The following is a 72089-nucleotide window of genomic DNA, read 5'->3' as shown; positions in this document are numbered from 1 at the left end:
CGCCAAAATATTAGGGCCTAAAATGTGTGCATCCTGCATACTGAAGATAACTTCCAATAGCTTTAAAAAATAAAGTTACAGTACATTTTTAAGCAGTCGTAACATTTTTAAATATATTTTTCATACTGGGTTTAGTAATTCCAGTGCCAAGAAGGTCATAAATCAAAGTTCTTTAGTGTGCAGAGTACTGCGGACATACAAGTAAAAGAGAGTGACTTGTTGTCTCTGTGTAACAACCATTACATAAATCTGAATCCCTCACTTGCACCTTAATCCACTTTAGATAGCTATTGGCTGAAAGATGCCCAGATCGAAGTCAGGAACGCAGGAATTCAGCATTTCTGCTAAAAATAATAAAAAGGAGACTGTCTTAGGGTTTGGCAACAGGACTGTAGCCGTAATAAAAGCGACTGTAGTCTCGTTTCTCCTACTCAGTAATAATTAAATTTCCACAACTGAGTACAGGAAGACTACAGCTCATTTAAAGGTTCGCATATCGATAGTGTGGTTGATTTACCTATTCATTTCATTGGTGTTTTACGTGATACTCAAGAATATTTCACTTATACGGCGGCGGCCAGCCACGACTATCCGCAGGTTGCTGCAAAAAATTCCCGCGTACGGCCAGAGAGGAAGCCAGCATAAGCTGGAATTGAACTCAGAGCCACCGCATTGGTAGGCGGCTTGAGTGTCAGTGTGTCGCGCTGGTATTTCATCACTGGAGGAGATTCGTGACCTGGTAACTAAGCGAAAGAGATGTCAACACCAATAAATGTGTAAAACGTCAGACAGTCCATAAGCTCGGTTTCGACGACAGGAACGTTGCCTGGGCTGAGGTCATAATTATTCAAAAACCGGTGGTATGCTGGATATTGGGTAGGGCTCAACATGTTCTGAAGGAGGGAAACACCAGTTACATGAAATGCTGTCAACTTTACTGTAAACCCAGTTTCTGAACCTGCCATATTTCAAATTGTTCATACTTTTTAGTATAATATAACCTTAAATGAATTTTACTTTACCTCTTGTAGCATATGATCTCACGGCATCATTTTTTTTAGAGATGGTTATTAGGTAATTAAAACAATCTAGTAATTCGCAGAGACAGTAATGTATGCTGTGCTATTTCATTTTAACAGAGTTTGCTTTAACAGCCTGTTTGTGCAGCCATTGTAAAACAAATTGCTCTCCACGCCCATTGTCCAGCATGCAACTTGCTTATGAATAATTATGACGTTACCCTAGGCAATGAGTTTCTGGAGTCGAAACTAAGCTTATGGAGTTTAACAGTATGGATTAGAAAAAGTACTCTGAATGCAATTTCTTTGTGATAATATGGGTGTTCAATGTATCAATGTGTAGCGCTAGGATTGTACGTGTCGCTCACTAAACATTTTATACCTGGGGCCTACTATAGACTTTTACAGATGAAGTCGCGTGTTTGAATGTTTCCGAGATACGGACCATTTTATACCTGGGGTCTACTATAGACTTTTACCGATGAATACTTGTTCGATACGAACCATTTCATGCCTGGTGTTTTTTAGATTTTAACAAAAGAAATCCTGTCTCTCTGACAAACGGCCCGTCTGATATCTGGTTTCTTCTACACTGTTACGGATGAAGTCGCGTGTTTGAATGTTTCCGAGATACGAGCCGCATTTTCCCAGATAGGGATGCGGCTGACTGTCGTCGTATAAGTGAAATGTTCTTAAGTGCATCACAAATCTTCATGTGAAACACCTGAATTGTCCAATTTACTTATTATATTTAAACGCTGGTGTATTAGATGACGTTAGCTTCATTCAGATGTCAAGACTATTACATGTCGATATTGATAATTATGACAAGTACATTTATAGCCGAATACGCAGTTTTCAAGTTACGCCATTACGGCAAAAGAATGGCGTCCCGGTGGAAAAAATGACGTTGCCACTTTACGGCACAGTAGGGCTACTTGCCTGTCTTTTAACATGGCAGTGATCGTGTTTAGGTCAAAGTAACAGCAGAACATCATTTTTTGTGCATTACTGGGAACGCAAATTCACCCCTGAACACGATGCAGAAGATCAGTGTAATCCTTTCAATTAGTTCTCTATATTCTATATGCCACCCCATGTTAAAATTACCAGATTGGCCCTACCGTGCCGTAAAGCGACGACTCCATATCATTAAGGGGGGTCTCTCTGTTGTCGTAACGTCATATCTCGAAACATGCGTACTGGTAAACCACAGTTTTACAACACATCAATATTCATCGTGTTGCCCTCACATGGCGCTTTCATCGCTAGTCTTCCTTGAAGTGATCGATCTTTGGCCAGTGACGTTACACGTTATGTTGCGTCAGTTTATCATGTGAGTGAGTGTTTCGGGTTTAACGTCGTACTCAACAATTGTTCGGTCACATGACCACGAAAGAGTCCTTGGAGTGAATGTAATGTGCCTCCTTGTTGCAGGACGGATTTCCACCGCTCTTTTATCTAATGGTGCTTCACTGAGACGACTTACCGAAGGCAAGCAAGTCTCCCCACCCGAGCCATTATACTGATACGGGACAACCAGTCCTTGCACTATCCCCTTTCATGCTGATCGGCAAGAGAGGAAGTTACAACTTTCTCTTTTAAGGTCTTTGGCGTAACCCGACCCAGGATTGACCCTCGATGTACTACCTTCCGAAGCGGTTTATCATGTGCCTGGAGATCAATCTTTATTCGTTTCCCAAAGCCCCCCCCCCCCCCGCTCCCCCGCCAGTGAGCCTGAAAGCCGTCGTATAGGAGAAATACTCTTCAGTATGGTAGCTTGTCACTTCTACCTCGCATGAGCCGAAACCAATAATGGCATATACTTCCGTGGAAGATGAAGAACTGAAGCGACAATCCTCGATAGGCTGAAAACTTCGAACAGCCCAGGGGAGAAGTCATGAGACTTCATGAGACTTCATGAGACAGGTTACCCATATCAGTTAAGATACATATGAGATTCGTTTTCATTTCCACCTCATCGGCCTGGCACAGAGCTGCAGACATAGGTGATTTTGACTGAGTGACCGATTCGTCTCTATTACAACTATCACTACTGTCGTCTTAGACACAACTATCACGACTGTCTGTTTCTACTATCGTCTCCATCACATCTGTCGTCCCTGTCACAACTATCACTACTGTCTGTCACTACTGTCGTCGCTATCACAACTATCACTACTGTCTGTGTCAGTACTGTCGTCTCTATCACAACTATCACTACTGTCTGTCACTACAGTCGTCGCGATCACAACTATCACTAGTCTGTCAATGCTATCGCCTCTATTACAACTATCACTACTGTCTTTCACTACTGTTGTCGCTATCACAACTATCACGACTGTCTGTCACTACTGTCGTCTCTATCACAACTATCACTACTGTCTTTCACTACTGTCGTCGCTATCACAACTATCACTAGTCTGTCAATGTTATCGCCTCTATTACAACTATCACTACTGTCTTTCACTACTGTCGTCGCTATCACAACTATCACTACTGTCTGTGTCAGTACTGTCGTCTCTATCACAACTATCACTACTGTCTGTCACTACTGTCGTCGCTATCACAACTATCACTAGTCTGTCAATGTTATCGCCTCTATTACAACTATCACTACTGTCTGTCACTGCTCTCCTCTCTATCACAACTATCACGACTGTCTGTCACTACTGTCGTCTCTATCACAACTATCATCAACTAAGACTCAGCGCCCACGTACAAAAGAAAATTCGTTATGAGACCCAGCAGCTTACCGCTGAATGCTTCAGTTTAAATGGCATCATAAGTTAATTGATTTACTTTTGATTTTTATGGCAAAATGCACCCAAACTGACCACACTGGGCTTACTAGCGGGATAAGGCCATCATCGCGCTATCATGACATTTTTCAGTTTAAATGGCACCTTAAGGTAATAAACTGGCACCCGGAATCCACCTTGCCATCGCCTCATGCTATCACCAGGTGATGGAACGACACTACAATGGCGCGATGATGGCCTTCTCTGGCTTCCATATATACTGTGATATATCAGTTCAGAATTTAAAAGTGAACATCTTCAAAGCAGATTCACAAAGGCTATTATAAAGATGTAGTAAAAATTGTTCGTTTACGAGTGTAGTTTTCTGGTACTAGATGTCAACGCATAGCTGGCTATAACAAGAACTCTATACCTGACATCGACAGCACTTTTAACCAATCCAACAGTCCCTCGCCTTACATCGTAACAACGAGCTAATAACTCGCCATGCTTAGGTAAAGAGACAGGTGTTTGTAATGTGAAAGATAATGGTTATGTATTAAAAAGGTTTTACCTGTCACACAGATTGTCACACTTTTACCTCGCAAGTACCAGCTTCTCAAACTCAACGCAACGACGGCCTCGAAAAACAATCCATACTAACAGTCGTTACTAGAAATGACAAGGAAACAGACAGGCTCAGCACTTAGTAAGTTCCCAAGAACTTCATTTTCATTTTCCATGCAAGTGGAAACATAGTCAAGAACACATGTGGCGAGCGTCACCACTTCTTCCTGACCTGCCGGACATTCAGCTGTAAAGGAGGTCATACAGACTAAGCTATTGGTTGAGTGATTGATTACGTGTTTGGTTGTTTGATACATTGTGTGAATGATTGAGTGACTGATTGAGTTATTGATTGTGTGATTAATTGAGTGGTTGATTGTGTGGTTAGTTGAGTTTTTGATTGAGTGCTTGATGGCTTGATTTACTGATTACGTGAGTTACCGGTACTAAATTTAATGACGGTAATCTGGACTCTTGACAGTCATCTGGATAGTGAACATACTGTATTCTGGGTAATGGCAGTAATCTGGACACTGACAGTAATCTGGATAGTGGCTGTACTGTAGTCTGGGCAATGATGGTAATCTGGACACTGACAGTAATCTGGATAGTGACCGTACTGTAATCTGGGTAATCACAGTAATCTGGACACTGGCAGTAATCTGGATAGTGACCGTAATGTAATCTGGGTAATGATGGTATCCTGGGTAATGACAGTAATGTGGATAGTGACTGTGCCGTAATCTGGGTAAAAGAAAAAACTCTCAGTGAGGAAATCACTGTTAGTGAACATGCCGACGTTGATCAGTAGCAAAATTTTCACGGCATGCACGTGTACATGTAGTCTTGACGTCTTTCAAAATAGCATTTTTGACCACGGCAACGTAGTGTAGGCTTGTTTCCGTTTGTAAAGATTCTTTGACTTTCTGAAACACTGATTTAACAATAGTGCTTACGACAATGGATTTATTTATTTATTTTTTTAATTGGTGTTTTACGCCGTACTCAAGAATATTTCACTTATACGACGGCGGCCAGCATTGTGGTGGGAGGAAACCGGGCATAGCCCGGGGGAAACCCACTACGACAATGTGGTGATCCGACATTAATGTTTAGTAAAAATCTTAAACTCCCCTGTGACAGCAAATAATTCTATTGCATAGGCACCTGTTGTAGATATAGTACAATTTCCCTATCATGAACAAAATCTATTACTTTCTATCTTGCAATGTCATTAGGCCATTTCTATAAAATATCGAATCCACTAATAAATGGGTTTCGATCAAAGGTTTAATTATGCAAATTAAACACTTTGTAAGTCACTCAGACCATACTGTACCCAGTAAATGAAACCATGGTTATCTTGATTTGATCCGTGGACACTGGTGAGTATTTCCAAGAATCCTTCAACAACAGTCTCAATGCGAAAACATTTCCTTCAGTATCTGCTATTCCACTTTCAGACAAAACGTCTCACAACAATAGTTTGCTTCGAACAGAAGTTCCAGTGCTTATCACTGACAACAATATTCATTAATTGATTGGTGTTTTACGCCGTAGGCGTCCGCGAGAATATTTCACTGTATCAATATACGACGGCGGCCAACTGTATGGTGTGAGGAAACCGGGAAGAGCTCGGGGGGAAAGCCGCGGCAATCCGCAGATTTCTGGAAGACCTTACCATTTACGGCCGGAGAGGAAGCCAGTACGAGCTGGCCAAGCTCACATCGACCGCATTGGTGAGAGACTCCCGGGTCATTGCGCTGGGCTGGTACCCTAACGTCCTGGGGGGACGGAGGTCCCATGGAAATTAAGAGGCCTACATCAGAAATTGTTCACGAATGACTTAATCAGTCTCTACCTTCGATTCGTAAATAATCCTTCTGGTTTGCAACGGTTTATACTTCAAGAGATTCCTTACATTTCCATTGGTGCCTCGCCATTACGTCTGTAAAAAAATGCAGGTGAGTTTAACTCATAATCGTTTCATATTGTTAAACTAGGTTTTAGAGTGAAAAAAAACAATAATCCAACCAGCAAGGCAAACCACTTTGTCGCAACGTTATACAAGTTGCTTCCCTTTGGTCACTATATACGCGAAAAGGCATGTTCGTAGGGTTGGAGTAATGGAGAAAGTGCTTGGAATTTAACGTCGCACATAACATTTTTTCAGTCATTTGACGACGAAGGAGTTCCCTTTAGAGAGCAAGTACGTGTCACGTACCTCCTTGTTGCAGGACTGATTTCCACCGCTCTTTTATCTAATAATGCTTCACTGAGACGACATACCCGAGGCAAGTCAGCCGCCCCGCCCGAACCATTATACTGATACGGGTCAACCACGCGTTAATCCCTTAACGCTGAACGCTCAGATAGGAAGTGTGACCCAACCCAGGACTGATCCTAGATCTACCGCCCCGAAGCTGACGCTCTATCAACTGAGCTATCGAGGCATGTCCTAGGGTTGGATGAAGAGATGATCCATGGGGCGAGGTACATGTAGATGTTTGCGCTGACAAAACAAAAGACATTAACTGTAAAGCAAATCAAACTTTTGTATTTATTATGACAAAATACATCTTCAAGTGGCAAAGAAGCTTTTTATCTTTATATATGTATACAAAAAGTGTGCAAGTATTCTCAGCATGTGGTGAGTGTTATCAACATTTACGGTATAAGCGTCTGCCACTGACGTATTATACTCATGAGACCAGACATAATGCCGGGCAAACCAGTCCTATCTCCTTGCTCTAACCTCTTAGTGCTGAGCTCCAAACGAGACAGCAACAAGTACCATTTTTAAAGTCTTTGGTATGAACACTGGTTCGCGCTGTGCACGATGTACAATATATACAGGGCCGCCAAAGGGGCTAAAATGAATTTCCCGCATACGGCTAATGTGGTGAAAGCGTTGGATATGGTTTAAGATATCCTCGCTTCAAACACCAAGAAGTCACGCCGCAAGGCGCAACCAATCAGAGTTCAATGCGTGATGTCATCTGTGCGCGGATGTCTCCTCAAGTTTTTCACTTCCACAGACTTTCTGTTGGATGTCCAATAATATAAATGAATATTGGCACGTGTAAATGGGACTAAATCTTGTTAAAATAAAATTTAGAAAAATCTGAGACAATTATCATACCAGTACTCACTAAGTAAGGGGGGGGGGGGGGGGGCTATGGTCAGCGGGTTAAATAAAGGGGGGTCTACTGAAACAGCTATTTTTGACCCAAATCTGACTTCCTAAAACTTCATGACCAATAGTTAAAACATGAAAAAAATAATGTAAAAAAGTCAGTAAATACGTGTATTTTTGTGTTCTCGGGTTATAAAGCTTAAAGCATGTAAGAAACATTTAAGGGTTGTCTGACAACATTTACTTTGGGTATATGTACATCTTAAAAAAATCTGCTACATGTTTAACAATCACCTCAGAAGTTATTATGACAAAATTACAATACAAGCTGCATGTATAACAATTATACTTAAAAAAACCTCATTATTACTCACACAAAGGTACAAATTTCTGAGACACTGGTTGGAATTGAACGTTCCTTAATATACATGTATATATAGAACCCTGCTTGAAGTGCAAGATCAATGAATTTTGACTGGGTTACAACTGTTTCTAGATCCACTTACATAACGAACACACAAGACCCGCTCCAAGTTGAAATCAGTTTTGACACAGGTGATTCATTAACTAATTTCCAAAACGAAATTGACGCATGCGCTGCATGTTGACAGGCCAGAGCTGTGTTGCAGCATGAAGACAGAATATTCCACTTCCATGCTTGTAGACAACAGCAAATATATGTATATATCTGCATACCTCTTGTGAAATGTCCATAATGTGGCTTTGATTGTTGTTGATAAACCTGCATATTCACACACCTTGCTCTCCACGGACCCATTACACAGTGTAGTGTTTGGAGTGCTCGCTGAGTGAGTTTTACTGGGGTTAGCCCGAGACTGCTCAGACGTCAGGTTAGGTAATTGTTTAGGTAAGAATGGCCCAAACAAACGTCCGAGGGTGCTCCATTTAAAAAATCTGATGCAGTTACCTGTCCCTGTCACATACCTCAGTAAAGCGAGTCATTTTGGGAATCATGAAGGAATCTCGGGCTCATGCGGCCTAGGAAATAACCACTGATGGGAGCACGTGTAAATATTCTCTGAACGTCTTTGCTATAAATGATGCCCCAGGACCCCATTTCTTCATCACCAGTGTGTGTTGACAATAATACATTACCATGCCGTGGCAGGATTTCAGTTATTGGTTTATCAGTGGTATAATTAGGTCTGATTTGCATGTGTGCTAGTCTTATGTTCCAGAAATAGGTCAAAGAAACAATTGTAGCTCACAAAAAAATCGTTGGTCTTGTCGACTGAAAAAATATGGCATTGAAGCATGTAATACTGATCTAAATAAAACTGACATGTGTGCCAATGCACATTGCTCTAGATAAGCCGCAAATTGATAGGACAATGATTTCCAGAAAGGCCATAAGCTTTATAAACGTTTTGCTTATTGATATACTACTACAACATATTTAAATTGTGCATTTCAATTTTTCTACCTTTTCATTATTATATGACTTTTCTATTTTTATAAAATCCACAAAACCCCCCACTACATTTGGTGCACCTCAACGTTATAATTCATCTGAAACCTAAAGAGTTAATACTAATGTAGACTCCAAAACAAAAAGTATGATTTCAAGGCACACCAAAAAAGATATGCTAAAATGGATTTAAAATTTTCATTTTGGGACAAATTTTTTTTATTTTTAATAACGCCTCTATTTTATGCATATTCTCCGTCAATGATCAGGAATAGTCCGAAATGATATAATCGATGAACAAACTGTGAACATCAACTAGTTTAGCGTCCCCAACTTGGGCCCTGACCCAACGAAGTTGTTTACGTAACAACAGCACAATACATGATTTCCAGGCAGAAAATTTTGGGCTCTGGAACGTTGTCATTTTCAAAGTCAATTTTTACCTCCCCTCCCACATCCACAAAAAAAAAAAAAAAATTGGAAAACTTAATTATACTTTTATAAGTCAGGCTACATAACTAAGAAATAAAAACCAAGCATTTCATGCATCATGTAATTGTCATTGCAATTGTGCATACGTCCCTGATCTTTCGGCCCTATGTCTGTCTCACAACTAAACAATCTATCATTTCTGCAAAGACACCTGCCTCAAGACAAAAAAATCACTATAAAAGAAAAAGAAAGTTTTTTTCCCTCCTAGTGCAAGAGCCTTTTCAAACAGCAGTAGGTGCCGACTTCATGGTGCTTAATTACGCTGTTTGCATATCTACATTTATACATGCAATTTTAATAAGGAAGACAATAATTAACATCCAAGTACAGTTTATCCCATCATATAAAGTTCTAAATTACATATTATGTTCCAAATTGCTCTAATTGTTCAATCTATTCAGCCGTCTCTGCAACCAATATTGTGAATATACTGAGAGGTCTGTGCAGAACGAAACTGCACAGTTTTATGCAATCTGTTTACAGAAAGTAACCACACCAGTAAACTCCCTTTCCATTTCCTTTAACTTCCCCGCTCGTTGAAGTTCCACGTCATCAATTCACAGACATTTATGTAGGAACAGTTGAAATGCTGAAGTTGAACATCTTCTTAAATGTCACATGAACTCGCCCATCCTTCACCTGGAAAAATAGATCAACAAATACTTGTTTTTTTTTTTATTTACTTGTAATATTTATTACATATGCATTGTAGAATGAGAATTCACACACATACATTTCTTCTGTGCCAGTTTCCAAATAATAACCAGGCCACAAAAACCGTGTACACTATCAGAGCTTCATGCAGGCACTTAGATCTAGACCATGTGACAATAAGGGTCACCACAATGGTGACCATAAGGGTGACCACAATGGTGACAATAAGTCTGACCACAATTGTGACAATAAGGGTGACCACAATGGTGACAATAAGGGTGACCACAATGGTGACAATAAGGGTGACTTATTGACCACAATGTTGACAATACGTGTGACCACAATGGTCACACGTAAATCAAATTCACCTTTGGCTCTAGACCACAATGAAGACCTCAAACTCACCTTTGGCTCTACACCATAATGAAGGCCTCAAACTCACCTTTGGCTCTACACCACAATGAAGGCCTCAAACTCACCTTTGGCTCTAGACCACAATGAAGACCTCAAACTCACCTTTGGCTCTACACCATAATGAAGGCCTCAAACTCACCTTTGGCTCTACACCACAATGAAGGCCTCAAACTCACCTTTGGCTCTAGACCACAATGAAGATTTCAAACTCACCTTTGGCTCTACACCATAATGAAGGCCTCAAACTCACCTTTGGCTCTACACCACAATGAAGGCCTCAAACTCACTATTGGCTCTACCCCATAATGAAGGCCTCAAACTCATCTTTGGCTCTAGATCACACTGAAGGCCTCAAACTCACCTTTGGCTCTACACCACAATGAAGGCCTCAAACTCACTATTGGCTCTACCTCATAATGAAGGCCTCAAACTCATCTTTGGCTCTAGATCACACTGAAGGCCTCAAACTCACCTTTGGCTCTAACCTACAATGAAGGCCTCAAACTCACCTTTGGCTCTACACCAGAATGAAGGCCTCAAACTCACCTTTGGCTCTGTACCACAATGAAGGCCTCAAACTCACTATTGGTTCTACCCCATAATGAAGGCCTCAAACTCACCTTTGGCTCTAGACCACAATGAAGACCTCAAACTCACCTTTGGCTCTACACCACAATGAAGGCCTCAAAATCACTATTGGCTCTACCCCATAATGAAGGCCTCAAACTCATCTTTGGCTCTAGATCACACTAAAGGCCTCAAACTCATCTTTGGCTCTAGATCACACTGAAGGCCTCAAACTCACCTTTGGCTCTACACCACAATGAAGGTCTCAAACTCATCTTTGGCTCTAGACCACAATGAAGGCCTCAAACTCGTATTTGGCTCTAGACCACAATGAAGGCCTCAAACTCATCTTTGGCTCTAACCTACAATGAAGGCCTCAAACTCACCTTTGGCTCTACGCCACAATGAATGCCTCAAACTCACCTTTGGCTCTACACCACAATGAAGGCCTCAAACTCACTATTGGCTCTACCCCATAATGAAGGCCTCAAACTCACCTTTGGCTCTAACCTACAATGAAGGCCTCAACCTCACCTTTGGCTCTAACCTACAATGAATGCCTCAAACCCACCTTTGGCTCTACGCCACAATGAAGGCCTCAAATTCACCTTTGGCTCTACCCCACAATGAAAGCCTCAAACTCTTCTTTGGCTCTAGACCACAGTCAAGGCCTCAAACTCACCTTTGGCTCTAGACCACAGTCAAGGCCTCAAACTCACCTTTGGTTCTTGACCACAATCAAGGTCTCAAACTCACCTTGGGCTCTAGACCACAATGATGGCCTTAAACTCACCTTTGGCTCTAGACCACAGTCAAGGCCTCAAACTCACCTTTGGTTCTTGACCACAATGAAGGCCTCAAATTCACCTTGGGCTCTAGACCACAATGATGGCCTTAAACTCACCTTTGGCTCTAGATCACAGTCAAGGCCTCAAACTCACCTTGGGCTCTAACTTCCCTTGTTGAACATCCCCTGAGAATACAGGTCGTACCTCGTGTAACTTTCCATTGACCTCAGTCCGTACAGTCAGCCGCCTGCAGAAATAACCAATCCATAGTTTTGATGTCATAACTGCTCTGACATGTATGTGCCAATCAACAGAACTCCGAGAAGATTACTGAGGTGTAAAAAACTTTTAGAAAAGGAACTCATTTTGCAGGTGTAACAAAAATGTGTTTGGCCTTGAAATTTGGTCGTTCTTTAAAGTCGTAAATAAACTAAATAAATCGGTAACAATCATATTTTCCGTCTACTGCTTATGACCTCCTACATGTACATGTACTTCCCACAAAAAAACAAAAACAAAAACAAAAACAGATACTCAAAAATATGAAAGGTATGAATATTCATTCACGGTTATTGACGAGACAGAAGGATGTCACATGACCATGTGTGACTGAAGATTACTGAAGCCATTTACCCCTAGAGGAAGACCAGACTGTGTATACATATATGGCAAGTACATGTATGTACCTGGCAGCGTCATTAGCTGAGCAAGTGAAAACAGATTGTGGACAGGTGTCAGACAATGACAGAAGTTTAGTCGAGTGCATGTTACAGGTGGCATCAAAGGTGGAGAAAATGTAGAAGTCCAGATGAAAGAGCGCGATAAGTTAAAAGCAAACAAGGTCTTCAATATTTTTGAGTGTAATAATATTAAAAGTGATGATGTAACATGTTTAATAAATATATTTGTGCTAGAGTTTGGTTTTTTCACCTGGATTTTGGTCATATTTATATTTTTAATGTATTCATAAATATTATCATAATTCAGACAAAATCCAAAACAAAACAATTACATTAAAATACATTTATTACACATATTTCACATCCTTATATAGAACATTATTATTCAATGACGATAAATACCAATGGTGGTCCTAAATACCCACCATACAAAAATATTTCTAAATACCATTTTCCCTGAAAACGACAAGGTCAAAAAAATACTGAAGACCAAATATGCAAATAAGCTTTAATGCTCTTTCATCTGATTTTGGCATGATTTTTATGTTTTCTTCTTCATTAAGCACTTTCTCTGTGGCATCTGGCTTTCTCAGAGCAGGTGTGTGTTACATCTCTACCTATCTAGTATGGAGGCCTCCACTTGGTCTTTTCTGGTCAGCCCATCCAAGTGGAATGTAATGGTACATCTATCAGGCTTGTCTTCCTTCACTTCCGCTACAACACAGACGGGTAGACACATTTCATATGTCATTATATGGTATAGTAGGGTGGACTAGCACACAGGGGGTGGACTAGCGCACAGAGGGTGAACTATCACACAGGGGGCGGACTAGTACACAGGGGGTGGACTAGCATACAGGGGGTGGACTAGTACACAGGGGGTGGACTATCACACAGGGGGTGGACTGGGGTCGGAAATGTGAGTTAGATGAACATCAGGCCGATGAGATCCAGCCCTACAGTCATCTAACCTAGATAACAAGAGACAAATGTGATAAATTCATATGCATCACTGTTCGTCTCTCTAAATCTGTAACCTTTCTATTTAACTTACGAGTTGAAGGCTACCAAAGAGCTCACTTGTAGGCGACACATGAATGCAAAACACCACCTCAATAGATACATGCGAAGTACTGAAATTGTGAATTTGGCAACTTACAGTAATTCATGTGCACACAGAGCATCTGTGATGGAACATCCAACATGTGTCATTGTGCTTTATACGCATGTACATCTTCAGGTCAACACATGTTGTGCTTTTGGAGACTTCACCCCAAAAATTTTGCTGGAACATTAATTCTAATCCATAATACACCAAGTCAGGAATTCAGTAATTTACGGTATTTAATATGCACTAATCGAATCAACGATGGAATATCCTGCTCACGTTATTGTGCTCGGCATGTTTGCAAACCCAGAGCCCAATACCTGCAGCACTTTTTAAAGACACCACTCCTAACATTTTCTCTTACAGTGGACTTTGAAGCCGAAACTCACAAGAGTACAAGATAAGCTACACCTATGAGTCGTTATTATGCATGTACTTCATCAGCTAATTTTGGGTGTCTTCCATTCTTCATCCGCTGACTTCCTTGCTAAATTTCATATTGTTCGTGCCCACGCCACATTAAAGTTTGCTACACTTATAAGTAAAAAATAATAAATCTGAAATGTCATGGTTTTTCTAAAACTGTTTTCATGACCTGAAATCTTTTGTTTTATTTTCACGGAATTTCATTACTTAACTAATAGAACATCTGTCTAGAACATCTGTTCTATTAGTTAAGTCTAGATGACTTAACTAATAGAACATCTGTCTAGATGCACTGTCCGCTTGAATTTCTAGAAAACAGGTTTCATCTGTTTTCTTATGCTCTGTGGTTTTTATTTACCTTTCCATATTAAAGTACATGATTTTTCACATGACTTATTAACAGATTGTATGCTGGCTTCCTCTCCGCCCATACGTGGGAAGGTCTGTTGGCAACCTGCAGATGGCCGTGGGTTTCCACACCCATAATGCTGGCTGCCGTCACAAGTGAAAAATATTCTTGAGTATGGCGTAAAACACCAATCAAATAAATAATTAAATATTTACAGATTGAGATTTTCTCTATTGTTAATCCTGGCAAGTTAGTGATGAATGATGATCAAACCAAATGCAACCTTTTGAGATTATCAGTCTAGATGATCTCAGTTAAACATGTAAGTTTCTGGGCAGGTCATCACACATCACATCACTGTTCAAGCCATGTATATTTGGAGTGTAACATAGAATTTTTCAGTCATATGACATGTAACACTTTACCACAACCTAAATAACACACCTGTTTTCTACACTCAGCGTGGATTATCCCTTGATCTATCCTGCTACATTACACTGCACAATCCTTGCAACAGTAAAACGCTTAATTACTGAGGTAAAAAAAGATTTTAAAAAGTCTACATATAGTCTAAATCTAACTCTAAATTGAACCCTTCAATCTATAAACCCAATTGGCGATTCAGGGATGTCTCTAGTTCAAGCACATATCGGCGACACAGGTGGCAGCTCTCACAAGCTCACATACACATGTAGATAAAAGGTGTCATTTTACGGTACTTGTTATACTGAATACATGTCTGTCTGTCTGTCAACGTGACGGCGCCGCTGGAACCTAATGTAAAATCATGTCCGTTAGCTATGGTAGTTTGCAAGAGCTTCCATCTGTCTTGCTGATATCTGCGAGAACTTACAAGACCCCTGAAACGCTAATGGGGTTTATTATCGTTAAAAACACAGCTTAATTGTTAGTTGCACATGAATGAAGCCGTTAAGCCAAAGGGCCTGAATTGGACACTAAGGATTGCTTTCAATGGGTGCAGGCATGGAGCCTTTCTCCTACTTGTCTGTATCAACATAATGCTTGACACGAAAGGCTGCCTTTATTGAAAAGGTGCAGCTATGTAGCCTTTTCACTACTTGAAGACATAATTTATTTATTTGAATGGTGTTTTACTCTGTACTCAAGAATATTTCACTTATAAGATGGCGGCCAGCATTATGGTGGGAGAAAACCAGGGAAACCCACGCCATCCGCAGGTTGCACTTGACGTCATTAAGTCACTGGCGTACACAAAGGGTCAGTGACACGTGAAGCTACAGGTAACACACTGCTTCTAAAATCTGAGAAATCAATTGTAACTGGCAGCCTGGTACAACCACATTCATGTTTCTATACCATGTAAACATTTAACAATTAACACACTGCCATCGCTCTTTTGATTTTACTCTGAACTGTTGTCTTTATATTGTATTTCCTATTATTTCTCGCTGCTGTAAACAAGAGTAATGCTCATAAAATACCAAGACTAATGCGCATTGTAAGTGGGAAGATCTGCCAACAACCTGTGAATGGTCGTGGGTTTCCCCTGGGCTCTGCCCGATTTCCTCCCACCATAATGTTTGCCGCTGTCGTATGAATGAAATATTCTTGAGTACGGCATAAAACACCAATGAAATAAACAAATAAATAACTAATGCACATTACTTTAGATTCTGATTCCCTGCAAGTGCCACGTATGAGAATTCATGGTCAGAAAACAGTCCGAAGTTTCTCAAGAAAAACTTAAGATATCTTACCCTACTTTCACATTATATTAGCAAACACCTGTTCTGATGAAATCAAATTTTCAAATTTGAAACGAAATAGTCTGAAGTCACTCAAATGTATGAGTATTAGTACACTGTTACTGTAAAAGACATACCATAAAAGACAAGCATCAAGATTGCCCTTTAGGATAAAAAAAAGGCACCAAGCCCTTCAATACCTAGATTGAAGCCAAAATACTGTGTAACTCACCATACTTAAAAGGGTAGATCTTTCTATCACCTGTCGCCATTGTTGTCAAGTATTTAATCAAATTTCACCGCATGGATTATAGTCTTGGATTAAAGCAGTTGTCAGTCCTTCTGCAAATAGAAGAAGATCATACATGTAAATGACAGTGACTAATCACACTTACTGTAAATCTTCAACCTTTTCACATATTTGCAAGATGTTTATTCAAGCATATTCTGATGGCATTATTCTGTGTTGACTGATAAAATTATACTTTTTGTGAAGCCCTGAAATTGGCCAACTGATGTAGTTTTATCTCCAAAAACAAATTAAAAATGTGAATAAATTCCACTGAAAGTTGCTCTTTCATATGCGAAAAGGTTTAAGAATTAGGGTAGTCTAGAAAAAACCTGCTTTGATCATGTTGATTACAAATGTTATGTTGATCACGTGCAAATGTCAAAAATACAATGATAATACATGTAATTAGACCAGCTATTCAAGTAGTATCAGACCTAGAAGACCTATATTGCATGTAGAATTTGGAAATAAGTTTATTTAGTGATTGACTTTTAACTGGAGGAAAGCAGAGTGCCCGGCATAAACCACCAAGCTTATAGAAGTTACTGACAACTTTCTCATGTAAAGAAATGCATATATGTACCACATTAGCTGAACTCGGTATCATTGCCCTGGTAGCCAAGGACATAAACCAAGTAAATAGAGACTATACAGTGGAACATACAAGGGCACACCCATTCTCTGATGTGCACAGAAAGGATGCAGTTCTATACAATTTGTCCGAGTACACTGACTGTTGGTTGAGGAATATTTGGATACGCCATATTCATGGCTGCTCAACCTACAGTCAGAGACCAACAACAACAACCTCATCTCAATGGTGGGAAACAGGTAGTGGCCACAACAATCAAAACCATGTCAGTTATGTAATGACATGTAATGTAATGTCATGAATTTGGCATATCCAAATATTCAGACTAAAATATGACTTTGTGCTTTCTGGTTCTCAATTTGGCTTTACCCCTGCCCCCAAATATGTATGGTTGTTTAGACGATATCCTGTTTGTATGAACTTGAGGTTGAGAGGTAGTTACTTTTCTATCAGCTGTGAAAACACTGAGATATGTCTGTGTCAAGTCAGAACTATAAACACCATATATACACCACTTCCCTGTGCCAATTCAAACTTCCTTTACAGCTTCAGCCATGCAGATCAACTACACATACTGTATTTTTACACAAACTTAAGTTTAGCTTGTTAAAATATATTTTCAGAGTAATATGAAAGCCTCAAAATGATACTTTGATGGCAAAGGACAATACTTAGATTTCTCTGGTGAAAATAAAGCAGCTATATGTATATAGCCATAGGGTTTGCGATTTCTGCCTCCAGACTGACAGTCGGTCAAATGCCTTGTCCATTTCATGTTAAAACTCTATACACTGCTGAAATACTTACCGTTGAACCTTTCTCCTTCTGAAAATTGACGAGACTGACAATGGGAACGATCACCAGTATCGTAACAAGGAAGTCTATAACTTTCACTTTGAGTTTAAAGTAGGTTATACGGGGTTTAGTTTTCATCACACTTAGAAATGCTTGTATTTGAGGCACTGTTATCATTTTGCAAACACGGACATTTTCAGGAGCGTGCGAATTTACTTAAATATAAGAACATGTTAAGTTCTGAAGAACCTGTTCTTACCTGTCTCCGGTCTTTTCATTGAAATGTACTGCGGGATATCTCATCTTTTCAAATAGCCCTAGCCATTTGACTTGCGCACAAAGATGTGACGTCATTCAATGATGTGCACATTTTCGGACAAGCCTAAAAATAGCGCGAACACAAGTCAAAACAAAACAGCTCAAATCGGGGGTGTAAAAGCTACTTCCTTTTTGCAGTCGACCCGGAGGTGGGGGGAGGGGGGATCTCTTTAAATCTCATGTTACGTGACACAGCGTTGAACGTCTGCTCAAAAATACATCATTCTATACGTTAACCTAAGGTCTTGGAGACTCCAGAGCCTGTAAGCGGCCTCTGGACACTCGCTGTACGCACGGTGAAAAAGCTTTAAAACTCTTTCCTTTCCAGCAGGTCACTTTTACGGCTCTATTCGTCCCAAACCTCTTCTCTCGATGCCACAAAATGGATGAGAGCCCTTGTACAAGTATATACGGCATGCTCCCGTAATTTGCCACGTTTTATTTCCTTCTGACGCCTCTGATAGCTTACTTGCGTGAAGGTTTGTTTCTACCATTTCTTGGCTGAAAATTGGAAACTTGTTATTCTAGCTCAGAATAGTAAAGTTGTTCTCTTCTGGATACAATTCGTAGCTGCTTAAAATTTGACAGCAAAAAAAAAAAAAAAAAATCGCGGATAGGCTTATCATATTTAAAGGTTTTGAAGTTTGTTCTTCTATATAAGGACCTTACCCCACTTAGTTTTCTCAAGAGCCAATGCACGCATTTAAAAAAAAAAATGTCCTGGAGGTAGAGAAATACTACACGTGCATGTATTTACCAATACATAAACTTGAATAAGGCATTAATATCCGTTATAAACTGTCGAAGCTCATTAATAGTCGCACACTTGTTTGTATGACGTCATAAAAAATGAATTTGGATATAACTTTGATTTATTTCAAAGTATTTCATACTTATTTATTTTTTTCCCCCTTATACTCCTGTACGTGAAGCTTTACTCCTTTGCACATACACTATACTAATAAGAGTAAGACAGTTGATTACTTAAGGATAACAGGTAATTCGTCAATTAGCCCACACCACTTATGAACACAAACAGGATTTTCACAGGTCCACATGTTTCCTTGTACGTTTTATGAATGAACTTTAACAATTAAGCCCCTCAGTCAAAACACAGCTTCGTTTTTATTTCTTTTAGTGCACATATGTTATGTCATGGGGCTGGAATCAAAGCGCTCGACGCATTTAACTACTTGTCTCTATTGTTTGAAACCATTGAGTCATGGGGCCTAAATCTTGGATTGGACGGATCAGGGGCAGAAATAATAGTGATCATAGAGGGCACCTACAATAGCTTACACAAAAGGACAACAACAGGTGAATAAGCAGAGTCGGTATTTCAGAAATCTTGAGAGTTCACACAGGTTGAGACGAGACAGGATTGGGGCTCTTGCGAACTGACGTGGCTAAAGTCGTGATTTTATGGTAGCTGCTAATGGCGCCTTTGGGCTGACAGACTTGGCTATGCGAGATGTGTGTCCAGTGTAGCAGGTACTGTAAAAACTCGCATTTTATTTACGTTAGTTTGTGAAACACCCCATCTGTCTGGTCCATATCTGCGTGAACTCGCAGGACACCTGAAATGCCGACTCGGCCTATATATAGGTAACATTTCACCTTTTAGATCAAACAAATTAATGAAACATGTAAGCAGCGCAATCACATAATTGTAGACATTTACATGTAATTTTGGCTGATGTTGGCTGATTAAATATACATGTATCCTCACTGCATTGCACTACAAGAAATCTTTTTAATACATGTGCCTAACTCAGGTAGACTGACCAGTTTCGTGGGAAGATTTTTAATACCAACTATCACACGATATTTCCGAATCTCTATTTTTTTTCTATGTTAGTATGCGTTTTTGAGATGAGTTATTCCAAAAACTAAAATAGTGCAAATTCAAGCATTACTTTGAATTTCCGAAAATATAAATTAAGGTGCCATTCTGTTACATGTACATCTATATAATATGGTGGCTAATATTTTGTGTAACAGACCTGTTAAGACTACGGTGAATTAGTTGTGTTAAAATTAAATATTTACATATTTTTTAAACTTTTGTTTGATTTTCCTCCCGTTTTTTGTCAGTTCAGTAACACTGAATAAATAAGATCAAAATTATGTGATATAATATTGTCTTTTCTCTCCTTAACACGTGGGACTGGTTTACTAACAAGCAGGGTACACCCCTGTAAGCTTAGTGAAAATGCAGTGATCTTAATTTACGCGTCACTTTTCGAGAATTAAGTAAATGCTGTGTTGTCATCACATTTAACATGAAAACAATGCAAAGGGACCAAGCCTCCGGGATGTTTAGTCCATCAGAAGAATCCTGACACTTTCGTAACGGGCATTGCGGTAACGCGTAAAATGTTATGGAAAATGACTATTACGATACAGTGACTTATTGGAATTAATTTATACTGTCTGGAGCAATATCAGACGCCACGATGTAAGCACATTCTCTTCCTGTTTGAAGCTGAAAATGAATAGCTCAGTATTACATGGTGATCCTGAAAAAATTGATGATAAAATGTGCGACTGTGGCTGTTTTTCGTTCAACGTTTACGGAAATGACACTATCTGAAGAGACATGCATATTCATGAAGCGGTGGGCCTTATATTACTCACCATATATCTTGGTACTGCTAATTTGAAAGGTACACACGCTATTGCGCAAATATGGACTGAATTGGGATTGTTACGGAGCAATATAATTTTATATCTAATGATTTTATCCTGAAGAAAGACAGTAAAGTGACATGGCAACTTTTGTTGGGTTGCATGTAGCAGAAATGAGTTTCTATCCTAAATCTGTCGGCTTCTAAGTTAAACCTCGTTTCATGAGTTATCCCAACATACATGTCTTATGAGAGTAGTATCAGGATGTATTAAGCTAGAGGGCCTGTTTATTGTTAGAACAATAACTATTGGTATTGCTGTGGTGTTTTACGCCGCGTAATCAATAATATTTCACTTAAACGACGGCGGCCAGGATTATGGTTAGAGGAAACCTGGTCCAGGAGGAACCAACAACCATCCGCAGGTTACTGAATTTAAGGAAAGCAAAGGTAATCTAGTTGGTACATCCTATCTACACCTATATTTGCATGAAGACCTAATCGGTCTTATGTCTTGATGGATAGGTTCAGTATGGACACTGTAAATTTTCTTTAGTTGAACAGCAATATATGCCGAATTGTGCAGAATTGTCATGCATATGTCACCTTATAACCTTTAACAGATCCTAACTGCAAAAACTGGTGTGTCAAGATTATTTCACCAAACGCCTCCACTCTAAGTTCCTTAAGTTTTACAGTGAGTATCAACATGGACAGAACGTCCAGAATCTTTGGCACTCTGCCCTGAACCTTATATTCATCGGGTTGATCTCGGTCGCCACGTTGGATATATAAATATATATATAGCATGGTACACGATTTGAATACTGATTTCAATCAGTCGCCTAGAACAATCTTTTCTTTCCAACATCATTGAAAACTATTGACTCCTTGTCTTTGCATGATTCCGTCCTCGTTTCCTACTTTACATGCGTTCTTAGTTCTTTGGTGGATTGTGTTAAAGGTCGTTTTGGGAATTGGTCTTGCGATTATTGACCTGGAAGGTTCGTATTGGTTGACGGCTGGTAGGCCTATACGAATGTCTGTTTCGACGCAGATTAGATTTATGCACCACCCGATGAGGATAGAATTTATCAGTTTCATGGGTGTTTTACACGGTACTCAAGAAAATTTCACTTATACGACCAATCCTATGGTGAGAGGAAACTAGCCAGTGTCAGGGTGAAACACATGATCATGCGCAGACTACTATTTATTTATTTATTTGATTGGTGTTTTACGCCGTACTCAAGAATATTTCACGTACAAGACGGTGGCCAGTATTATGATGGGAGGAAACTGGGCAGTGCCTTTAGGAAACCCATCGCCAGGTTGCTGGCAGACCTTAATCCCACATACGACCGGAGAGGAAGCCTGCATGAACTTGACTTGAACTCACAGCAACCACGTTGTTGAGAGGCTCCTGGGTCTTTGCCTGCTAACCACGAGGGCCACTGAGGCCCTTCGTCTCCCGCAGGTTACTATCAGATCTCCCGATACATACGGCCGTGGAGGAAACGAACGTACATGAGCTGGAGTTGAGCTCAAAGTGGTCACAGTATTGATACTGTTGTGCTGGCCATCGAACTGGACCGAACCAGAACCTCTTGTGTAAAGAGTGTTTATATATCGCTTCAGCATAGAGGAGACAGATCAGTGAAACATTGTTCACTACGACGTTAAACCCTAAACACTCACTCACTCAATGAAACAACATTAGTGGTAGAAATGTACGAGTGCCACGCACTTACAGGATCGTATGTTGCCGGATTAAGTTCGAAGAACGAGAAATAACATTGGAGTTATGCATATCCGCGCTGGTATCGTATAACCTGCTTCAGATGTATTAAGTTCACTGGGCTCCATTACCATGTGGCCTCTTTATCACAGGCCCACTCACATTCATGTCTGTGTTCTAGTCGTGGTTTTAAAATGTCAAGGTATGTGCGTGTAAACGAAGTTGTCATGACTCCATAATTCTAATGCTATTGCGTATGTGAGTAACTGAAAAACTCTAATTATTAAGCTGAACCAAACTCCTCCAGTGAATCCTTCATATTTTCGGCTGTAGGGCAGAATGTTAGTTTCACTGGGCTTATTTCCGAGTGGAGGGGGCGTAAATTTCCGCTCCGCCATTGCCAGCCTCCAGAACAGTGGTGATGACTCGGATGTCTTTGGGTGACGGCGAGAAAAAGACGAACAATGGTGATAAAGGTCCGTTTATACAGAGCGCGAACGCGAACGCGGCCAAAGCGAACGCGAACGCGAACGCGACTTTTTAGCAGTTTGGCCGTTCAAATAGAGCGCGGAAAACCATCGACAGCTTTCCAGGCGGCTCGCCTTTTTCTTGTTGTGAGAGTTAAAATTTTGTCATTCTGGATCATGGCACAGGCAGAGTCAGACACGGAGGAGATCATAGCTCTGTATTTATACACAAAACAGCGTAGAAAGAGAAAGAGGCGTGTGTCCGTGCATGAAATTTTACAGAGAAGAAGTGAATATGGAGAGTACCACCACCTCGTCCAAGAACTGTATTTTCATCCTGCAAAATTTCAGCAATATTTTCGAATGACTGAGGAGCAATTTGACTACATTTTGGAATTAATTCGAGGCGACATTTGCAAACAAGATACTAACTGGAAGAAGGCCATCACCCCAAGAGAACGGCTGGCCATTTGTTTGAGGTAAGTAAAGTTTCAGTGTTTTCCCTATAATAAGTTAATTTTGGATCTGCAATGTTTATATTTCAGTGGGAAATACTGTAGCAGACACGCATTGACAAGGATGGAAAAATAATTAAAAAAAGAAAAAAAACAAAAAAAAAACAACAAAAAACAAAACAAAACAAAAAAAAAACAAAACAAAAAAACAAAACCAAAAAAAACGTGTAAAATTATAATTAAAAGATTTTATTTATACAATGCATTCGTTAACTAAAACAATACTTGAATAGCATTTCAAACATTTATTATGTATGCTTGTGTTCAGTGCAGTAAATCTTTATAACAGGTTCGAGTGAAAAAGAAGCAGTAGTAAAAATAATCGTAATTATTGTATTATCGATTCAAATGCCCAAAATGAAAATAATTACAGTTTGTTCAATCGAATCTTGACTGAAACAGTTCAAAATGAAAACAATAACATTTCCTTTCCATCGCAACTTGATGAAAACAGTTCAAATGTTCAAAATTAGCATAAACACTGTTATGTGTTTCTCATTTTGTTTAGCAATATTTTCCTAAATCTAAATATTTCCTTAAAATTGTCATCTGCAATTTAAAATTATAATAACTCAAAGAAACAAAGATGCCCTTGTGGTCATCACGATCCCTGAGAGTCCAGAAACTGGGAGTACGACTGGAAGCCCTGAAAGGTTGATTCCAAGTTGCTTCTGACGGTGGGCTGGCTGCCCATTGGCTGCATGTCATGCGCAGGAGATGTCATGCATCGGGTGTAGGTCAAATTCGGAAGTTCACTCATGGGCTGCATATCAACTGGTGTCGACATTTCAGGGAAGCAGCACTGCATTTCCGCTTGATGTACGACGCTATGTATTTTAAACTTAACCTCGGTCCGTTTACGTGCAGGGAGCTTTCTGATTGTTCCGGCCATTGACAGAAGGAACAGATCCACATCATCTTGCTTTTCCTCTCTTTTCTCAGGAGTACGTGACTTCTTCTTCAAATAGTGACATAAGGTGGCGTCCAAATCATCCTGAGTGCGCCTTTGTTTTCGCTTGGACTGACTTGAGGAGGCAACACTGGTGCTCAGTGGTGTAACTGGTCGATCATGTCGTGGCTGGATGTCAGATATTTGACTTGCATCATCTTCTTCGTCAGAGAAGGTGTCTGGTGGCAATGGGTCCTCATCTGATCCCTCTGTCAAGTTGCTGCTGGTGGGTCTGTCACCCAAGTAGGGGGTTAGAAAGGACAGAGCTTTTGCGTGCTTGTATTCCTTGACTGGTTTAGCTGCATCCCCGCTCTGGCATTTCAGCTTCCTTTTATATTTAGAAAAGCCATCACGCACATTCTTCCAACGAGTTTCCACTTCTTTACCTGAAACAGAAATGCAGATCTCTATTAATATCTTTTGTTTGCTTTCAGGTTCTTGACAACTGGGGATTCCTACCACACCATAGCATCGAGTTACCGTGTGGGGGTTGCGACAGTGGCAGCAATCGTACGTGAAGTATGCGAGTCGATTTGGAATCAACTACAACCAATTCATCTACCTCAGCCAACTCAAGAAATGTGGCGGCAAACTGAAAGGGGATTTCGTGAAAGATGGCAGTTCCCAAACTGCATAGGTGCTTTAGATGGAAAGCACGTATTGATTCAGGAAGTAAATACTTCAATTACAAAAAATCTTTCTCAATCGTTCTTCTGGCCCTCGTGGATTATCGGTATCGTTTTACATTTGTGGATATTGGTTCATACGGGTCAAACAGTGATTCTGGCGTTTTCAAAAACACTGCATTGTTTCGAAAGATGCAAAACAAAACGCTTGCCCTACCGGATGACAAACCATTAATCGTGGATGATCAACCCTGTCCTCATGTAATAGTAGGAGATGAAGCCTTCCCGCTCATGACCAATTTGATGCGCCCGTACCCAGGTTCTCATCTGAATGATGCAAGGCGGATTTATAATTACAGACTATCGCGAGCAAGGAGAATCTCTGAAAACGCGTTTGGCATACTGGCAAATCGGTGGAGAATGTATCACAGAAAACTCTCTCTGTCACCTGAAAATGTGGAGTGTGCAGTGAAAGCAAGCATAGTTTTACATAACATGCTGTGTGGTGAACTGGAGGTCGGTGCACACGGGGCTGACGTGGAGGCCATGGAAACAGACATCCACGATGGTGTATTGAGGCCTTTCAGGCGAGAAGGCCATCGACCTAGGGATGCAGCCATTGAGGTGCGAGAACAGTTCAAAAACTATTTCGGTTCCCCAGCAGGAACAGTCACATGGCAAATGGAAGAATGCTTTGGACATGCCAATTAGGACATAGACATGCATCCACACATTCAGAGGACGTTTTAAACAAAGTGTGACAACAGTCAATTTCCCCAAAGAAGATAATATCATTCACAGCTCTGTCTAGACAATAACGAGAACAGACAGACAAACAGATTGCCTGTGTTTATTGTATTCCTGTGTATCAGATCTGTCAGTGTGAGACGCAGGCTTTATAATATCGTAATTCCTTCATATACAGGTACGTCTCATAAAATTAGAATATTATGAAAATGGTCAATATTTTTGTCAGTTGGTTCAGAAAGTATAAATCATACATTTTGAGGATTTATTACATAAAGTGTTAAATATTTCAAACAGTTGTTCTTGAAATTTTGCTAATTGGTAGGACATTGTCATTGAAATCAGAAAAAAATATTATCTAAAAAAATATTAAGCATTTCCATCATATTCTATTTTTTTTTCGACGTACCTGTAGTTCTCTCAGAGCTAAAATGGTGTCATTATGATGACTGCTAACATGAAAGTTAAAACGTGTTTAATAATTGAATTGGTACATACAATTATGTTAGTTTCATACCATTGTTGACAGAGGCAAAATAAATTGAAATTAATTTCAATCACAGACCTGTCAGTCCAATTTTCTCTCCAATTGCATTCCAAATATCTTTCTTTTTGACTGTCTCTTTGTAAGCTTTATCAGATTTGTCGAACAAAACCGTATTTTTTGCCACTTCTAAAATCATGACTTCCTTTTTATCCATCTTCTCGGCATCGGCCATACCCTACAAGCAACGTAGACTGGTTATGAGTAGCGTTTTCTTGGAAAAGCCATGCCTACAAGTTTCTATTTTTGGAAATGATGCAATGGGAGGTGGTACTTCCTGATTGGTTGATACAACCTGATAGCAAGAAATCCGCCGCGGCGTTCTGAAAAATTCGCTCTGGGGGCAATCTCGGCGGTCGTTCGCGCGAACAAATATTTGTTCGCTTTCGCGTTCGCACTCTATTTGAACGGTTCCATTATAAAATGACTATACCATTCCAGGACGAAAAACCGCGTTCGCGTTCGCGTTCACGTTCGCGCTCTGTATAAACGGACCTTAACTCGGTTGTCTGTGGGTGACGACGAGAAAAGCAGAACAATGTTGATAAGTCGTTTAATTGTCTTTGGATTTCGACAGAAAAAGCCGGACAATGGTGATAACTCGGTTGTCTGTGGGTGATGGCGAGAAAGGCCAGTCAATGGTGATAACTCGGTTGTCTTTGGGTGACGGCGAAAAAAGCGGATCAGTGGTTATAATCCTGTTCTCTTTGGTTGACATCGATAAAATCCGAACAAACGTTATAATTCGGTTGTCTCTAGGTGACGGAATAGGAAGAACCAGCAGAAAAATGCCATGACTCCGTCAATTAGAATGCTGACAAACATTGTTAAACAAGATTGGCGAAAAAATAAAACACTTATCCCACTTTCTATCAGGTGCGGGCACTGATATTAATTTTCTTGTGAAATGAAAATCTCACTTTTCAGTTATTCATCAAAACATAACTCTTTGTGTCTCTATCTTGAAGGCTGTATTTAATCCGTTTACTGCATGATTTTAGCTTGGAGAGTAGTTTGATCAGTATATAGACATTCACTCAATCAATCCGCCAATCAAAGGGTTTATCTATATATATTCCGGTAGGCTTAGTATCTCAAAACTCAAATGTTATATATAATTTTAATGTTAAATCTAACATATTGGCAATGATGGCGGGCCAGAAAACGCACATACTAAAGTGTCACAAATTTAACACTTTACAGAATGAGTGAACAATGTCCTTTGTCACAATAACACATTCATATGTCGCGTTTTGCACCATATATGAAAAAAGATCTGGTAATCTGACATTATTTCACACCCTGCAATTAATTAATCATTAAACAACGTAACATTCTAAGATGCCGCCGCCGCTGTTTTGCATGTGCATCGAACATGTGGGATTTTAACACTTGTAAAATGTTCACATTTTGTATCTCCACCAGCTCTGGCCACTCACTTGGGAACAAGCCCCTCATTGGTGTGGACAGAGATCAAGGGGTCAGTCACGTGGCTCCAACGTCACACCGTGTCGTCATGGCTGCACGCGCCTCGGTCGTCTGTTTTTGTAAGTCTGTACGTAATTGGAAATCTTAATATGCACCCACCGGAAAATGCAGGTTTAGTTTTTAAACCTGTGGGTAATTATTTACGTAGTATCCACAGTGCTAGTTATTGTTGATTAGTATAGCCTGAATCACTGAAACACATCTTGTTGTCTCGGCGCAAATCACAAAATGCTAATTTAGGTAGGCTCTATGTATATCTTAATATGTACATGCTCTTTATATAAATGTAATAAATGTCGTTTCCGTGAAATAATGCGAAAATTATCTTTGGATCAACCCTATAAAACGAATAAACTAGTAAAATAATTATATAAAATGTATATCAAACCGCGCATCTGTTGAGAAGACACTGGGCTAACTAAATTGGACGTTGCTATAGAACATATGAATCTATGCGTCGAAAGAGACATTCGTATACCAGCGGTCAACCAAGATGGGCGTTCCAGGTCAATAATCTCAAGGCCAATTCCCAAAAATGACGCTTAACACAAACTACCAAAGAACTAAGAAAGTACGAAATTAGGACGGAATCATGCAAAGAGAAACGGTCAACAGTTTTCAATGGTTTTGGAAAGACGCAAGGTATAGGCTATGTTCCAGGTGAATAAATGAGATCAGTATTCAGATAGTGTACCGTGCTAGAAATTAAGCTGTAAATAATAATATACGTACGCCTTTCTCAGTTGTGCTTTGCTTACAGCCATTCATATATCCAACATGGCAGTTTAATTCAACATGATGAATGGCAGTCCACTTTGACTAACATTTTACAGAGGCCTTTTTTCTGAATTCAATTTCCTTTCCTTTTTGACAGGGAGAAGCCATTGTGGCATTACCTAACCACCACGTCGAGTCGTTTACAGTGGATTATGCCGAGGACACCATTATTGTGGCAGACAGGACGATGAAACAAATAAAGGTACTTTGTGGTTTTAAAGTCTTGAGTCACAGATAAAGGTATTTAGTGCCCTTCAAGACTTGAGTCACAGATAAAGTTACTTAGCAACGTTGAAGACTTTAGTAGCAGATAAAGGTACCTAGTAACTCTGAAGACTTGAATCATAATGTTATTAATTGGTAACATTAAAGATTTGAGTCACAGACAATGTCACTTGGTAACTTTGGAGACTTCAGACAAAGATAAATTTGCTTGGTAACGTTAACGACTAGAGTCACAGACACTGTTACTTGGTAACTTTGGAGACTTCAGACAAAGATAAATTTGCTTGGAGTCACGATTACAGTTACAGAAAAAGTTACTTGGTATTGTCAATTGACAACTTGAATGACAGATACATTTTCTTGGCAACGTTGGAGATTTGAGTTCAATGAATGTTACTTCTGGTGTACTTAATCTCGCGGTAGAAACATGTGATTGAGCAGGTCTCTGTCGTAGCCGTGTCATCAAGCAAAGGTAGAGGACCTGATTTGCTTATTTGCATAAAGCATTCTCTTCCGTTGACCAATGAGATCGGAGGCTTGAATACAGTTTCCGCGAGTCTGGGAGTGGCTTGAAATCGGGACATTGTCATGAATCAGGCGAAGTGCGGTAAGTTTCCTCCGTTCAGTAAGATGTCAACAGGCGGAAAGGTACAATATTGTTGAACATGGCTTTAAATCAGGCACCCGTGAAATTAAAAATTATTGCTTTGGCTTGTACAGCGGCATACGTTTGCATGTAAATATTTTGCAAAGTGCAACGTTGAATGAAATTGTTATTCAACATATAGACAACTTTCAACAAATGACGATATCTTAGGTCCGCCTCAAGTCCGAATCTTCGAGATACTGGCTCAAATCCTGCCACTGACGGGGAATTGTAGATTCCTCTCCTCTCACTGATTGTGAATAATAATAAAAATAATAGAATGAATAAATTCCCCGTCCGCCAAGAAAAGTTGCATCTACATTTTTTTTACATGTGCAGCAGCTCCAACTTGAGAGGGAAGGCACGAGACAGTGTGTGCTGTTTTCTGGTACATCTAGTGAAGTACTTGGTATGTCTGTTACTCTCTAGTCAGCCTCTGTTTGGCGAATGGTGTTTGTGTACCCATACGTATTTGTTGGTTTTAATGCAGACATGTGGTTGGTTGTCCTCCATTACATGGCTAGTTTTACAGAATACAAGTAATAAAATACTCACAGAATAGAGAGTGAAACCACATCAACGACGACCTGAATGGTTCACATAATTGCTTTAGTAGTAACATATGGCACGGCCTCTAGCATTATGGCTTAAAGGATACATAAAAAAGAACTATAAAATAAAGATAATGTTTCTATGCCAAATGAAGAAAGTTATGACCCGGGATTTTTGTTAAAAAATGTTATTTTGAGGGTATTATTATACCTGTTAATTACCCCTCAATATCATGAATATTTTCCGTCAACTGCCGGATTTTTTCAGAAATTATATCATCGTGTATCTTGCTCGGAACTCGGTGGACACCTCCGAAGTGCCCCGAGCCCGTTAAACGGTGTCCCCACAGTGTGGGCAAGGTGACATGTACACATTTACTTCATGGCTTCTTCAGGCCAGCTTAGCGACCCCTCCGTGCCCTTACACCCGCCCCCATTCGGTCTGTTCCCCCACACCCCTGCCCTCATTCGGTTCATCACTGATCATCACTGACGTCACCCCTACAGGCTGCTTAAATTCCGGACTGACCGATGGGGCCTGAAAAAAAACTTTGTACTTTGAAGTCATTTTAACCCCCACGGTGAAAGTTGAAAAATTTCTTTGCACTGTTATATGTTATTACACATGATAATCTCGTGTAATATGGTTGCTGATAGATCTTCCCACGTCCGACCAGAGGGGAAGCTGGACTGAACTCACAAAGACCGCATTGGTGGGGGGTTAATTGTAATTTATTAAACGTCAGTTCGAACACACACAAAAATCTTTAAAATGTGTGTAGATTTTTTTATGTAGTTGTCAACCCATTGCTTTTACCTGGTTTTATTTCTTCAGGAATTGCCGTGGACTGGATCGCGAAGGCAGTTTACTGGACAGACGCTTCCTATGACGTCATCCTCGTACAGAACTACGGATCGTGTCCCCCTAGCGGACAACCAGGGGTCCTGTTTGACAGTGGGATAGATGAGCCCACAGGGATTGTTACCCATCCTCGTAAAGGGTACACTCAAAAAATGAATCTGTTAAATTAAACAGAAAGTCTGTTGTCTGAGTGATGCTAGAATGTATTCTGTTATTGTAAGACTGTAAATTACTATGTTCAACATAATATCCTGTCGCGCTAGACCAGCGTAATGACCCAGGAGCCTCTCACCAGTGCGGTCGCTGTGAGTTCAAGTCCAGTTCATGCTGGCTTCCTCTCCGGCCGTACTTAGGAAGGTCTTCCAGCGACCTGCGGATGGTCATGGGTTCCCCGGGCTGTGCCCGGTTTCCACCTATCATAATACTGGTCGCCGTTGTATAAGTGAAATATTCTTGAGAACGGCGTAAAACAACAATCAAATAATAAAATATCCTGTCAGTATAATTTATTCGTTATGTTGAAGAAAATAGAATATCTGTGTTATATTTAACACAATAATCTGCTACACCAACAGAATACATTCTGTCATCACTCAGATAACAGACTTTCTGTTAAATTTAACAGATTATTTTTTTGGAGTCTAGGATTGAGATAAGTTTCTACAAATGAGAAGGTGCAGTCGTTGCTCACTTTATGCATGTGGTTATATATCGTAACAAGCTGATGATATAGCGTGTGAAGCTAGTTTCAAGAACACACCGTGTTGTGCATGGTATATGAGCCAAACACTGTGTTGAAGTATATTACTGTTAAAGGAAGAGTATGGTTTTAAGGAAAATAATAAAAAAAAGATACGCATCCCCCTTCCCCCAAATTATAGAAAACAAATTCATTTTTGAGGCTTATTTTATATTTCTTTAAACGCTTCTATTTTATGCATGTCTTTTATCAGTGGTGGGAAATATGCGGACATGACGTCATCGATGAACACAAATTGAGATCGCGGGACCACATACAGCGCCTCCCATTCAATTGTAATTAAATCTGGCTTTCCGTTTTTGTTTCTTCCAGGTTTTTATTTTGGGCGGAAGGTGGTCGATCTCCGAGAATTAGTCGCTCCACTCTCTCTGGGAAAGGCGCCATACAAATCGTGGAGAGAAACCTGCGGCGACCCAGTCATCTTACAATCGACCTGAATCATGACAGGTAAGGAAGTAGGCTAATGTTGCATTTCCTTAACCTGTTCAAGTCCACCTCATGCTGACGTCCTCTCCGGTTGTGCGTGGAAAGGTCTGCCAGAAACCTGCGTTGGTGACGTTTCGATGTAGGTTCTTACATCGTTATCAAACCATATGAACACACAAGTTTGATACAAGTCAAAATATATACAGTAAGAGAGTGAGTGGTGTCAAAAACAGGCAACAATGTAACAATAGATACATCTGTCGTTTAAGTCACGTGATGACCTGTGGATGAATTTTGAAAATACAAGATAGCAATTAGATGTAGTATGGCCTGCTGAATACAACCGTGGGTTTTGTTTTTCCCCCTACGATATATAGTTTTTCTTTAAATTACAATTATACCTCATTTCAGTGTCATTTTTCAAATGACCGGACACCGTAATAGCCATGAAGCTGAGAATTGGTCAGTAGATAGATCATTCACAGATCTTCATTTTTGACCGTAGGACTGCACAGCTACCTCGGATAGTTTTGCCATTAAAATGCGTTTAAAATATGTTATTTTTATTCCTGGTCAGCTAGTAAAACTGCAATATGTCCAAACCCAAAAAAGGCAGAAAAACCAAACTTGGCATTTTTAATAGCCAACATATGAAGCAGCTTTTGACGGTTATGTGATGCTTGGCCAGTCACGTGATTTAGCAGCCATTTTGAATTTTATTTATAAACTTAAACGATCTTTTTCGGTAAATCGGCTAATGACCTTTGGATGAAACTTCACTTGAACGTTTAAAGTGGATCGCCATACCTATATTCTACAAACAATTTTCTTTGGTATGGAAATTATGCTGTAACTGACCGGTGAAATTAGCTTTAAAAGTGGGTCGAGTTTAAAAACTGCTCAAAATGATTAAATACACACACTGTCTAGTACTCCTTGACGTCCGGATTACAAATCTGTAAGAACTGCTTTTGTACTTGGTATAACTTTATGGCAAAAAAAAAAAAAAAAATCAACAGTATGAAGTATGACGTAAAACCCCTCAGCGTACATACATACAAATATTGACAAGACCTCCCATTCAAACAACACGGGAGCGTCAGGAATATTGCATGAAACCTGTTCACTGCAGAATGCTGGCCACAGGGAGTGAATTCTAATTCAATCTGGCGACAAGAGCAGTATATCAAAGGAACAGTCTCTATTCAGGTGGCCTTGCACTGCTATTTGAGTTGAATCGTGCCGATCTGTGTTCCTTTTTTTTCTTAAATTAACATGAAATTATTAGGCACCAAGCTACCAGCCCTAGCAGTCAGGGGTTCAAATCCAGTCTATCCCTTACAATTCTTACCGAATTCACTTCTGATGTAAATATCGGCACTATGATTCATTTGTCGGAGATCATGAATCCGGGTATTGCTGAAATAGTTTTGTTTTCGTTGAAAATACGAAATATGGTTTCCGCGAGGTACATGCAATTCACTCGAAGAGTTCATCGTCTAATATTTTGGCCGTATTAGACAAACCTGGGGTCTTTGCAGGAGAGCATAGAACTTATAGACTTGAACAGTCTGTGGTGGAGAAAGTGGAAGGTTTTAAAAACTGGAAGATAAAAGCTGTGACCAGGCCGCTTGGAAGCCGCATCACTGCATGCAGTCCTAGTTAAACTTGGAATTTCATGCAGTGGAGATGAATAGAAACTGAGCTTGATGAGGAGTAATTTACGAATTGTTATGAGTTGGTATAGCGTCCGCTTCGCGGTAGATCCAGGGTCAATCCTGGGTCGAGTTACACCTGAAACCTTAAAAGAAGAAGTTGTAACTTCCTCGATTGTCGTTCAGTGTGAAGGGAATAGTGCAACGACTGGTTGACCCGTATCAGTATAATGCCTCGAGCAAGACGGCTTACTTGCCTTCGGTAAGTCGTCTCAGTGAAACAGCATTAGATAAAAGAGTGGTGGAAATCCGTCCTGCAATAAGGATGCATGTTATATGCACTCTAAGGATTTCTTCGTCATCATATGACTGAATCGTCATAATTGTTAAGTACGACGTTAAACAAGAAGCCCTCACTCACTAATTGTTATGTGTGGGGCCTCCGTGATTAGCGCATCAGTGCAGAACAGTGACCCAGGATCCTCTTACCAATGCTTTTGCTGTGAATTCAACTCTAGATCTTCCAGGCTTCCTCTCCGGTTGGAAGGTCTTCCAGCAAACTGCGGATGGCCGTGGGTTTCCCCAGGGCCCTGCAGGGTTTCCTCCCACCACAATGGTGGCCGCCGTTGTATGTGACATATTCTTGAGTATGGCCCAATACACCAATTTAAAAAAAAATAAATAAATAAATAAATTGTTATGTGCGGCACTTGCCTGTTTATCCAACACTACACTTATTACTCAGCGTGATTGTCTTTCAAATATCTTCGACTTACAGACCGCCCTCACTGTTGATCGGAAACAGAATTCGAACGTACAAATCTAAAGGCGATTATCTAAATTTTACACCCTGAATACCCATTTAACGATCAGAGGCTGTATGCTCTATAAAATATGTTGTAGATGACAACTGCATAATTTTCTGGGCGTTTCTAGTTTACTGTTAATCAAATGTGTGTATTAATTTCTTTATTTTTATAACAGGCTTTATTGGATAGACAGTGGAAGTGGCTGGCTGTCCTCGTGCGATCTCCATGGTTACCACAGGAAGCGACTGCTTCGGATAGAGAGGGCTGTCTTCGGCGGCCTCGCTGTGTACCAGGTAGCCTGCTATTTGGTGGTGACTTGTTATTGCGTTTTGGGTGACAGTATTACGTGTGTATACATACATGCTGCAGTGTCTTCTTTGGGCAGGGCGAGTCCATGCCACAATGTGCTGTCGCCACTAAAGTATCATGCCGAGGACACCAGACACGACATCCTATCCAGTCACATCATACTAACGGGGCCTCCGTGGCTCAGTCGGTTAGCGCGCTAGCGCAGCGTAATGACCCAAGAGCCTCTCACCAATGCGGTCGCTGTGAGTTCAAGTCCAGCTCATGCTGGCTTCCTCTCCGGCCGTAAGTGGGAAGGTCTGCAAGCAACGTGCGGATGGTCGTGGGTTTCCCCCGGGCTGTGCCCGGTTTCCACCCACCATAATGCTGGCCGCCGTCGTATAAGTGAAATATTCTTGATATATTCTATTTATATTAGAAATATAAATATATATTATATTAATATATATATTAATATATATTATATTAGAAATATTCTATTTTACCAGGTCTCCCGACTTCGAAACGCTCTGCCCATTGGCTTCCGAAGGAGTAAACTAAATGTGTTGCTAACTGAAAGGCAATTTCCTCTCATTTAGATTTTTGTAATTCGCAGCATCATGCATACGTCACTGATCAACGACGGCAGGCTATCTACGTCACCGATTTACGCTCGGGAACCGTCAGGAAGAGGCTGGCGTTGTCTAACAAACCCTGTAACCTTATCACGCTAAATGGTGACAAACAAGAATCGCTAAGAGGTTAGTACAGTATTGTGTTGGGGAAGAAAGTACAGTCGAAAAGAACAGTCAATACATAACTAATATGGCTTAATCTGAATGTTACTTCCGATGTGGTCAACGGATACATATAAATCCAACACCAGACCAGGATGAAATGCTACACACAAACAGTTTAAAAAGAACGACTGTGGGAACAACAGATGTCGTGGACCTTGTGTGGGCAAAGGGAATAATTCTGAGCATGTTTGTTGTAGAAATCTGTGGTAACCACACATGTCGCGGACCTTGTGTGAACGCAGGCAATGGCAAATCGGAGTGTGTTTGTGGACAGACTGCAAAGAGATCTGGCAACTTCTGGGACAATTCTAAGTGTAAGCAAAATATGTAAAAACTGAAGAACATATTTAACCTGGTGAGAGTAAGGAACTTTTGAGAAGTTAGGTCTTGGCTAATTCTGCAAATACGACCACAAATGCTAGACAAATGAGATCGCATGTCCGAATTATTTTCCATGTGCAGAGTGAACCGGTAACTTTAACTGTCTGCAAGCTAAAGTCTGTTGCAAATTATAATATTATTTTTTCCATTTGTCTGTTAAGCCTATAGCTACTTATATTTCCTTCTAGATTTAATCTAAATTAGGACTGCATATTTTCTCGTATTTGAACATCTTCATTTTAAGATTGATAGTAATCCTAATGCTCGTTAAATTTTATATTTCAGGCGATGACTTAAACATGTCGACATTTGAACCTTCTGTGATGTATACCAAACGATTCGGCATTTACGCTATACCTGAAAATTTTGCAGATCTGGATAGACCTGCTACGCCTACACACATCATTTACGCTAAAAATTATCTCCCTTATGTAATAGCCTCTAACGTCAACACCGGGAAACTTTTTTGTTCAGAGAGGAAATATAATGTGAGTATAACAACACTCGTACATTGCTCATGCATGAACTAACGTGTTAAAGCTAGTGTCTTTTAATTGCTTATTTCATTTGTATTAAACGTTGTGCTCCAGAATATTCCACTTAAATGACGGCGGCCAGGTTTATGGGTGTTTGAAAAAACGACTTTCAGATAACTGACGAAGGAGACTAAAGTGCGTACCGTATATATGTATGCTTAGGTTTTTACGTCGGACTTTTTTAATTTGTATGTCGACGAGGAATCATTAGGTGTGTGTACATATGTGTCTGCCTGTGGCATGTAGGACCAGTCCATACCGTCACTGAATATCACCAAGTGACACCTCACCCAGTCACATTGTACTGACTCCGGCCCAACCAGTTCTGTTTCCCTGCTCTAGCCTCACAGTGCTAAGCGCCAAGTGAGACAGGAACAAATACCATTTTAAAAGCCTGTTATGATTTGATTAGGAAGACAGGAGGACAAATGTAACATATAAATGTGTGTCAGCAGGGATAAAGTTTGCAATCTGGAAAATTGATTAAATTAAATTAAAGGTGTTTTTGAATGAAAACATGACGCTATAAATTATGTTCATCTTTAGGCCATTTTGAGGGTGGGACTGCATCAGGAATCCAAAGTCAGACAGATTTTATTGACTCTAGGACGTGTTGAATGTGAGTATTATTATTAGCTTCTGGCACCAATCAGGATTGTGGGGCGAGTGTTAACACCATCAGTCACCGTATCCGGAGCTGACGAACCAAAGTAGTGGTCTTGTAAAAAGCCGACAACACCCCTCTGTGTCATCATGACACAACAAAATCATTAACTATTGTGTTACAAACGGATAAGACCTATCAGCCGCCTTTGTCTAATTCCCTACTGACTGACCAAAGTGTTCCAAGAAAAACAAAACACGTATTGATGATAGTGTCCGGAGCAGACTTAAAAAAAAACCATTAACCATGGCGTCCTTAGCGGAGAACGTCCACTGACAAACATGTCCAAAGAAAAAAAACACGCACTGACCATCGCATGCTAAAATGAAATCCACCCATTAGCCATCAGGTCCTCAGCAGAGAACGTCCGCGGACTAACGTGCCCCCCCCCCCCCAAAAAAAAAAAAAACACACACACACACGCACTGATCGTCGTGTCCTAACGTGAAAATCGCCCAATAACCACAACGTCAAACATCAATAAAACATCCTAAGCAGAGGACGCCCATTAACTAACGTGTCCCAGGAAAATAACACGCATTGTGCCCTAACCGTGAAAGCCATCCATTAACTGTGGCGACCTAAACAAAAAACAAGTGACAAACCTGTCCAAAGGAAAAAAAAAGCACGCATTGATCATAGCGTTCTGAACTGAAAATCACTCAGTAACCACTGTGTTTTAAACAGAGAACTAAATAATCTGCCCCAGGGGAACAAAACACGCATTGATCGTCGTGTCTTAAACTGAAAACCACCCATTTACCATCTTATCGCATCCTAAGCAGGGGCCGCCCGTTGGCCACTTTATGTTAAGTATTAACATCAGCTGAATATCATAATATTTTGGCATAAAGAATGCTACCATATTTAGTGTTTGCAAATGAGACGAAACCAGCAGCCATTGTCTTCTAAGCATAAACCCGGTGCTGAAAGCACAGAAAATTACCTTTTTTTTATCTGTTTGTATATGTAAAACATACGGTTTGTAAAAAATAAACAATGTAATCAGTGTATGGCGTTGTCAGCGCTGGCTGTTGATTGGGTAGCGGAGAACCTGTACTGGACGGACAGCAGTAAGGAAGCCATAATGGTGTCCACACAAGACGGACGGTATACCCAGTACTTTATTCACAAGGAAGCCGTGACTCCAAAGTACCTGGCTATTCACCCCGGCAGGAGGTAAGATAGACATAATCGACTGATTGATTGATTTAATGATTTGTTTTACACCGTGCTGAATATTTGATTTATTCGAAGGCGACCATTTGAATGTCCTAAACGATTTAGGAGTACACTAGGGAATATTGTGTGCGATATAATAGGGCATAAGTCTGTATTTATATGATAAATTACAACGGTGTTCTGCACAAGAAGACAAATATACCTTGCCAGAAGTCCATTACCTAGAGGTATGCAAGTTCTATATCGCTAGTCTCCACAGGACTTTACATTTTTCTTCCATCTCTAACATTATGTGACGTATCTGTGCAGCCATGTATTTTTTTCTCTCTCTATTGCGCAGCTAACGTTTGAAAAACGGCTGATGCATGGTGGGACCCAAACGCGGCAGTGTTGAAATAGACTTTAAAAAATCACGACAACGGAGATTTTTGTAAAAGGACAACATTTTCTTTGATAGTAATTGTTTTAGAGTTGCTTGGAAATATAAAAATAGTCAATGGGGTTGTAACTACACACTAACAATGGTTACTGAAATCATAGTCTTTAAATGCGGAGTTTCGGTTTCAAGGTGTGGCCAGTTCTTGTAGCAGCCGTTTACAATTAGATTTCCCATGATTCAGTTCACAATTTCCAGCCAAGAGGTTGGCATATTTCTCCACCAGGTGGCGCGAGCTTCAACAGATGACGTCATATATGTGCTGTTGGGTGGTGACTAGCAAAGGGAAGCTGCATACTTCTATTTAGTGGACCTCTTTCACTTACACTACGGCGGCCAGCATTATAGTGGTAGGAAACCGGGCAGAAACCGGGTGAAACCCACGACCATCCGATACACCTCTGATAGAGTTTAGGCTACATGAATCTAAGATTTATTTATTTATTTGATCGGTGTTTTACGCCGTACTCAAGAATATGAATCTAAGAAGGTATACGTGTACATGTAGGCCTAACCAAGATAAGGAATGTAGATGAGAAATGTGACTTAACAGCCTCATTTAGTTTATTGTGGGTACAGAGATAGCGACAGACCTATTCAATGTGATAAAATTATGGTATTCGGTGCTGAGTATAACTATACTATAAAGTACATGCAGAACTCCAGACAGTTACAGTTCCATCATAGCTTATAGCCCGTTCACATAGGCAAAGTTAAGCTGGTTTAAACCAGGAAGTGACTTTGAGATAGTTTGACTTCACCCGTGCGAATGCAAAGTGGGGTCATTTCATTTGCCGCTGCAGGCGACGTGGCTATAAGCCAGTTTCAGGACTTGAGTCCCAGTTTACGTGTGCCGTGTGAACGGTAAGTGGGTTAAATGTCCCGGATACGTGGAGGATAGGATGGCGTTGCAAGTACTAAATCGACTTGAAAGTGGCCGTGTGAAAGGACAAATGCTTGAACTGGCTTAAAGGCGGCTTGACTAAACTTTTCGTGTGAACGCACGCATTTTTACAACTGGCTTCGATTTAAACCAGTTCCTATTTGATCCGGTTTAAATTTTTTACCGTGTGAAAGGGGTATAAGATACAGGGTTTTATAAAACTATAGCTGATGCACAGAGTGCATTATATACTACTTAATCAGTCCATTGTATTTATACATTTAAAACAGAGAGGAAGTTTATATACCGGATATATACTTAATAATACAATTGTTAGCTACAAGATGGCGCTACACTCACAACTAAATCTGTGTCGAAAAATTTCCATCGGAATTCTGCCTACTCAGTGGGTCCGCAGATTATGGCTACTCCGAGAGAATTACAGGTTTTTCTTGTTTTTCATCGCTCAGTAAATAAAGTCTATTAATTTTGAAGAGGAAAATCTGTTGTCTGAATGATGTAAGAATATATTCTGTTATTATAACATAATATTGTACCATATTCATAGTAGTATCGCGTTAGTCTAATACAACTTTATGATTACTGGTATATTTGTGCTGTATTTACCGGGGTAATCTGCTGCAATAACAGAATACATTCTAGCATCACCCAGCCAAATGACTTTGTGTTAAGTTTAACGGTTTACTAGTATCTTTTCTGATACTATATTCCTTTGGAACCTTGTGGTTTCTAGACTAAACTGGCAATAATTATAATTATTGCTATAGCGACTAACTGCAATGGGCTTTCATTTCCAGGTTAACTGATCTGCGAGTTTTCTTTTCCTTTCTTTAAAGACTACAAGAAACACTTAGATTATATTTCTTAGTTAGTTAGTTTAGGATATGGGCTAAAGAAAACTACTCCAAAACTTTTCAGCCTTCTTCTTGGGCTGTAAAAGCTGATCCCGTGTTCCCAGTATATGCTCATCGATGACGTCATTTCCAAACATTCCCAACATTTGATATACAGAAAATAAAGTAGATATTAAGAAAGTAAAATGTACCTTGAAATGAATATTTTTTCTCATGAAGTGGCATACTTTTCTTTTTTTTCTCTAAAACCATACTTTTCATTTTAAAGTACAATGTACATGCACCTTTTCATGTTTTTCTTTAAAGAAAATAATAAAGATATTATAAGATTTTATTTGTGAATGCGCTATACCTTTCCCTATTGGGTGGTATCAAAAGATGTCATTAATTATAATTTCAGGAAGTTATTTTGGATCAATTCTATGCCAGTCATGGAGAGCTGTTATCTGGACGGGTCATTTCGTGATGTCATCGTGTCTGACGGCATGATGCGGCCAACTGGACTGGTACTAGACATTCGCCAGGAAAGGTATGGTGTGATGGTTACACATGCGCAATTTGGTCTAATTAGGCTCAAGATTTTCTTTCGAACTGAAGAGTGAAGGGGCACTGATTGGATAATATTTCCACACAAACATTATCGCTTATTGATGCACTGTTGTTATACTGTTGTTATATATATATATATATATATATATATATATATATATATATATATATATATATATATATATATATATATATATATATATAAATATTGCGGGGTTAATGCCGAAAAATTTACTACCAGTGCGCTCGTGTAACCTATAAGGTTTCTCCACGCCTTGAACTTCTCAACTACTGTGTCAAACGCGTCGCTCTCAGATTGGTTTGACATTATTGTTATCGATATATGAAATCTAACACTCGCCAGACTTTCATAAAAATCTCAAAGTTTCATAAATGTTATATACACTTTCTTAGATCTTTGATGGTTTGTGTTGAGCGTCGTTTGGGGGAATTGACCTGGAACGTCCATTTTGGCTGACTGTTGCTATACTTATGTCTGCTTTGACGCCAAGACATGCGTAACTGACGCTATATTTTTGAACATTTTGTACTACAGACTGTATATGCAACACGACAGACGACTTTTATTTTAGTAAAAAGAATCGTGCATACATATTTTCAGTTTTATCTTACGGTACTGTTAACTGTGCAATGCTAGTGTTGGGCATTGAACTCTTGTCCTTACTGGCAGCTTGTAGTAAACCATTACTACATTACTACAAGTCTTTGTTACATCTTTGGCATTGCATAGTTAACTGTTCACTTCGCATTGTTACCAGGTTGTACTGGTCAGACGAGGCTTTTGGTCGGATAGTGTCCTCAAATCTGGACGGCTCTGATCGCAGGGTCATCTACAGTAGGGTGGATTCAATCATCAAATCCATAGCCGTCGTCAAGGTACGAGTCTTTCTTGTTGTCGACAGATACATGCACTTGTTTAACACGCTGCTGTTGTCATTATCATATAATGGTTATTATTTTATTCACTTATTTATTTGATTGTTTTTTTACGCCGTACTCAAGAACATTTCATTTACACGACGGCGGTCAGCATTGTGGTGAGAGGAAACCTAGCCAAGCTCGGCAGAAACCTACGACTCTCCTCAGGTTGTACTCCCGCACGGCCGTAGAGGAAGCCAGCATGACCTGGACTTGAACTCGCAGAGGCTTCTTATTCATTGCGCATTACACATGTACATTTAATGTCTTGTTCATTTATTGTGGCTTGATTATGGTCTTTAATTTCTCTGCAAATCGCTGATCCCCACTTACCTATATATACGGTATCTTTATCGACTTCACATACTTTTAATTCCAAATTTACGTTGTCTTTATTTCTCATTCAGAATTTTGATTTTCAATTCACACAGGTTTAATTTTATTCAACCTTCTCATTTATTTTCGACTCACACAATATTTATTTCTACTTCACAAATCATTTCTTCCTACTTCACACAGTATTTATTTCTACTTCAACCAGTATTTATTTCTACTTCACACAGCATTTCTTCCTTCGCTACATACCTCGTAGTAATTGTTTGTACTTTAGACAGCAGTATATATTTCAACTTCACATAGTATTAATTCTTACTGCACATAGTATTTATTCTCACTTCACATAGTATTTTTTCTTACCTCACAAAATATTTATTTCTGCTTCACGCAGTATTTATTTCTGCTTCACACAGTATTTTTATCTACTCCACGCTCTATTTATTTCTGCTTCACACAGTATTTATTCTTACTTCAAACAACATTGAACTCTTCCTGCTACACACAGTATTTATTTTACTTCACAATGTATTTATTCCAACTTCATACAGAATATCGTCCGACTTAGCACAGTATTTATTCCAACTTCATACAGAATATCTTCCTACTTTACACAGTATTTATTCCAACTTCATGCAGAATATCGTCCTACTTTGCACAGTAATTATTCCAACGTCATACAGAATATCGTCCTACTTCGCACAGTAATTATTCCAACTTTATACAGAATATCGTCCTACTTCGCACAGTAATTATTCCAACTTTATACAGAATATCGTCCTACTTTGCACAGTAATTATTCCAACTTCATAGAGAATATCTTCCTACTTCGCACAGTAATTATTCCAACTTTATACAGAATATCGTCCTACTTCGCACAGTAATTATTCCAACTTTATACAGAATATCGTCCTACTTTGCACAGTAATTATTCCAACTTCATAGAGAATATCTTCCTACTTTGCAAAGTACTTATTCCAACTTCATACAGAATATCTTCCTACTTCGCACAGTAATTATTCAAACTTTATACAGAATATCTTCCTACTTTGCACAGTAATTATTCCAACTTCATACAGAATATCTTCCTACTTTGCAAAGTACTTATTCCAACTTCATACAGAATATCTTCCTACTTTGCAAAGTACTTATTCCAACTTCATACAGAATATCTTCCTACTTTGCACAGTAATTATTCCAACTTCATACAGAATATCTTCCTACTTTGCACAGTAATTATTCCAACTTCATACAGAATATCTTCCTACTTTGCACAGTAATTATTCCAACTTCATACAGAATATCGTCCTACTTCGCACAGTAATTATTCCAACTTTATACAGAATATCGTCCTACTTTGCACAGTATTTATTCCAACTTCATAGAGAATATCGTCCTACTCCGCACAGTAATTATTCCAACTTCATTCAGAATATCGTCCTACTTCACACAGTATTTATTCCAACTTCATACAGAATATCTTCCTACTTTGCACAGTATTTATTCCAACTTCATACAGAATATCGTCCTACTTCGCACAGTATTTATTCCAACTTCATACAGGATATCGTCATACTTTGCACAGTATTTATTCCAACTTCATACAGAATATCTTCCTACTTTGCACAGTAATTATTCCAACTTCATACAGAATATCTTCCTACTTCGCACAGTATTTATTCCAACTTCATACAGGATATCGTCCTACTTTGCACAGTAATTATTCCAACTTCATACAGAATATCGTCCTACTTCGCACAGTATTTATTCCAACTTCATACAGAATATCTTCCTACTTCGCACAGTAATTATTCCAACTTTATACAGGATATCGTCATACTTTGCACAGTATTTATTCCAACTTCATACAGAATATCTTCCTACTTCGCACAGTATTTATTCCAACTTCATACAGGATATCGTCCTACTTAGCACAGTATTTATTCCAACATCATACAGAATATCTTCCTACTTAGCACAGTATTTATTCCAACTTCATACAGGATATCGTCCTACTTTGCACAGTATTTATTCCAACTTCATACAGAATATCTTCCTACTTCGCACAGTAGTTATTCCAACTTCATACAGGATATCTTCCTACTTAGCACAGTATTTATTCCAACTTCATACAGAATATCGTCCTACTCCGCACAGTAATTATTCCAACTTCATACAGAATATCTTCCTACTTTGCACAGTATTTATTCCAACTTCATATCACCATAAAGCTGGCGGACGTCGTATAAGGTGAAATATTCTCGAGTACCGCGTAAAACATCAATCAAATAAATAAATAAATAAATAAATAAATAAATAAATAAATAAATAAATAAATAAATAAATAAATAAATATTTCATTTGATTGGTGCTTTAAGCTGTACTCAAGAATATTTTAGACGGCGGCCAGCATTATGGTGGGAGGAAACCAGGCAGATCCCGGGGGAAACCCATAACCATCGGCAAGATGCAGCCAGACCTTTCCATTTTCGACCGGAGCGATTTATTATTTGTTCTTTCTACTTCACAATGTATTTACATTTATTTCCCCTTCATACGGCATTTATTTTATTGATTCTGTTCCTTCAGGACTATTTGGTGTATTCTGACTGGCATTATACCAGCCGTGGTCTACATGCTGTGAATACGAAAACTGGACACTATGTGGGACATTTTGCTGAAGACGGATTGGTATATGGTGTTCATTTTCACCATGTCTCTATTCAACCGTTGTTCCAAAGTAAGAAACTTTACTGATTTTGAATAAGGACACAATTGCAGAGGCTATACCGAAGATTCTTGGTCTCACCATCCCCCCCCCCCACTACCCGTATCCGTTAATCCAATCCTATTTTTGTATTTACCATGGATATCTCAAGTCATTCCTTTCAGTAAATCTTGGCCTCATGCCTTACAGTTTATAGAGTTAACATTATTCTATACTGAAAAAGTTATAAATTCTAGGAACTTCATTACTGATTTTTGTAACACTTGCACAGACGAGGCTGATATTGTCTGAAACGTAGTTATCTAGGCTATGTAAAATAAAAACAAAAGTTCTATTGGATTTGCGCAGATCGATTTTTGGGAAACATAGATTATTAAGGACTTCACCAAAAAGAGCATGCCTGCAAGAACGACATGTTATATCCTGAAGACAGCTCATAACAAGGGAGACAATCAACTGTTTGTTGAGCATCATTTCAAGAAGGTTACCTTAGACGAATCTACCGACATTTTTTAAAGGTTGTAAAGTTTTAAATGGTTCTCAGCTGAATGGAAACTGATATCATGAAAAAAACATTTGATTGAAGAAGGCGGGGTATTCAAATATATGTTATACTTTGTCACATTTAGGCTTCATCAATGCTCAAGCCTGTGGCTTTAGCGCCCTGGAAAGTGAACGAAATCTCTAGTATCACGTGAGATTCCACTTGAGCGGATGTCTGTATTTGGGTAAAAAAACCTTTCAATTATGACGTTTCTAGTGAAATAAAAAGGTTTCCAGCCTTTTCATCCAAGAGAGATGGAAGATTAAACCTTTGCAATGTTATAGCAAAATTACACGGCATAATATCATACAACCAGCCGTTTTGATTTTTTGATTCATTTCTTTGAAAGTGTTTTATGCCGTACTCAAGAATATTTCACTTAAACGACCAGCGGCCAGCATTTTGTTGAATGGAAACCGTGTAGAACCGGGGAAAACCCACGACCATGCGCACAGGTTTCTTGTAAGACGGGAGAGGCTCCTAGGTACGACCGAAGAGGAAGCCAGCATGAGCTGTGCTTGAACTCACAGAGCTTGAACTCACCGGTCTTGAACTCACAATACAGTGTTTACAGTTGACAGTCGTATTGTTTACATTTGTATGTTGAATGAGGTATTGTAAAACTGCTGATATCCTGTCTCTTGTAACTCACAATAAAACAAATTTGGCTGTGTGTCTGTTCCTAACAGGCTGATAAAAAAAAACAATCCTGTATGATTTGTCTTATTTTAGATGCCTGTAGTCATGACAACGGCGGCTGTCACCATCTCTGCCTACCAAACTTTTCAAATTTTTCCTGCGCCTGCGCATTTGGATACCGCCTGTCGGAAGATAACAGGACCTGTGAGACAGGTAAGGCTGGCTCTTCTCGTATAAGGTAAGCTGCTGCATGAGACAGATGTTATACAAGTTTGCATACAGTATTGGTACGTCTTCAAAATTTCTCCTGAGTGAAATCAACTGCTGAGGGTCTCAGAAACAATATTGGGAGAACAGAATGATCTAGTGGACAGCGGCCCAAGTTGAAGAGGATAGAAGCCCAAGCTGTAGCGGATAGGAGCCCAAGCTGCAGCGGATAGGAGTCCAAGATGCAGCGGATGGGAGCCCAAGCTGCAGCGGATAGGAGTCCAAGCTGCAGCGGATAGGAGCCCAAGCTACAGCGTATAGGAGCCCAGACTGCAGCGGATAGGAGTCCAAGCTGTAGCGGATAGGAGTCCAAGCGGCAGCGGATAGGAGCCCAAGATGCAGCGGATAGGAGCCCAAGCTGCAGCGGATAGGAGCCCAAGCTGCAGCGGATAGGAGTCCAAGCTGTAGCGGATAGGAGTCCAAGCGGCAGCGGATAGGAGCCCAAGCTACAGCGTATAGGAGCCCAGACTGCAGCGGATAGGAGCCCAAGCTGCAGCGGATAGGAGCCCAAGCTGCAGCGGATAGGAGCCCAAGCTGCAGCGGATAGGAGCCCAAGCTGCAGCGGATAGGAGCCCAAGCTGCAGCGGATAAGAAACCAAGTTGTGTACCAATGAGCCACGCCCTGTTTGATCGTAGTCTTGTTTTTTTTTTTTGAACCATGGTAATGAGGAGCAAGCTAAAATACTGCCGGTTATACCGAGTATTCAGTTACAGGAAAACTCCCTTACCCAGCAAAAAATAAACTGTTTTGCTCTTCTTGGGTTATGTGTGACGAAATACTACCTAGCCTAGACTTCATACGTCATGCATGTCTTATTCTGTATAGAATTACAAGAACAACCGTTTTTATCACGAATATGACTCTGGTCATTCTATACGTGTATGTTTAGTACTGAGACTGTCTACAACCAACGGACTGGCATTTAAACACCGCAGGCAGACTCAAACCACGTCACTACTATGCCTGCCAAGTTGTTCATTATGAAGTATTGTGTAGACGGTCAGTGTGTCGAGTAAAATAGCATGGTATAAGCCACCATCGATAACTTCCTGTGGAAATATTTCCCACACCTCAAAACACACACTCTTACCACCAATGTGTTATCATGTTGACTTACACTGAAAAAAATCTGTTTTATTATGGTAGGCATTTTAGACATTTATAGCCATATCGTTTTGCCAAACGAAAAAACAACTTACTAAGTCCTTCTCTGAAAAGAATGATCTCTTAGTTGCCGTTCATGAAAGTTCGGTGTATGGTCCATCTGGTAACGTCACTCCAATACACCTAGGAACAATGAAAATCTGATTTTAACAGAAAATCTGTTGTCTGAGTGGAGCTAGAATGTATTCTGTTATCATAATATAATACTGTGTCATATTCAACACAATGTCCTATTAGTCTAATACAATCGTTAAGTTGAATTAATAGAATGTGTGTGTTGCACTTAACATGATAACATGTTACCATGGCAGAATCCATTCTAGCATCACTCACACAACAGTCTTTCTGTTAAAGTTAACAAATCAACTTTTTGAGTGTAGGCTCTAGTCTTTGCATTTCTGTACCTTTACTCCTTTCTGTTCACCGACAGACTTGGCCGAGGACAAATTCCTGCTAATCGCTGATCAGAGGCTGGGGTCTATCTACCAGCTGGATTTGTGGCGCTTCCAATTCCACGCCTTACCCTTACAGAGCGTGATACAGCCTTATAGCGTCTGCTTCAATCCTGAAGATCAAAAGGTAGGCTTCACAACTTTCCTACATGTCTCTTTGGGATCAGAGCCCGGGTTCATTAAGTTCACAATGAAATGTTTATCGACACAACCTAAGGGTAAAGAAACGGTCAAAAGTAGTTATCAGATGAAAGACCATTAAATACTGTCCAGAAAAGCAACTTCATTTATTTGTTTTTAGAATTTATTCTAACCGAGTAAAACATAGGATTATATGGTGGTCTGTTGGGATCTAGGGGGTATCAGTGAGGTCAGAGCTTTATTTTGGGCTTAAAATGGTTGGTTTCAACGTCCATTCATAGTTCCAAATGTAGATGCATTTTGAATGATGAAATGTAGCAATCTTTTTGTGTCAAATGGCAAAAGGCTTATGTGGCGTCACTGATCCCCTGATCTTTAAGTCAACCACTTTGTATGCATAGTGTTAAGTTGATTAAGCGAAACACCATTGCGTAAGCAAAAGAACAAAATCGGGCCCTGGATGTTGCGATTGTAGATTTCAAACGTCCCTTCATGGCCCAGGAGTGGTATACGAATGGCTAACTACGCTTTAAGTGTAGAACCCACTGTCACACCGTTCTAGGTATTTATGTTCCGTACAACGAGACGCTGGGAATGATCGGAAACTTGTCTGCATATAGTTGACCATCAATGCATGTAACCCATGGTAATTCAACAAATAACCAATGAGAGCCCTGCTTCCGTCACATATTTGCCGTGTTCATATTTATTTATTTGATTTATTTATTTGTTTTACGCCGTACTCAAGAATATTTCACTTATTCGACGGCGGCTAGCATTTTGGTGGTGGAAAACTAGGCAGACCCCCGAAGGAAACTCACGACCCACGATAATCCGCAGGTTGCTGCAGACCAGCGTGGTATTTATTTATTTGTTTCATTGGTGTTTTACGCCGTACTCAAGAATATTTTACTAATACGACGATGGCCAGCACTTTGATGGGAGGAAAACGGACAGAATTCGATGGGAATCCACGACCAACCGCAGGTTGATGTGGGACCTTCCCACGTGTGACCGGTTAGGAAGCCAGCAGGCTCAGCAGAGGCTCTTGAGTCGTTGCACCGCCCTGGCACGCTATCCAATAGTAAGAGAACTATTGAAGGTGGCAACCATTTATTTTGTTATAAAATTATCCCAGTTGGTTTATGACGAGTATACAGTTGACAGTCGTATTGTTTACATTTGTATGTTGACTGAGGTATTGTAAAAATGCTGATATCCTGGCTATTGTAATGTCAACCAATATTGTATAACAGTATTGAGTATAGTCTTAAGAAATAATCAAATATTTAAATAATAAATATTTTTTTACACTTATATCAGCAAAATATGTATTATTTGTTTTTTTTTCTCAAGACGTCTTCACCGCTTTCATTTACACGGTGAGTCAGTTTTGTGCATGAGTGCAGAGAACCGGAGTTTCCAGGGTAGACAACCGACTTGTGGCAGGCTGCTGACGAATGTTGTGTATAGAGTAACCTCTTTACGTTATATTATTACTTATTAGTTCTTTTAGTCCACTGTGACTAGAATGTATTCTGCTATTATGATACCATATTGTGTCATATTCAATATAATATCCTGTTTGTGTTAAAATTAACCGATGAATTTTTTTTAGCATATCACCGCATAAAATCGTTTTTTGATGAGGGTGATTGAAGTGGTTGGAGTTTGACGCTTTACTCAATCGCATTTCACTTATACGACGGCGGCCCGGGGGAAAGCCGTGATCATTTTCCCATATGCGGCGGCTTTATTTCTTGATTGTATTGTTCTTAGGTGTATTGGAGTGACGTCACCAGAGGGACGATAAACCGAGCCTTTATGAACGGCAGCGAGCAAGAGATCATTCTGGCCAGAGAAGAACTCAGTGAGTTGGTTTGAGTTTGTTAAAATGATAAAGTTATAAAATTACTAAAATGCCTACTATCATTAAACTCGAATAGTAACTGTACATGTACTGTGCCTGTCTTTTTCACCGAAGTTTAAAATATAGACAGACTACGCTTTAGACTGTGATATTTAATTCACATTTACATTTGCCATTGGACTGTTTTCAGTAACTATATGTAGATGCGTATTGGATTTCAGTTAATATTCTTTTTCCTTCCGATGAGACATGCTTCATTTCCTGTTTCCTGTTAAAGCTGAATTAATTAATACACTAGTATTTAAGAAATGTTCTGAATATATTTAAACAAATTCTACACCGCTTATCAACAAAATACATAGCAAACAATCGTCAGCACCTAGCCACTCATTTGGTGATGCCAATTTGTCATGTTATAGCTATCTAGAGTGACGTCACAAAAGCCAGGAGCTCTCCCGTACCATCATTATTAAACAACGTGGCAATGAGAAAATGCAAACAAAAACGCCTGATACCCAATCAAAGAGTGTCAGCTCTGTTCCGCATTCAAAGGGCCGATGTTTCTTTTAGTTTGGCGCGCGGTCAGGGCGATGTTCGTGGACACAGGCGTCGTGTTTAAGAGGTCCTGTTCGTCCCCGTCCTGCATGGATATAAGCATTAGGCCTAGCTGGCTGTACCGACTTTAGGCAATATTACCGAGCATAGCAGGACCCAGGATTGATAACAGACTCTTCCATGCAGGTTTTAGGAAGATATTTTCGTAGTATAGTTGATTTTGCTTAGGAAAAATAATGTAAAGTAACAATATTTTTCTTCAAGCCAATCACTCTCCCGAGGCGGTTTTCTTGCCAGATCACCCTGACAAGTTACTTCAGTATCCTGCCCAGCATGTGCGCACTGTGACGCGGGCAGCAGTCCTCAATTCCCTGTTCATCAATGTGTGAGCACTTAAACTATTCGCAAAATAAAATTATTGCATCGACATCTGTTTATCTACCATAGGAAACTACACTGACAATCGAGACTAATAGGGTTTTTGACGTGACAGCCAATTATCACGTGACACTTTCAGTGCTAGTGATTAGCCAAGTTCATAAGGGCTTAGCTGCTCGGAGTGAGTTGTCCGTCAGTGCCATATCCGAATACTGAACTTCATCTTTTTGGCTATAAAAACTTTATAGAATTTTATACATATTTTTCTGTGATAACTGCGTCTTATATTAAATGTATATAGAGTGGCAGACTTTATGTTCACTTTAATAAAAAGACAACAAATAGTGCGTGCTTAGGCATAACCTGAGTTGTTTAGAGTGGTGAAAATTTAAATACACGGTCAAAACTTTCTTTCTGACGTGTATGGTATTTCTATCAGTCAACTTCTAATAAGAAATTATTAAGAGGCTATGGGATACCGCTAGAGTGATCGCGTCAAAATCGCAAAAGTCGCGTCACTCCTTCCCGAGGCACGTGCATGTATAGTTAAAAGGGAAAACAGCGTTCGGGTGACGTAACCGGAAACAGCTGTACTCTCGGGTTGTAGGAATAAATCGCGCCTGATTGGTTAAAACTGCTGAGATGGCGGCGCTTTAAGTGTTCATGTTATTCCTTACTGTGAACTGCGATATCTCGATTGTAGAAAATCACAAGTTGTGCTTTTTTAACTTTCTGTGGGATACTTTATCGACGTATCTATATATTTGGTCTAGTGTTGTCTTTTCTTTTAAACGAATGACAAAAGTAAATAGGGCCATTGCTGAACGGCTGATCTCTTCCCCTCCCCAACACTCCCCACTTTCTCACGAGTGTTTGGCTTACGAGGTCATGTGCTCTAATCTACCTCCCGGTGGTTCATTTTCGCCTTTAACTCAGGAGGCCTATGGGTGGAATCCCAGTATTTCCTCCACATGCAAACTTTGCCTTCGTCAAATAAGCCGAATATTATGAAGTGTGAAGCAAAACGCCAAATAAAGAAATAAATACACAAATGAAACGAGAACAAATTTTACAATAAATCCGATATTAATAGATGGGAAATCTATGGAATATTTTTATCCCCATTACCAACTAGCCCAGTTAATATTTGGTTCTTATCTGTCATCTGCATGATCAGCCAGTCTGATCAATGTTTACTTCTTATCAATTATCTCCATAACCAACCAGTCTGGTTAATGTTTGGTTCTTATCTGTTATCTCCTTTGCCAACCAGTCTAATTAATGTATACTTCTTATCAGTTATCCTCCTTACCAACCTGTCTGGTTACTGTTTGGTTCTTATCTGTGGTGTCTGGTACATATTTTGTGCGTGTATTAATAAATGCCAGCACGGCATGATACAATATAGCTCTCTAACAGTTTATATATGTTAATACGCCATAGGAAATAGCCTCATATCGGTGGTTGGCGTGCTAGCGCAGCAGAGTGACGCAGGAAACTCTCACCAGTGCGATCGCTGTGCGTTCAAGTCCATAGCCGGTGGTACGTGGGAGTGTTTACCAGCAGCCTGTGGATGGTTGTGGGTTTCTCCCGGGCTCTGCACGGTTTTCACCCACCATAATGCTGGCCGCTGTCTTGTAAGTGAAACATTCTTTAGTGTGGTAACGTGTAAAAATCCAATCAAGATAATAAATAAATAAATAACCCCTGATCGATATGTCAATAAACACTGTTGTCTTTCCCGGTTAGGTGTAGTAAAGCTTGTGGTGGAAGCCAACGCTGGATTGCTATACTATCTGGACGTGTCCCAGTCTCTGCTGGGGGTCATCGCCGTCAAGGGATTACATCACAAGACTCTGATCATCAACATCACGGAGCCAAGAGATTTCACCGTGGACCCTGAACACGGGTGAGAGAAGACCAATATCACGAATGTACATCCCAAAGCCGTGTGTTTATTTATTTTATTTATTTAAATGGTGTTGTACGTTGTACTCACAAAAATCCGTGAAAAAGCCGTGTGAAAAATGTGCATAAATGTGTACACTCATACATGTACATACATACATGCACCTGATAGACACATGCGTATATTCATAACGTGCCAATAGCAAAAAAAAAAAAAAAAAATCTGCAATTCGTCAGCAATAGGATTTGTCTCATTTTTCACACAGTCATATTCGCGATGCCGAGGTACAACAATAAATCGGTCTTCGTTTCAATCTCCAGTTTATGAAGTAGTGTCCACAGCGTCAACAAACTGGCAGCCCTGGAGGATGGAGATGGTACTACATTCAGTAGAACCATAACCCATGGTAAAGGGACATAACCCCACCCATTCGTTTACAGCGGGGATTTTGCCGGCTTATTCACTATTATCCGGCGAGTTTATTAGCCCTTAGATCATTGATGTAAAATAAAGTTAAAAAAAATATACACAAAAATAATTTCATTGTTTTCATTTCTTTTAGACTTTTATAAGAAGCGCTGATACCTGTTTAGGCCACGGCACTAGTGTGGGGATCCAAGTATTACTATTTAAGCACTTGCAAGAATGAATGAATGATTATAGCTTAACGCCACCTCGGCAATATTTCAGCCAAATCGTAGTATGGTTTCTCGGATGTAGCTTTTTAATATTTTACCCTGTTTTTTTCCAGGCTTATCTTCGTGGTCTCAAATGGCAGTATTTTACAATACGGTATGGATGGTTCAGATGTGTTAATTCATACGGAATCATCCCAACCAACTGGTCTCTCACTGGATATGTCAAGTAAGTACAATTAACATGAAGCGATTGGAAAACCTTTTTGATTTATTTGATTGGTGTTTTACTCAAGAACATATCTCTTATACGAAGCCGGTCAGCATTATGGTGGGAGGTAACTGTCCGAGGGAAACCCACGGCCATGCAGAAGTTGCTGGAACACCTTCTCACGTACGACTGGAGAGGAAGCTAGCATCATATGGGCTTGAGCTCGCAGTGATCGCATTTCTGAGAGGCTTCTGAGTGATTGTGCTGTGCTAGCACGCTAACACCTCGGCCACGGAGTGATTGGAAAAGATTATTTGGATCACCACTTTTCGCCACCCTCTCACCCTTTATTTATTGTAGCTTGAATGTATTGGTTTGACATTGTTTGAAAACATATTTTATTTTTATGTGAACATACTCTGGCAGGCACAGGAAAAATTATGCTTTTTGTAAATGTTCAAAGTTGATTTGAATTTTGACTTGTTGCTATGGTTACACTGTGAAGCGTAATATTCGCTGGTTCAGTTGTCTAAAGCTCTCGCATCCGCGATACCTCTCTGAACAACGACATCCTGTCAGAGGCTTCTGCTTTAAGTCAGGGGGTTTATAAGCTACCTGACACAAGGTGGTGGTTGACTCTGGGCACTCTGCTTTCCACTCATAAACCTGACCTGCACTAAAATAAATATACAAATATTGGTCATCAATCGCAGAGTGCGCTAAAACACAAGAGATGCGTGTTCAAACCCTGCCTTTATCAGGGAATTTGTTAATTTCTCATTGTTCGTGCGACATTGGCGATCATCAACTGTCAACGACGCACGTACGGCCGTGATGACCGTCAGCTGTCGGCGACGCTCTTGTGGCTGCAGCTGTGATGGCCATTTAGCTGTTGACGACGCACGTGTGGGCGTGATGACCATCAGCTGTCAATGACGCATCTGCAGCTGTGATGGCCATTAGCTGTTGACGACGCACGTGTGGCCGTGATGACCATCAGCTGTCAACGACGCACGTGCGGCCGTGATGACCATCAGCTGTCAACGACGCACGTGCGGCCGTGATGACCATCGGCAGTCGACGACGCACCTGTGGTCGTGATGACCATCGGCTGTCGACGACGCACATGTGGCCTTGTTGACCATCAGCTGTCGATGACGCACGCGTGGGTTGGGGACGTTAAAGAAGTTCGTCGTCTTCCACCAATATGTTGTGTATATCTGTAAAAGTCACATGTAGCGAAAAACTTCGTCAGTTTCTCGCCAATTATCGGTGGATTTCACCGGGTACTCCGGTTTCCTTTACCCATAAAACTGAGCGCAATAGTATAAGCAAACAATTATAAGTTTTGCATTAAACAGTCATCAATCAATCAACCATGTACGTGCTCATCACGAAAGTGGCGCTGAAGGCATTTTACCATGGTTCTTTTTGAAGCCATATGGGGTTCTCTACATAGTCAATATACTGGAAAAAACGTATATGCAATCTTTTGGTATATACATGTATATAAATCAATGCTTTTTGTGAATATAATCAATGCTTGCTAACAATTTCCAGCCAATCAGCTGTATTGGTTTGATTCGATGCGAGGTCACATCTTAACTTCCGGCACTGATGTATGGGCTCAAACGGAGCTTGTTGCGCAGATTGATGCGCACATCCGGGCACTGGACGTTGACCCAAACTACATATACTGGGTGGACTCCGAGCGTACGTCAGTTTTCAGGTAGGGAGAATTGACCATACCGCTTTTCGAGCCATGGGGTATGGGCGTGTGTCAAATAAGAATACAACCATTAATATTAAATGATCAATAACTTTTATGTACCATATCGGCAATAACAAATCTACACCTTGTCGAGGAACGGTTAGACCTGATAACAGTCGATTAAAATGGAATACAAGAATTAATTCACAATTGGTGGTGTGTGTGTTTTTTGGTCACTCTCACCGCTGTTGTCTAACGTGTTTACACGAAGACTTAGCACGGCTATTGTTTGTTGTTTTTTCGTTTACAAAAGGGCGAGGAAGAGTGATGGGGAGAGTAGGATTTTACTGGGTGAAGAAAGCCCGTTCTTCCTACCTGTCAGTATCTTCGTACAGCGGGGCAGGATGCTAACCAGTACGTTCACCATTATGTACTCATTTATTGTTAGTATCTGTGCAGCTCTGCATGGTGATAGCGAGTAGGTTCATCATCATGTGCTCACTTATTGTCAGTATATCTGTGCAGCTCTGCATGGTGATAGCGAGTAGGTTCATCATCATGTGCTCACTTATTGTCAGTATCTGTGCAGCCCTGAATGGTGATAGCGAGTAGGTTCATCATCATGTGCTCACTTATTGTCAGTATCTGTGCAGCTCTGCATGGTGATAGCGAGTAGGTTCATCATCATGTGCTCACTTATTGTCAGTATCTGTGCAGCTCTGCATGGTTATAGCGAGTAGGTTCATCATCATGTGCTCACTTATTGTCAGTATCTGTGCAGCTCTGCATGGTGATAGCGAGTAGGTTCATCATCATGTGCTCACTTATTGTCAGTATCTGTGCAGCTCTGCATGGTGATAGCGAGTAGGTTCATCATCATGTGCTCACTTATTGTCAGTATCTGTGCAGCTCTGCATGGTGATAGCGAGTAGGTTCATCATCATGTGCTCACTTATTGTCAGTATCTGTGCAGCTCTGCATGGTGATAGCGAGTAGGTTCATCATCATGTGCTCACTTATTGTCAGTATCTGTGCAGCCCTGCATGGTGATATCGAGTAGGTTCATCATCATGTGCTCACTTATTGTCAGTATATCTGTGCAGCTCTGCATGGTGATAGCGAGTAGGTTCATCATCATGTGCTCACTTATTGTCAGTATATCTGTGCAGCTCTGCATGGTGATAGCGAGTAGGTTCATCATCATGTGCTCACTTATTGTCAGTATCTGTGCAGCTCTGCATGGTGATAGCGAGTAGGTTCGGCATCATGTGCTCACTTATTGTCAGTATCTGTGCAGCTCTGCATGGTGATAGCGAGTAGGTTCATCATCATGTGCTCACTTATTGTCAGTATCTGTGCAGCTGTGCATGGTGATAGCGAGTAGGTTCATCATCATGTGCTCACTTATTGTCAGTATATCTGTGCAGCTCTGCATGGTGATAGCGAGTAGGTTCATCATCATGTGCTCACTTATTGGCAGTATCTGTGCAGCTCTGCATGGTGATAGCGAGTAGGTTCATCATCATGTGCTCACTTATTGTCAGTATATCTGTGCAGCTCTGCATGGTGATAGCGAGTAGGTTCATCATCATGTGCTCACTTATTGGCAGTATCTGTGCAACTCTGCATGGTGATAGCGAGTAGGTTCATCATCATGTGCTCACTTATTGTCAGTATATCTGTGCAGCTCTGCATGGTGATAGCGAGTAGGTTCATCATCATGTGCTCACTTATTGTCAGTATCTGTGCAGCTCTGCATGGTGATAGCGAGTAGGTTCATCATCATGTGCTCACTTATTTGCAGTATCTGTGCAGCTCTGCATGGTGATAGCGAGTAGGTTCATCATCATGTGCTCACTTATTGTCAGTATCTGTGCAGCTGTGCATGGTGATAGCGAGTAGGTTCATCATCATGTGCTCACTTATTGTTAGTATCTGTGCAGCTCTGCATGGTGATAGCGAGTAGGTTCATCATCATGTGCTCACTTATTGTCAGTATATCTGTGCAGCTCTGCATGGTGATAGCGAGTAGGTTCATCATCATGTGCTCACTTATTGGCAGTATCTGTGCAGCTCTGCATGGTGATAGCGAGTAGGTTCATCATCATGTGCTCACTTATTGTTAGTATCTGTGCAGCTCTGCATGGTGATAGCGAGTAGGTTCGGCCTCATGTGCTCACTTATTGTCAGTATCTGTGCAGCTCTGCATGGTGATAGCGAGTACGTTCGGCATCATGTGCTCACTTCTTGTCAGTATCCGTACAGCTGGTGAGTAGGTTCACCATCATGTGCTCACTTATTGTCAATATCTGCACAGCGCTGAAGGATGCTAGCGAGTATGTTCAACATTATGTGCTCATTTATTGCCAGTCTGTTTTTATTGGCGCTTTACGCCGTAACCAGTGTTTTTGAACAGCACCGCAGGATGCGAGTCAGTGCGTTCATCATAAGGTGCTCCTTTATTGTCAGTATCTGCTGAGCGCTGCAGGGTATACTAGCTAGTATACTTCATTATTATGGGGATTATATAACGTTTTCTTCACATGCGTTCATACTCAATATCATGTTACCAACGCTCTGGTAATTAATATGACACCTGCCAAAAAATGCAGTGAAAGGGGCAAATCCAGCTCTCGCTTGTTTGACTGCGGTTTTATGTTAGATTTGTCAGGTATCCGGCCATAGGCTGTGTTTTACTCTTGGACCATTTCCATCACGCTTAAAACTGATCGACGGTTTATAAATGAAAATTGTTTGATTTATTGTAAATGGCGTTTTCAGAGTCTGTAGCCACTTTTTGTCAATTATAACTCTTAACGCACTTTTTGATTAAAGCACAGACAGTGTACTTTTTCTATAAACCACATCCATTACCATACGCCTTCACCACGCACTTGGTATCCTTGAGTAAAATGGTCAAATATCTCGTGAGGAAGTTAAACGTTATATTTTAGACAGCCCCTGTAACAGCGACCAAGTGTGTAGTCATCTGTGTCTACCTCGAAGAGATAGTTACGTCTGTGCATGCCCAGACGGCACGATGATGAAGAAAGACGGCTCAGGGTGTTACTTGGAGGCTGAAGAAAGAATTGAACCTCAGTCGGGTAAGCGTTGTGAAGCTTTTTGATACTGGAAAGGATATAATCTCGTCGGCTACACAGAAGACAAGTTTTAGATTATGGTATAAAAGACAAGTGCACAGAGAAAAAAAACAGATAGTTGGCAAATGATCACATGTAACTGGCCACCTGTGAATTAAGCTCAGTTAGGGTTTATTCTAAATGCTTAAATAATAGTATCTTGGCCGTTAATGACGCAGATGTGATATACTACGTTGTGTGATGGGTTTTTGGTTCTTTTGGTTGCGGTTGAGGATCAGATTAAAGTCAGTTTAAAACTGTGCCTGAAAATATCTTTGTTACGGACCATATAGATACAAGATCTCTTTCTACAGGTGTATGTTCAATTCTGAACAAATTTCTTGTGAACTGTTCTCCTGCAACGTGTGCATGAACAACAAAACAGAACTGTGATGTCGTGGCTGTGACGTGATGTCAATGACGTCAGTGACGTCATCGACAACATACATACACTGTCAATATAGTCCATAATGCAACAGCTGAAAACATTTAAATCCAAAAATAAGTAAACATTAAATACGGTCTTATATGGCCTTTCTACTGGTACATGTAATTATCTTCCTGTTGTCATGTAAATGAGAGATGCAAAAACTTGATTATGTTACAGTGTCACGTTTCTCATTACTTTTCACTTTCTTTGCAGAGTTTTGCGTTGTGCCGAAAATCGAGTTTGGCTTCAGCCACCAACAGACGGCAGGTCACGTGGTAGATGAGGGTTTCGTCATCGAAATTGCCTGTATCGACGGCACCGTCATTAATTCCGGGCATCATGTGACCTGCAAGAATGGAGCGTGGTCTCACACTCCCGTCTGCCAACCAGGTCGATGACGTGATGTACATTTATGTTATAGTATTTTTTATCACTAAGACACGTGTGGTTTGGGTTCAATTCTGGCCTTCGGCAGGGAATTTGTGGATTCTGTTGTCCTGTTTTTATCGGGGCGATAGAGGCCTCCGTGGCCAAAGTGGTTAGCACACCTGCACGGCGTAATGACCCATGAGCCCTTCACCAATGCGGTCGTATGACTTAAGTCCAGTTCGTTCTGGCTTCCTCTCCGGTTGTAAGTGGGAAGGTTTGACAACAGCCAGCGGATGGTCGTGGGTTTTCCCCGGGCTCTGCTCGGTCTCCTCCCACCATAATGCTGGCCGCCGTCGTATGAAATATTCTTGAGTACGGCGTTAAACACCAATCAAATAAATAAATAAATAAATATATATTGGGGTCATAGTGACAGTAAGCTGTAAAGAACGCGTGTGTGACTTTTAGTGCAGTTCTACATTCTTTGAAAACCAATTACATTTCGCCAATAGGTGTGAAATCATGTGATAACGATGTTATCATAAACTACATAAAAACCTCGAGCTAATAAACCCAAGAAGTTGTATATCCATAATGAACATGGTGTTAATGTATGGGGAATATCGTCATTAACTTGACAGAGGCCAACGGTTTAGTCCATGTACCTCGGTTACCTTTGTACATTTAAATGATCGACCACTACTGCCTTACAAGTGAAAAAATGTTCAGTACACTCAAAAACTTAATGTGTTTGTCAAAGGGATTTTTATGCCTGTTAGATTGTATCCTGCTATTATAACGTAATACTGTGTTATATTCAACATAATATTTTGTTAGTTTAATACAATCTTTTTTGTTGAATTAATGGAATATAGCCATATGTATTATATTTAACAAAATAATATGCTGCAATAACAGAATTACATTCTAGCATCATTCAGACAACACACTTTCTGTTAAAATTAACAGATTAAGTTTTAAGTTGATGGGTTTATGTAACAATCAATCCATCAATCATTTAGTCCAACATGTACCCTAATCTCCAGTGATCAAAGCAGCACACAATTCCATTTAAGGCTACCTGTTTGGTAGCTTAATACTGAGTAACTAGGATCGTTGGATCCATACAGAGCAAAGGTCACTGTTCTAACCACACAGGCCACACAATGGAGAAGGAGACAAAAGAAAAAAAATATGCCAAAATCAGACGAAAGAGCGTCAAAACTTATTTGCAAACATGTTCTTTAATATGTTTTTTTCGATTTTTGTTTTCAGGACAAAAGCATATTTGAAAATATTTTTATATGGTGGGTGTTTGGGACCATCTTGTGGTATTTATCGTCGTTGCAAAATAATGTTCTAAATAAGGACGTGATGCGTGTCTAATAAATTTTATCTGCATGTAAATTTGTTGTCTGTATCCAAACACAGAGGTTTAATCTGAATTATGATAATGTTTCAGAATGTATTAAATATCATCAAAATTCAGGGTGAACAGATCAAATTCTAATGCAAATATATTTATTAAACAGCTCTTACATCCTCATTTAAAATATTGTTACACAAAGACTATATATACCAAAAGATGGTCCCAAATACTCACCATACAAAGCTCATTTTCATGTAGCTCTTTCTCTTTAAGGAAACATGGACAAAATTATCGAAGACCATGTTCACAACTGACTTTGTGCATTCTTTTATCTGAGCCTTATGTAATTTTTTATGTTTTCTCCACCCAGGTGACATTAGGGTTTAGTATACTTATCGTAATTAACACACTTGGAAACTAGCGAGATCATTTTACTTACAGCGCGAAGGAATCCCATTTATGGCACCGAGGCTCGGGGTCAGAGGGTATTCACTCACTCAGGGGTGTTCGTGGTCCCCCACGGGGTCGATCAGGTCGACGTGGTGTGTATCGGAGGTGGCGGAGGGGGTCGGGACGGCAGAAGCTTCAGAGACGCAGGGGACGGGGGCAGATCTAGCTTCGGTGATATGCTGGTGGCGGAAGGAGGCATGGGCGGTAAAGCGGTCAATAACTCAGGTAAGGCATACTTTAGAAGAAGGCCTGTGCAAATATGAATGGTGCTAAAATACCTGTTTTGTGAAAAAAAAAATACGATAAACATAACGAATTCTAAACTACAATTCTACATCCTAGATATCGACTACACTCGTTCCTCAGCGAAAGCCATAGGTGAAACGTAGCAGATAAACGTTATTGTCTGTTACATATTTTACACAACATCCATGACATAAAAATGTCTTTGACTACTGTTACAAAACTGTGACGTGATTAAAAAGTAAGCAAAATTTATGGTTGACATAGGAGGCCTGGGCGGCAAGGGGACGGTGGCTAGCGGGGGTAAGGGTCGGTTACACGAGCAGTGCGGAGGGCCTGGGGGTGCTGCCGGGGAGACCACTACGGACAGTCGGGATTTTTTTCCAGGTCTTTCCTCGTTCCTGTACTGCGGGGGTGGAGGTACCAGTGACCCCAGATGCCTTAAGGTAGTGAATCTATTCTGTGTGCGTGATCTATAGAGATAGGACAAAGTGGTTGTAGCATAGGATGTATAATGCGACTAACGTGTCATATCTGGTCTATCTTTCATGTCTTTTTTTCAGTTGAGGCAGCTCTACGAGAAGGAGATACTTTCAAGATATATATATATATATATATATATATATATATATATATATATATATATATATATATATATATATATATATATATATATATATATATCCTGAGGTCTAAGCTGAGTTTACGTCAGTACATATATTTGTCTTAACTCTGGACTCGTAACTCCGTGAATTAGTAAACCTACTACTAACAGATCCGCAAGTTTTCTTACCAGCAAGCTAAACATGCACAATTACTTGTCACCTCAAATCCACCAAATCACGACATGTATATTTCAGGACTACCCGGAAGCCAAAGAGATCCCTGAGTCGAGGTCCGGCCCGGGTGGAGAAAACCCCTCAGGAGCCTCGGGTGGTCAGTACGGCGGGGGTAGCGGGGGGTCAGCCGGGGGTCGAGGCGGCGGCGGAGGAGGCTACTCGTTCGCCACTATCCAGCTAAACTCCCGGAGAGAAGTGGCCATCACAGTGGGTCAGCCCGGATCTCCAGCCTTCGCCCAGCCCGGAAAAGGCGTCGTAGTGGTGGCCTGGGGCGGGAAAGTAGATCCGGATCTCCGGGACTTCACCACACCAAAAGACTTACCGGATGGACCCCTTGGGGTACATTAGAAATGACATCAAACATAACATACGTGTGTGTCAAGATAAGGACTGGAATAGTGGACCAGTTCCGATATATTGTTAGACTGTTGCTAAATAAACATTCTATTACACTTTGGATTTTCTTACTACATGCAACGTTGAATACCAACGGGTTTAAAGTCCGAGACACACTCGTCGGGCAAAACGGTCCATCTTTGTGAGGGGGAAATGCGAACATTCCACGATGACACGGTACAACCGCCCCACAAGCTTTGGAACATACTATCACCACGACTCGCGTCACAACACTCGACCTTGGATGACACCATTTCAAAGTAGGAGTTATAAAACAAACTCACGCTAGTGAATAAACATGGCGCTTTCTGTTGGAATCAAAATTTATTTTAAAGGAGAGAAGTTTAAAGTTATTAATTTTCACATGGTCGCTAAGCAATTATGAATGCTACAAAGCAGAAAATTCAGCCCGCAGACCGGAAAGAGCTTTTAGATATGAACTACATGTGTCTACTTTGGTTGATATCCAAAATAGCATGAGAGATGGACAGGACGACATTTTATGACTTCGAATTTATTACTGATGTTTCAGCTTTTAATTTGTATAAAAAAAACTAATTAAGACGTGGAGAAACACACAACGACAAACTAATTTGCTGCCAACATGTTTCACCACCCAACTTTGAATGTGTCCTTTCCTAGACGCCCTCGAGCAGTTGTTTAAAGCGGATGAGACACTTCAGCGAAATACGGGGGAAGGTTGTGTAATTTGCAATGCGTTTAGGTCATTTTTTGCTTCTAAAGAAAATATAAATGTTTTAAAGTAGGTTTTATAGAACTGAAATAATGACTAAATTAGTCATTGTTGTTTATTTGAGTTAACCTGCGGTGCCTCGATTTGAAAATTTAACTCTTTCACACTTTTCTGCCTAAAACCAACAACAATGCCTTGACAAACAGTCGTTAGTCCTTTGGTGGCGTAGCGTTGTTTTGCTGGAACATTATAGCGAACGCAGCTTGCATTATAGACAATGCATACGGGAGAAAATATACACAACAGAGTTGTTGGCCCTTGTTCACATCCCTTGACATGTTCAGGCCGACTCCACTGCCTCATGCAAAACGTTCCGTTTGCTCCGTTCTATCCTTGAAGTTACTGTCCCGTATCCATCTTGTAATTTGGAAGGTTTCATCGGCAATTTTATTTCATTCTGCACCAAAAACATGTGTTAGCAAAGATTTACCTACGAAAACATCATGCATCCACATTACACTTTCATCTTTTCAAACAATCCCACACAGTACAGTCCAACCTACACTGGAATCGGGAATTCCCGTTTCCTTCCGGTGTTGTTGAGTACGTACACCGCATACTCATTACAGCGCATGCGTGGCTCTCTATCTTTCGCTTTACATTACTACACCCAATGGGCAGGTTTTATTTTTTGGGCCTGTGAGGCGCACGTAGGCTTATTTAGGCTTAACCTCATCTCTTATCTCCTCCAGCGGAACTGTTTAATCAGCATTCATCAATAAAGTTGTTTTAGTTTTTAGTTAGAATCATGTTGTAATACTCTAGATAAAGAGAGTGCATGTGTATAAAGTAATATTATAGACAAAGGTTGAGACGGGTTGTTTGTGTTTTCTGATATCACGTCCTGTCTCATCACCGTGAACCCAATGACCTAGGCGTTGTTCAAGATTTCTGTACAAAATTTTCTAGTGGTGGCAGTGATGTAAAGCGAAAGGTAGAGAGCGACGCATGTGCTGCAAGGAGTAAGCGTACACTGTTTTGTGTCTGAACTTAAAAAACTTTCCACGAAAATATTCCCACATTCCAACAAGATTCCATAACGAAGTTACAACTTTGTTCCACAGATGTGTGAAAAAAAAATCTCCATAGAAGTTTTACGGAAGCGTTGCGGAAGAGACGGGAGCTTGAATATGTGGACTGGTAGCACCACAGATTCTTAACCAACCAATCACGCAACACCTAAACGAAAAGCTCCTCACTTGTCCTGATACCAGATCACTCTTCAGTAGGCCATACCGCTAGGCCACTCACAAGTTCTAGAAGTTGTTTTGCGTCTTTGCTGTGGTACACACTCACCCATGTATGTGTCTTTGCTAGTGATACCTTCGGAGCTGAGTAAGGTATGTGATGTTTGTATTTATTTATTGCTCAACCACTCAAGGTGAGTCGGACAGAGTTACGGTGGTGCCTTCCAAAAGGTAGGACTACAACTACATCAAAACTGCCTCCGTTTATAAGTTGCTGGTTTCTGTTTCGAAGAAGAAATGTCATACATTCAAAACGATCAGTTTGTTCCATAGAAGATAGGCCCCTATACTCACTGCCATTTTGGATAAAGACACTACGCTAATTAAGTTGTATTACATATAGAAGAAAAAAACACATCATGCATAAGCTGTGATTAGATATTCTTTCACAGCCTTGTTTTGACCTATAGGCTTACCTTCAATACCTCTGTACTTCCCGTGCTGGCTTCAATACACTATACAGTTGGCCGCCAAATAATGTGTCTGTTCGTACTCATAGTCGTCACAGCTATCAATTCCAGACAGGTGTCCTCGTGTGTCAGTCCTTGTAAATCCTGAGCAGCATGAAACTGGTGGAAACTAAATAAATTCGAACTCCAACCACCATCTTTGAATGCATACTCCTCACAGCGAGGCGAATCTCTGCCGCTACTACTGCTACACTAGTTTGACACACATGGGCTAATTGTTTAGGATCAATCACACCACTAATGACCTAGATGGAACCTATGATCAACACTGATCACTAAAAAAATTTTCACACAAATAAAGTAAAGATTAAACAAGATGTACAAAATATGCTATTTGCTTGTAGTCTCAGTAGTTATCTCCCTTGCATGGGCTGTGAGCGTTTGAATTCAAACGTGGCGGTCGGAATTTGAATTTTTGCTCACCTTCCACCAGTTTCATGCTTGTGAGGATTTACTAGGGATGATACGTGGGGACACCTAGTTGGAATCGATAGCTGAGACGACTGCGAGTACGAGTGAGTGCTTGGGGTTTAATGTCGTAATTAACAATTTTTCAGTCATATGACGACGAAGGAATCTTTAGAGTGCGTGTAATGTGCCACCTTGTTGCAGCACGGGCTCCCATCGCTCTTTCATCAAGTACTGCTTCTTGAGACGCCTTACTGAAGGTTAGTAAGCCACCCCGTCAGAGCCATTATATTGATACGGGTCAACCAGTTGTTGTACTATCCCCTTCATGCTGAACGCCAAGCGAGGAAGTTGCAACTTCCACTTTTAAGGTCTTAAGTGTGACTCAACCCAGGATTGACCCTGGATCTACCGCCTCCCGAAGCGGACGCTCTACCAACTGGGGCCGGTCTATGAGTACGAACAGACACATTATTTGGCCGTCAACCGTAGTGTATACAAGCCAGCACGGGAAGTACAGAAGTGTTCAAGGTAAGTTTATGGATAGGGCTGGGCTGTGATAGTATACATAATCACAGCCCTACGGAACTAGGCATGCATGTATATGGGTTAATTAAGACGCAAAAATATTAGGCGCTAAGATAGTAGCTTGGACTACAATATTGTGCAGAGCTCTTTCAATTCACATACACAGGTATAACACAGAATTAAGGCACAGCAACGTTCCATCATTACCTATATTCAACTTTGGATGATTGTTGTTATTGGAGATTTCCAAGACTACTGATATGGTGCCCTGTAAGGATACATAAATCTTGCTTTGGGACGTATTCTGGATCAGTGCATGGAAACAAAAAATGGAAAACGTTCTGCATGTATGTTCTAATCTACAACACTAGCAAGATAATTACAAAGTATTAAAAAGAGTGTAATTGAAACAGTCAAACAGAAATTGGAATGAATGCTTGGGGTGTAAGGTCGAAGAAGTATCTGGAAGACTTCTGACAAATGTCACACTTAATATTAAAATGTGTCTCAGTATATTTTGTATAAATATATCCTGTTGTCGCAATATGTGTGACTGACTCTGATCTGGCTTAATAGTGAAAAATCTCCCTTATCATAAATTTATCGCAAATTTGACCTTATGTTTTTTACCTTATCTCGAATATAATCCCAGAATGAAGGACAAACTAATAAACAGCTAGTTTATGTTCTGTTGGTGATTGATAAAACTCAAGGGCAATCTTATCAGGCAAGAAAGACGGTATCGACTGGGATACATATTATATCCCACATATCAATAAATACTTCTAAAAATTATATATGTATACACAAGTATTTATTTATTTGATTAGTGTTTTACGCCGTGGTCAAGAATATTTCACTTATACGACGGAAGCCCGCATTATGGTGGGAGGAAACCGGGTAGAGACCAGGGAAACACGCGACCACCCGCAGGTTGTTACCAGGCCTTCCCACGAACGGCCGGATGGGAAGCCAGCAGGAACTGGACTTGAACTCATAGCGACCTCATTAGTGAGAGACTCCTGAGTCATTATGCTGCGATAACACCGCTAATCAACTGACCAATGGAGGCCCCTATGTATACAGAGGCAATTACAGTAATATACTGCATAGACACTAACGCTTTGCGTATTTTATACTGAACGTAGTGAGGTCAGGCCATAGGCCAAGTCGAACGAAGAGAGTGTATTGTGTACGTTATCTTCATTTAACCGTTGGGATGATTTTCGAATGGAAAGGGTTTTACTAGGCACTTGGCACATACTTCAGTCAGTACTTACCTCTTAAAAGCGTCGCTCTTTTCATTCACTATTTTCGTTGTTGTGATTCACGGGCAAAGCAACGATGAACCTAGGCTGTATGCCAGTTGTTCAAAATACCGAAGATTTGTTTCTTACTTTTACAGTGAAGTGTTTTCAATAGCCTTATACTTCATTATAAGGAAAATGTTTTTCAACTGCATGAAACTCAATATAAAAAAATAAGGAAAATTTATTTGAATGAATTCAAAAGTCTTTCTACAACGTATACTACATGTTGCCTCAAGTCACATGACATGACAATATACTGCAAATGCGAGGCGAAATACACTTTATGAAAGAAATCTTATTATCTACATATGTAGATCAGTCACAAGATCTTCAAATTATGCCTTCTTTCTTACTTCAGTATATACAAAATACTGGGTAAATCCAACATGATTTTCATACACTAATTAATCCGTGTATGGGCCTATTTCATATTCTTACAAACTGTTGTTTTCAACTCCATCCTGGTGTTATTTTGCATATAATTTTATTAGCCATATAGATTACAGATTTTTAAATGAAATAAAAAATTCTACAGTACAGTATATTTGTTTTATGCCACGTGTAACGGTAGTCAGCACAGTCTCACTATAATCTCATTGGTGAAATGCATCATGTACGTGGAACATGGGTCTAATTTAATTACGTGGTTCCTCTTGTTAAGTTCTCTTCAAACTTTTTCAATTGTTTTTAAAGTCGTGCATAAAAACTTTTCACTTATGTGCTGTCTATTAATTTTAAATCTGGTAAATGAAACCAGACTGTACCTGGAGAAAACCATGTACCACACTTACCTGGATGCTTTTCTGAAACGGTCTATTCTGCACAGTTATACCTGTAAAAGAGTTATTCATCAATAAAATCTTTGCAACATGTTCTTCAGTTTTATTCATAATAATGTATACTGTATATTAGAAAATGTGTAAAGGACATCAGATTTTCCTGAAATCTACAAAGATATAGAACGACATTTACCACAGTTGATGTTAAACCTATAGTCCTGAATCAGCCAAACAAGTCTTAAGACCTACAATATACATGCATTTACTACTAAATATATGAAAAATCCTTTGCTTACTGGATTAACTATTGTGTTTTTGCCGATTTCATATTATAACTTGTTCGCCAACGAGTGAGTGATCTAAAAGCATTGTCTTCGATTGGGCCCACTGCACGTTTTCGAGCCTTGCTGGAATGTATACAGGACTCTGTTTGAAAATCAAATGTCGTGTATGCGTAGCGTAGTGGTAATCATTATTGAACACCAAATTGCACAAGGAGGCCGTACGCCCAAGTTTCTTTTAAATTACTAAGATCCCGACCATAGCCTTACCTTACAATCCACACACTTTTGGGAAAGGAGATTGCAGGCTAGGATAGTTTTAACTTCAAAAATTACAATTGGGTCGACCCTGTTGTAATTAGTGTAGTGGCCCCAAATTAATATTAGTTTCAACACTTGCCTTAGATAAATTGGTAATGACTTATTTTCAGCTCGGGCTGCAAAAGTATGCAATTTAGTTGTCTCGAAAAGGTGCTGCGATTTTTTTTCCACGTACTCTTGTTAACTGCTGAATCACTATGGCGTAGAACTCTTTTTGAAAATGAAGGCAAGAAAAATGATTGACTGGTACATTGCCAATTCACGGAGGCCACCAATATGTACGATTTGCACAAAGATTACTACAGTAACCTCAAAACATACAATCATCTTACAATTCCTTTGTGCAAGCGACGCAACTTCTTTTGTATTCGCTTGTCAGGTATTAAGGGTACACTCGATTGTAACAACGACACTTTCGTGCAAGCAGACCCAGAGCTTTTTGCTTTCCACCATAGTACATCATTTAAAAATCGCACACGTTGAAAAGGATGTAATTCACAACCTCCATCTTACAAAACGTGCGTGAATTTAATACGCGCACCTGCCTTGCCTGGTAAGGCACAGCGATTGGCGTACGCACGTACCTCGTATGGCCAATAGGTATTGGTGTGCAGGGCTTTGCTGATGCCCTTATCCTCATGAGATATCCATTTGAGAGCGAAGAAGCTCAAGAATTAAACAGGCGCATCTTTGAAAACATTTACTTTGCTGCACTGGAGGCCAGCTGTGAACTGGCTGAGACGTTTGGGCCTGATGAGACCTACCCCGGCAGTCCTGTTAGTAAGTGACGTGCTGGTATATCATTTCCACAAGGGCGAAAACACTAACACTTATGGAATGAAATTTCTACGGAGATATTTCTCTATTCTCTTCGAAGTGACACGGGGAAAAGCAGTAACACCCTAACTATGAATATTAAAGCTTTGGCGTCTGTTTTTTCTTCTTCAGTAAGTCGTGCGGACGCAATAACTGACCAACAAAGCTACACGATTATGTCGAGAGCTCGACATCTTTGTAATACAGTGAGTACCAGATAACCGACCAATAGAAATGCAAATTATGTCATACGCACGAGTTCTTTGTAATATTGTGTGCACAATGTAACGACCATCCTCGTGCTCTTGAGATCTTTATTAAGTCCTGCATATGAGACTTAAATCGTGCTCTTGATAAAACTGACTAATGAAAACAATCAAGATAGACATAATGCCGAATAGAGGCGTTTGAGTTGGGACTCTTGTGTCGTTGAAGGTACAAATAGTTCACCTGTGGTATGGACCTGTAGAAAATTTTCGGCAACGTCTGTAGACATTAATTTACAGATTATCTGTCTGAGCGTGTTCCAGATGTACAGATTAAACCTCATTTCGTTAGAAACTTTCCATGTTCATAAACGTTCAGCTGCTCGTTTTCTCCTTCGTTTCTCTACTCTAAATAACTTTTTGCGATTTTTCTTTCAGACGCCCATACTATGGCAAATGTGATCCCGCAATACTTGGCATGATAGGCCTATCGTATGGCTTTTCTTAGGGATGAAAGATTTCGAACTTTAAACTCCCCTAATGTACGCTTTTGTTGGTCAGCTATATCTGCTGCTCACTGATAGAAAAAACATATTTAAAACCTTTAATATATATTCCTTATTTCTAAAAATATAATTTTTTTATATAAGTTAAATTGTTGTGTTTTTAGCTCAGAATCATAAATATACGTCTATAAACAATACCGTTAAAAAGAAAGGATGTTACCACTGATTAAAATGCCATAAAAAGAAATACCAGTTTTTATTGGTTATTTTTTAGTGTTTAGCAATATGACCTTCCCCAATATTGAGCCCACGTGTACATCTTACAGGATGCTGAAGAGCGCAGTCAATCGACATCAACCCTTCAGAGCACAATACGCTTCACAGACTAGCTTGAATCGGACAAAAGCTGTTTTTACTGGCTGAATGCCGAAAAGACAAAGTACACGGAGACTGTATCTGAAATAGAGCGAGTCGTGTTTATATTGACGCTCACATCACTAAAATATCAAAAATGCCCTATATACTCCACAAGGGCAATCCACCAACCGGCTGAGATATGAAAAGGACAGGTTTAGATATCACATTGGATCTACAGAAGACAGGTCACAAAATCCCTGTGTGGTTATTCTTTCTGAAAAACGGCATTATCGTGTTAAAAGCCCTGCTACAGAAATGTGGTTTATTCATCGAAAGCTTCGCTCAATATATATCAATTATGTAGCCCAGTACAGCAATCAGACGCATTCAGGCGTTACTAACCGTCCAATGCATCACAAGATCACCGGGTCACTAGGAAAACATTAACCTGAATCCCAAACGAATGCCGCATCGATCTATGTGAGACAAGAGACACAATCAAAACTCGGGTCGATGAAAAATCCGACAGAAATGAGGCAAGTACAAGCACAAGTACAGGCTATAATTTTTCACATCTCGGTAAGTTGCTATTGACACTGTTACCTTTAAAGGCTTGTAGATCAGTGAAGAAGATTGGTTCATTATATCAACCTTTAACCATAGGCGAAATAATCAGGCAGCTAGCCCATGCTGGAGAAGATTCCATATTTTTCACCTACGCACCATATGTAAAGGCAACATTTTTCTGCTTTCTCTTCAGCTTGTGAGAGGTGATCTTTCGAATAAAGCCAGATCGTTAAATTCTGTCTGTAGTAAAAGAATTATCCATAAAAATAGTTCTCTCTGGCTCATTTCACCAAACCGTCACTTTTGACTAGGCCGAGGTATCAATGATTGAATGAAGCTTAACGTCACAGCTGTCGTTGATAAATCAGGTCAGCCCTCCTCCAATTCTCATCTCGCCGCTTGGACTACGGCTTTAAGTCAGTAGGTATATCATTTAACTATGAACATAACACCATAACATTCTTAATTCTTGCATTAAACGTCAATGAAACAAAGAGGGAGTGTGTGCTTGGGGGTTAACGTCGCACTTAACCATTCTTCAGTCATTTTAAGGCTTTAGTTGTGACTCGAATCAAGATTGACCATGGATCTACCGCTCCCAAAGCGGACGCTCTACCAACTGTTCTATCGGTGCCGGTACTGAAAGAAAGAAAGACAAACAATAAAACTATAATGCCTGCTGAGAGTCAAATGTATCTGACAAACACAATGCAGAAAGTATCTTTTTTG

The 72089-nt window shown here is 40.1% G+C and overlaps 1 protein-coding gene and 1 long non-coding RNA gene across 2 annotated transcripts; one reads left to right on the top strand and one right to left on the bottom strand.

Moving 5' to 3' along the window:
- Positions 1–13095: 13095 nt before the first annotated feature.
- Positions 13096–18121, bottom strand: LOC135479036 (uncharacterized). Its single transcript, XR_010445813.1, has 3 exons — positions 18036–18121; positions 16330–16439; positions 13096–13201 (listed from the first exon to the last, which is right to left on the bottom strand). It is a non-coding gene; the product is annotated as an uncharacterized LOC135479036 (long non-coding RNA).
- Positions 18122–27682: 9561 nt separating this feature from the next.
- LOC135479376 (low-density lipoprotein receptor-related protein 4-like) lies at positions 27683–62762 on the top strand. Its single transcript, XM_064759202.1, has 26 exons — positions 27683–27787; positions 28670–28774; positions 29783–29852; positions 30830–30995; positions 31929–32063; positions 34682–34799; positions 35408–35552; positions 35789–35905; positions 36258–36460; positions 37055–37127; positions 38198–38351; positions 40949–41077; positions 41877–41994; positions 44959–45109; positions 46374–46493; positions 48143–48291; positions 50085–50175; positions 52858–53017; positions 53769–53881; positions 55424–55592; positions 55888–55988; positions 58529–58678; positions 59358–59534; positions 61324–61557; positions 61843–62021; positions 62436–62762. Exons 1-26 carry the CDS (start codon positions 27683–27685, stop codon positions 62760–62762), a joined length of 3759 nt encoding a protein of 1252 aa, XP_064615272.1.
- The last annotated feature ends 9327 nt before the right edge of the window (positions 62763–72089 follow it).

Source organism: Liolophura sinensis, chromosome 12 (genome assembly GCF_032854445.1).
Source record: "Liolophura sinensis isolate JHLJ2023 chromosome 12, CUHK_Ljap_v2, whole genome shotgun sequence".
In the NCBI taxonomy this organism is placed as follows: Eukaryota; Metazoa; Mollusca; class Polyplacophora; order Chitonida; family Chitonidae; genus Liolophura; species Liolophura sinensis.
The sequence above is the reverse complement of the archived record's forward strand: the minus strand, read 5'-3'. Positions and strand labels throughout refer to the sequence as shown.

What these genes read in the sequence shown, in the direction of transcription:
- LOC135479376 (XM_064759202.1), top strand. Translation starts at nt 27,683, where the DNA reads ATGTGGGATTTTAACACTTGTAAAATGTTCACATTTTGTATCTCCACC. An exon ending in CAAACAAGAATCGCTAAGAG is followed by an intron (nt 35,553 to 35,788) that starts GTTAGTACAGTA and finishes TGTTTGTTGTAG; the next exon opens with AAATCTGTGGTAACCACACA. An exon ending in AAGAATTGAACCTCAGTCGG is followed by an intron (nt 58,679 to 59,357) that starts GTAAGCGTTGTG and finishes CTTTCTTTGCAG; the next exon opens with AGTTTTGCGTTGTGCCGAAA.